The sequence below is a fragment of the Pelophylax lessonae genome (genome assembly GCF_965119305.1).
Source record: "Pelophylax lessonae genome assembly, chromosome: 12".
In the NCBI taxonomy this organism is placed as follows: Eukaryota; Metazoa; Chordata; class Amphibia; order Anura; family Ranidae; genus Pelophylax; species Pelophylax lessonae.
In genome coordinates this window covers 221,756,108-221,828,196 of record NC_138779.1, presented here as the reverse complement: position 1 = coordinate 221,828,196, position 72,089 = coordinate 221,756,108, and the positions used below count along the sequence as shown (strand labels likewise).

General features: G+C 45.0%; 1 protein-coding gene across 1 annotated transcript; it reads left to right on the top strand.

Moving 5' to 3' along the window:
- Positions 1-39,994: 39,994 nt before the first annotated feature.
- On the top strand, positions 39,995-67,909 carry DNAJC16 (DnaJ heat shock protein family (Hsp40) member C16). The gene is made up of 15 exons (XM_082274561.1): positions 39,995-40,095; positions 45,994-46,183; positions 47,189-47,255; positions 48,961-49,294; positions 50,574-50,758; positions 50,844-50,948; positions 52,496-52,654; positions 55,277-55,407; positions 57,414-57,594; positions 57,694-57,876; positions 58,361-58,437; positions 60,139-60,219; positions 61,911-62,009; positions 64,302-64,469; positions 67,091-67,909. The coding sequence occupies exons 2-15, from the start codon at positions 46,017-46,019 to the stop codon at positions 67,482-67,484; spliced, it is 2,331 nt and encodes a 776-aa protein (XP_082130687.1). The 5' UTR covers positions 39,995-40,095; positions 45,994-46,016; the 3' UTR covers positions 67,485-67,909.
- Positions 67,910-72,089: the final 4,180 nt, after the last annotated feature.

The window sequence follows — 72,089 nt, the reverse complement described above, 5'->3', positions numbered from 1 at the left end:
TTTCAGACAAGCTGAGCTGCACCTGAGCACCATGAGCAGACCCTATCAACAGATCCTGCTCCCTGGTAGGCAGAGATCACTATAAATTTACCTGGTAAGCAGAAAGTTCCAAAAACGATACTCTCTTCTGGCACATATAGGTGTGCGCACAGGGTGTGCCAGGTGTGCCTGGGCACACCCTAATTCACCCTGTCCTGTGCAGTTTCCCCCTGCTGCTTGGCTGCAGAGGAAGGGATCGGGGAATCTCTGTCCTCAGTCCCTTTTCTCTGTCTCAAAAGTGAGACCTCAAGGGTCAGTTTAGACCCCTGATATTTCACCAAAGCCCCCCAAAAGGGCTCCTAAACAAAATTGTAAAGTAATAAAAATTATTGTAAAAAAAAAAAGAAAAAAATGGTAAAGTAATACTAAAAAAAATAATAATAATAATAATAAAAATAAACTACTGATATTGGTAGAAGTAGTTTATTTTTATAATAGATTATATAGTTTATATTTATTTTTATAATTTTATTCATTCATATTGTTTTTATTATTATTATTTTTTTTTTTTTTATCTTTCCCCTTCTATCGTCCTCTGCCCTACTGACATTGTCCACTGCTCTACTGACACTATATATATATATATATATATATATATATATATATATATATATTTATATATATATATAAATATATATATATATACATATATACAAACATATAGATATATAAATATATGACTATATATATATATATATATATATATATGTTCGAGCTTTGGGGTGCACACCATAATGCAATAGGCTTGACACACCTATGCTGGCACCTACCTAGGAGGTTGCTACTAATGATCAACCGATAACGGTTTTTCGTTACCGATAACGATACCGATATGTTGGCCAATGCATAGCGGTATCGGCTGATATTTGCCGATATTTTCATACAAAAAAAAAAATTATTTTTTTATTTGACAGGTACTGTTGTGGAGGGATCTGGGGGTGTAAAAGACCCCAAATCTCTCCCTCTGCACTTAAAAGCATTCAAAACGCCAAGTTCGGCTGTTTTGAATGTTGTAATTTTTTTTAATCTGGCGCCAGACAGTACTCATGAGTGACATCACTTCCGGGTTTTTACATGGAGACCCGATCAGAGCCGAATGCGGCGTTGATTGGGTCTTCGGCGGCCGTGCAGACTGGTTGCCTGGGTCTCCCAGTGGGACAGGAGACCTGGGCGAGCCGCGGAAGTCGGCGGGAGGGGGTCGTCCCCTTCGGCTCCTTGTAATGACAGCGGAGCGGCTTCTCAGCTGCATTAGTTGTCATTACAAGACAGCCGACCGTCGACTATGGACGCCGGTACCGGGGTGATGCCTCTAGCTGCAGCCATCACTCCGGTACAACACTTTCCCTAAATATAGGCAATATCGGTAACCTCAGGGGCCGATTCCGATATATATCGGGGAAAGTGCATATCGGCCCCGATATATCGGCTTTGCCGATAATCGGTTGATCCCTACTCTCTTAGGAGGTTGCTACGTATTGATGAGCTGTGCAGTTTTTCAAAAATACCAAACTCTGCTGACTACCAGCTCAGCACCATATAATGTCTGCTATGGGGCTCCTGTGCTCCATACAACCCGTCAGTGCAGCCTCTCCTCCAGCACAACGTCAGAGTGGGGTAAAAAAATCTTAGGTTGTCTATATTTCTGACCAAAATGAAAAAACACGAGTTCGCTTTTTGAAGATAAGAGAAATGTGTCCTCCGCAGGACCCCAGCAGTTCTATGCTGTATAGAAGAAACACCAAGCCACATGTTTCATTGCCACCCAGGAGCCTTTGTCATAAATAACACCCATTTACGGCGCGGTCCCTCAGGTGCAGTTGACCGGTTGCTCAGTGCTATAGGCAGAGGCCAGATGATGGAACGGCAGCATCTCATGTGGGTTTTGTTAAAGGTGTGAAATCAGGATGTTGGACGGCATCATCTTTCATGATCATTAGAGCCTTGTCTCTGCAGCGACGCCTGAATGAGGCTTCACAAACGCAAAACTGAAGTCAGAAAAGCCGGAGGAAGGTGGATCCGAGGCGGTGTGTCCGATACTGGAGCAAATAAAGAGGACCTGCTCATGTCACCACCATCATGCAGTGCTGTAGTTTGGCCTAGGCCAACAAGACCCAGGCCTAGGGCAGCACTTTGCAGGGGGGCAGCAAAAAGTCCCCCCCCCTCCACCTGAGAATGTTTTTGGCCAGTGGTTGCTAGAGCTGCCTCTCGCAACCCCCTCCTCTCTTTCTCACCCCCCTCTTCCCTCTCTCTCTTATCCCCCCTCTCTCTCTTCCACCCCCCTTCTCTCTCTCTCACCCCCCCTTCTCTCTCTCTCTCTCATCCCCCGTCCCTCTCTCCCATCCCCCCTCTCTCTCTCGCTCTCATCCCCCCTCTCTCTCTCTCTCTCACCCCCCTCTCTCTCTCTCTCTCTCTCTCTCTCTCATCCCCCCTCTCTCTCACCCCCCCCTCTCTCTCTCTCTCATCCCCCCCTCTCTCTCTCTCACACCCCCCTCCCTCATCCACCCCCCTCTCTCTCCCACCCCCCCTCTCGTGAGATCTCAGGGGTTCATGCTGGGACTTGTAGTCCTTAAATTTTGGAGGGAGTCACATGCGTTAAAAAGGAAGAAGTGGGGCAAATTTACATAGGAGGGGGGCGTCCAATTTTAGTCTTGCCTAGGGCAGCACAAAACCAAAATACACCACTGCCATCATGTCACATTCTACTGTTCTAGTGCAAGGTATAAGCTGTAACTTCCTATAAAGTGTTAGCTGGAGCTCGGCTTCAATTTGTTGGTTAAATCTGGAGATTGTGTGGGGAGAAAATGGCCAAACAAAAACTATAAATATAATGGCACCTTCCCCTAAAAGGTAATGGGTCCAGATATGGGAAACGGGAACTGGACATAAAGGAGAGGGAAACCAGCATATCTGGGAGATGGAGATTTAAGTGTGCCTGTCAAACAACTTAAATTGTATAAAGAGTCGTTTTATAAGAAAAATATCAAAAATGTATTAAATATGTATCAAAGGAATCATATCATATTTATATTACAAACATATAGATTGTCACAAAGGTCATTGCAGTACAGTAGTCCCAAAAGGGCAATACATAAATGAGTCTGTTGCTGGATCAACGCGTTTCTCTGAAGATGCTTCATCAGGGTCCAACAAGTTTTAATTCACAAATGAGTTATAAAATGATATCAAATCTAAAGATAGACAATATATCAGTTAGAAACATGATAAAGAAGTTGATATATATTTTAGAAATTATTTATTATTATTAAATTATTATTATTATCACTATTTTCTAAAATATATACATATAAATATGATATCATTCCTTTGATACATATTTAATACATTTTTTGATATTTTTTTATAAAACGACTCTTTATACAATTTAAGTTGTTTGACAGGCACACTTAAATCCCCATCTCCCAGATATGCTGGTTTCCCTCTCCTTCATGTCCAGTTTCCTTTTCCCACATTTGCCTGGCATATCTGGACCCATTGCTCCTACCTTGTTGGTTAAATCTATCTAAAGTTATCCAAAGTTAGTGTATTTAAATATGCTAGTCCATCTAACACTAACTTCTCCCCGGAGTGACAGTGCTGCTGCACAAGAGTGACTCCATTGCCCTTCCATCCAGAGTGGAGATTCCATAAGACAGGAAGTGTGTTACTGCAGGATCGCAAATAAAGGAAAAAAAGCCTCAAAGTAGAAAACAAATGGATCCACCACATCTAAGGATTGGTACGTATGTATGGTCAGTTTTACTGTCTGTTCCCACCCTAGGGAGTGTCATGAGGAAGAGGTTACCCCATTATATATAGAGGGAAATTTACTAAAACTAGAATGTGCAAAATCTGGCACAGCTCTGCATAGTAACCAATCAGCTTCCAGGTTTTATAGCCAAAGCCTAATTGAATAAGCTGAAGTTAGAAGCTGATTGGCTACCATCCACAGCTGCATCGGATTCTGTGCTACAGTTTTAGTAAATCTGCCCCATAGTGTCTACTTAAATTAAAGTGTGTCAGTCAGACCTAGGAGAAATAGTTTTGGAGACTATGTAGACCTGCAAAGGATAAGATACTTGCCCCTCTGGGGTACACTTTGGAACCACTGAAAGGGGCTTTATTGGATTAGACACCTTTTGGAAGTAATGGAGATGGAAAGACTGAACTGTTTTCTCTGGGTTCCACCAGTACTGGCCAGAACAGGGAGAGTTGATTATAGACTGTGTTAATATGCTAATTTACCTTGGTTCAAGTTAAGCCTCTAAAAAAGCTCTTTATGTAGACATTTGCTAATTCAAAGAAATCCTACAGTGTGTATTGAACAAGCCTATGCTCCGGAAAAATTTGGGAACCAAAGATGGTGGAGTTCCTCCATAAGGAAGGGGTAAGTATCCTTTCTCAATCCTGTGCAGATGGTTGCTGGGAGGAGCCCTTGGTGAAGTTGCTCCATAATGAAGGGATGGGAGCCCTATCTATGTCTCATGCAGGTGATTGCTAGCAGATGCCCTTGGGAACCCAAGATAGTGGAGTTCCTCCATAACGAAGGGATGGGAACCCTATCTCAATTCTGTGCAGATGGTTGCTGGGAGATACCATGGGGAACTCAAGATAGTGGAGTCCTCCATAATGAAGGGATGGGAATCCTATCTCAGTTCTGTGCAGATGGTTGCTGGGTGATACCATGGGGAACTCAAGATAGTGGAGTCCTCCATAATTAAGGAATGGGTATCCTATCTTAATCTTGTGCAGAGAGTTACTGAGAGGAGCCCTTGGGAACCTAATATGGTGAAGGTCCTCCACAATGAAGGAATGTGTACGCTATCGCAATCCTGTACAGATGGTTGCTGGGAGGAGCCCCTGGGAACTTAGGATAGTGGAGTTGCTTCATAATGGTGGGAATTCTATCTCAATCCTGTGCAGACGGGGTTGCTGGGAGGGGCTCTTGGGAACCTATGATGGTGGAGTTCCTCCATAATAAAGAGTGGGAACCCTATCTCAATCCTATGCGGATGGTTGCAGGGAGGAGCTCTTGAGAATCTAAGATGGTGGAGTTCCTCCATAAAGAAGAGATGGGTACCCTATCTCAGTCCTGTGCAGACGGTTGCTGGGGAGGAGCCCTTAGGATCATAAGATGGTGGAGTTGCTCCATAATGAAGGGATGGGAACCCTATCTCAATCCTGTGCAGATGTTTACTGGGGGATGCCCTTGGGAACCTAAGATGGTGGTGTTCCTCTATAATGAAGGGATGGGAACCCTATCTCAATCCTGTGCAGATGGTTTCTGGGAGGAGCCCTTGGGAATCTAAGATGATGGAGTTCCTCCATAATAAAGGGATGGGTACCCCATCTCAATCCTGTGCAGATGGTTGCTGGGAGGAGCCCTAGGGAATCTAAGATAATGGAGTTGCTCCATAATGAAGAGATGGGAACCCTATCTCAATCTTGTGTAGACAGTTGCTGGAGGAGCCCTTGGAAACCTAAGATGGTGAAGGGATGAGAACCCTATCTCAGTCCTCTGCAGATAGTTGCTGGGAGATGCCCTTGGAACCCTAAGATGTTGTAGTTCCTCCACAGTGAAGGGATTGGAACCATATCTCAATCTAGTGCAGATAGTTAATGGGAGATACCCTTGGGAACTGTCACCTGGTTGGTGAGCCTGACGTGCCGAGGAAGGCCTTTTGTACAGCTCTGGCTCGAGGGCCACTGATGGTGAGACAGTAGCCGATGGAGCACGGCGGGGTAAGAGCGCCTATGATTAGTCCAGTGGTCTGTACAGGTAGTAGTCGGGAAGGAAGCCAGGAGTAGTTGACAGCAGACAGATGTACTAGCAGGATAACTGGAAGCACGCAGACTGGCTTGGCTGATGACAGACTGTGGATGCACAGCAGGAAGCAGGTGCCTGAAGATTCTGAGCTGGACTGAAGGAGCTTAAGCAAACTGGAAGTGCTGGAAGCAGAGTCAGGCGAGCCTGGTCGGTAACAGACGGACAGATCAGGCATATACGGCAGACAGCAATGTAGTCAAGTCACAGGCAGAGTCAGCAACGGATGCAAGATTTAACAGGAGCAGCAGGCAGAGACACAATCTGAGTTGAAGCCAGGGGTCAGGACAAGTAGCAGTCAGGAATGGTTGGGAGCCAGCCGGGTCAATTGGATTGGAGGTCAAACACAGGAATAAGGAACACAGGAACAAACACAGAACGCTGTAGACCAAACAGCAATTATCCAGTGCTGAAGCTCCGTTTTAAATAGGCTGTTTGGCGCCAGCCTTGGTGACAGGTGTGCATGTTTGCCTACATCTGTTTGGCCCATTTTTGGCTAGCGCATGCACATACGTGAGCGCCTGGAAACAGCATCTGTACTATGGCCAAGCCTCACCTGACAGGAACCTAAGATGGTGGAGTTGCTCCAGAATGAAGGGATAGGAACCCTATCTCATTCCTGAGCAGGAGGTTGCTGGGAGGAGCCCTTAGGAATCTAAGATGGTGGAGTTCCTCCATAATGAAGGGATTGGGAATCCTATCTCAGTCCTGTGCAGAAGGTTGCTGGGAGGAGCCCTTGGGAACCTTTGATGTTGTAGTTCTTCCATAGTGAAGGGATGGGTACACTATCACAATCTTGTGCAGAAGGTTCCTGGGGAGAACCTAAGATAGTAGAGTTGCTCCATGGTGAAGGAATGGGAACCTTATCTCAATCCTGTGCAGATGGTTGCCGGAGAGAAGCCCTTGGGGAACCTAAGATGGTGGAGTTGCTCCATAATGAAGGGATAGGAACCCTATCTCATTCCTGAGCAGGAGGTTGCTGGGAGGAGCCCTTAGGAATCTAAGATGGTGGAGTTCCTCCATAATGAAGGGATGGGAATCCTATCTCAGTCCTGTGCAGAAGGTTGCTGGGAGGAGTCCTTGGGAACCTACGATGTTGTAGTTCTTCCATAGTGAAGGGATGGGTACACTATCACAATCTTGTGCAGAAGGTTCCTGGGGAGAACCTAAGATAGTAGGGTTGCTCCATGGTGAAGGGATGGGAACCCTATCTCAATCCTGTGCAATCCTGTGCAGACGGTTGCCGGGGAGAAGCCCTTGGGAACCTAAGATGGTGGAGTTGCTCCACAATGAATCCATGGGAACCCTATCTCAATCATGTGCAGATGGTTGCCGGGGAGAAGCCCTTGGGGAACCTAAGATGGTGGAGTTGCTCTATAATGAATGCATGGGAACCCCATCTCAATCCTGTGCAGACGGTTGCTGGGGAGAACCTAGGATGGTAGAGTTCCTCCATAATGAAGGGATGAGTACCCTATCTCAATCAATGTGCCGATATGTGCTGGGAGGAGCCCTTGGCCAGCTTGGCAGGAGCTGGCAGCCAATTGAGGTCACTTACAAGCTGAAATATATAAAATTTTTGTTTTTGGGTTAAGCCTTAAACTTACTTACACTTAATTTTATTACACCTAAATTTTATCATGTCATTGTTTTGGTTTTGTAAGTCAAACCAAGAACAGGCGCATTGGGGACATTGTGATGGATTAAGTGTACATGGTAACGGAGCAAAATGGAACCCGATCAGGCTGATAAACCCGATCCGATGCCAATTCCCAGTTATGTCCTAAAAATTAAAAACCATGATACAATTGTTGCCTAAAAATTGCATAAACAAGTTTACTTGAAAAACCGGCTAGGAAGAACGCTCGGCCATGTTGGACTTGCAGAAAAAACTAGAGCAGGTCTGCTGCACCCAGTTAAGACCGGCTGAAATTGAAAGATTGTGATTGTATTTTTGGCTTTAAAATGACCACAAGGGATCCTCTGGGTCGCTTAGAAGTTTAATTAGCATGCTGCCCGTGAAACAGACCGCCGTTGTTCTCCAGCGGGCAGGGAGCTTGAGTGGCAGCAAGCTGAACACGTGAAGCCCGAGGACCCTCATAGACGTCTCCGAACAAGGAGGACGAAATTGAATTCCTGACAATGAAGAGCTCCCTTTCCAACCGCCCCTTCCAGCCATGAACGCACGCCGCGCGTTTCCAGGCCTGTTAATTGCACTGTGTGTAAAACATAAAGAGGGGGTGTCAATTGTCCTGCTTTTTATTTTTAATCTGTCTTGTTAAATTCGCCGAGTCTGCTTATTAAATATTTAGACATAAAAGGAGCAGGAGGAAAACAAGCCGCTCCACGCGGGCTAATTACAAAGCAATAAAAGCCGAACCCGAGATTGTCCTGCCCGCGGAATTTATTTTCTTCATCATCCGACGTTTTCCTAAACAGTTTGCTGCAATTTAGAATGTTGTTCCGGGACTTGAAGATCTCATTTGCATGACGAGTTTTGTTGTAATTGTGGAACAACATAGACATGGTGGATTAGTATGTCTGCTCTAATGCCACATGGGTGCATAGGAGCCATTATAAGGGGTCTTCGCTTCACACTGGAAAGATGGCCGTACTCTAAGCAGACATTGGAATGAACATCATTCATAGGAAAATTCTTTCTGATTTCCAGGAGAAGATGAATGTCTTTCAAAAATCTTGGTTGAATTTCGAATTTCGGCATTCCTTTCCCTCCTACATCTAAAAATCATCATTTTTTGCCAGAACCCCCAAACATTATACATATATATATATATATATATATATATATATATATATATATATATATATATATATATATATATATACAGTGCCTTGCGAAAGTATTCGGCCCCCTTGAACTTTGCGACCTTTTGCCACATTTCAGGCTTCAAACATAAAGATAGAAAACTGTAATTTTTTGTGAAGAATCAACAACAAGTGGGACACAATCATGAAGTGGAACGAAATTTATTGGATATTTCAAACTTTGTTAACAAATAAAAAACTGAAAAATTGCAAAATTATTCAGCCCCTTTACTTTCAGTGCAGCAAACTCTCTCCAGAAGTTCAGTGAGGATCTCTGAATGATCCAATGTTGACCTAAATGACTAATGATGATAAATAGAATCCACCTGTGTGTAATCAAGTCTCCGTATAAATGCACCTGCACTGTGATAGTCTCAGAGGTCCGTTTAAAGCGCAGAGAGCATCATGAAGAACAAGGAACACACCAGGCAGGTCCGAGATACTGTTGTGGAGAAGTTTAAAGCCGGATTTGGATACAAAAAGATTTCCCAAGCTTTAAACATCCCAAGGAGCACTGTGCAAGTGATAATATTGAAATGGAAGGAGTATCAGACCACTGCAAATCTACGAAGACCTGGCCGTCCCTCTAAACTTTCAGCTCATACAAGGAGAAGACTGATCAGAGATGCAGCCAAGAGGCCCATGATCACTCTGGATGAACTGCAGAGATCTACAGCTGAGGTGGGAGACTCTGTCCATAGGACAACAATCAGTCATATACTGCACAAATCTGGCCTTTATGGAAGAGTGGCAAGAAGAAAGCCATTTCTTAAAGATATCCATAAAAAGTGTCATTTAAAGTTTGCCACAAGCCACCTGGGAGACACCAAACATGTGGAAGAAGGTGCTCTGGTCAGATGAAACCAAAATCAAATTTTTTGGCAACAATGCAAAACGTTATGTTTGGCGTAAAAGCAACACAGCTCATCACCCTGAACACACCATCCCCACTGTCATACATGGTGGTGGCAGCATCATGGTTTGGGCCTGCTTTTCTTCAGCAGGGACAGGGAAGATGGTTAAAATTGATGGGAAGATGGATGGAGCCAAATACAGGACCATTCTGGAAGAAAACCTGATGGAGTCTGCAAAAGGCCTGAGACTGGGGCAGAGATTTGTCTTCCAACAAGACAATGATCCAAAACATAAAGCAAAATCTACAATGGAATGGTTCACAAATAAACATATCCAGGTGTTAGAATGGCCAAGTCAAAGTCCAGACCTGAATCCAATCGAGAATCTGTGGAAAGAACTGAAAACTGCTGTTCACAAACGCTCTCCATCCAACCTCACTGAGCTCGAGCTGTTTTGCAAGGAGGAATGGGCAAAAATTTCAGTCTCTCGATGTGCAAAACTGATAGAGACCTTCCCCAAAGCGACTTACAGCTGTAATCGCAGCAAAAGGTGGCGCTACAAAGTATTAACTTAAGGGGGCTGAATAATTTTGCACGCCCAATTTTTCAGTTTTTTATTTCTTAAAAATGTTTGAAATATCCAATAAATTTTATTCCACTTCATGATTGTGTCCAACTTGTTGTTGATTCTTCACAAAAAATTACAGTTTTATATCTTTATGCTTGAAGCCTGAAATGTGGCAAAAAGTTCAAGGGGGCTGAATACTTCGCAAGGCACTGTATATATTATATATATAGTTTTATATAGATATATATATTAGGGATCAACCGATATGCACTTTCCCCGATATATCGGAATCGGCCCCTGAGGTGACCGATATTGCCGATATTTCAGGAAAGTGCTGTACCGGAGTGATGGCTGCAGCTAGAGGCGTCACCCCGGTACCGGCGTCCATAGCCGATGGTCGGCTGTCTTGTAATGACAACCGATGCAGCTGAGAAGCCACTCGGCTGTTATTACAAGGAGTGGGAGGCTAGTGGGAGCCTATTAGAGCCTCTGGCTTAAAAAAAAAAAAAAAAAAACCTTTTATTGGAATCCATGCATCCAGCGCCCTGCATGTAGATTAGGAGGCCGGACACATAGATAAGGGGGCGGCGCCCCTTCGCACCTAATGGACGGGCCGCCACTGATGACAGGTCCTCTTTTGTGCGTGTGTGCAGGGCAGCGGGGGATACGGCAATTTTTTTAAATATGTTTTATTATAATTTTTTTTTTTTATTTGATTGCCATCAGAGGGGGTAAATGAACCCCCATGTGATGTGCCTTGGGGAGGTGACAGGTACTCTTTATGGAGACATTAGGGGGTCTAATAGAACCCGATGTCTCCCCTGCCCTTCACATCATCTAATTGGCTCGGGACAAGGTTTCTAGAGCCCAGGGCAAATATGCAAAATTGCGGGGAAAATAAGTATTTGATCCCCTGCATATTCTGTAAGTTTACCCCCTGACAAAGAAATGAAGGATCTATCATTTTTATCATAGGTATGTAACGGAACCGCGACCCCACAATGTGCCGTTAGAATACCCCTTCCTTCAGTCTTTAGCTGCGCAGCTGATAGATAATTATGAAACCACTCCCATTGGACCCACTCAGCACAGAGGAACAAACAATGATTTCTTCAGAATAATAAAAGGTAGAAATCTGCAACAAAGATTGTTACAATCCTGCAATGTACAGAGATCACCCAGAGGGGAAGGATTGTTTCTCAACAAAAGTAGTTACACTGTAAAGATACATTATTATTTATATGTTACTCATTCCATATCGTTTCATTAATATCTCCCGACCACTGGGTGGGGTGATTGCTGACACTGGTTTGTCCCTGCCTGTCCGTTACATCTTTCATCCCTTGTGGGTTTTATGATCTTACCGTCTCGATTCCGGACCATGGAGACGTGCCGCAACACTTCTATGCTTTACACAACTGCTGTATTCATCTATGTGAGTCAATGCACTGTGGCCATTGGTCTACGGCTATTGCTATCTATTATATATTTATATTGGGCCTATATTATTATTGTTGTTTTTTTTGTCCATTTAGGTATATTCCACCTCATATCCCCTGAAGAAGACTGCGCACAGTCGAAACACGTTGGAAAAACTTGGTGGTTATCTATTTAATTGATTATACATAGTGTATGGAATTTTTACTCCTTGTGGGAGACAAAGTTATGATACTGAATTACTAGACTTTATCTATTGATCAGAAGATTTTATGTATAGATCAGAAGATTTTATGTATAGATCAGAAGGTTTTATGTATTGATCAGAAGGTTTTATGTATTGATCAGAAGGTTTTATGTATTGATCAGAAGATTTTATGTACTGATCAGAAGATTTTATGTATAGTTCAGAAGATTTTATGTATTGATCAGAAGATTTTCTGCATAGATCAGAAGATTTTATGTATTGATCAGAAGATTTTCTGCATAGATCAGAAGATTTTATGTATTGATCAGAAGATTTTATGCATAGATCAGAAGGTTTTATGTATTGATCAGACGGTTTTATGTATTGATCAGAAGATTGTATGTATTGATCAGAAGGTTTTATGTATTGATCAGAAGATTTTATGTATAGATCAGAAGGTTTTATGTATTGATCAGAAGATTTTATGCATAGATCAGAAGGTTTTATGTATTGATCAGAAGGTTTTATGTATAGATCAGAAGATTTTATGTATAGTTCAGAAGATTTTATGTATAGATCAGAAAAATTTAGGTATAGATCAGAAGATTTTATGTATTGATCAGAAGATGTTATGCATAGATCAGAAGGTTTTATGTATTGATCAGAAGATTTTGTGTATACATTAGAAGATTTTATGTATTGATCAGAAGACTTTATGTATATATCAGAATATTTTATGTATTGATCAGAAGATTTTATGTATTGATCAGAAGATTGTATGTGTTGATCAGAAGGTTTTATGTATAGATCAGAAGGTTTTATGTATTGATCAGAAGATTTTATGCATAGATCAGAAGGTTTTATGTATTGATCAGAAGATTTTATGTATAGATCAAAAGGTTTTATGTATTGATCAGAAGATTTTATGTACTGATCAGAAGATTTTATGTATAGTTCAGAAGATTTTATGTATAGATCAGAAAAATTTAGGTATAGATCAGAAGATTTTATGTATTGATCAGAAGATTTTATGCATAGATCAGAAGGTTTTATGTATTGATCAGAAGATTTTGTGTATACATCAGAAGATTTTATGTATTGATCAGAAGACTTTATGTATATATCAGAATATTTTATGTATTGATCAGAAGATTTTATGTATTGATCAGAAGATTTTATGTATAGATCAGAAGATTTTGTGTAAAGATCAGAATATTTTATGTATTGATCAGAAGATTTTATGCATAGATCAGAAGGTTTTATGTATTGATCAGAAGATTTTATGTATAGATCAGAAGGTTTTATGTATTGATCAGAAGATTTTATGTACTGATCAGAAGATTTTATGTATAGTTCAGAAGATTTTATGTATAGATCAGAAGATTTTATGTATAGTTCAGAAGATTTTATGTATAGATCAGAAAAATTTAGGTATAGATCAGAAGATTTTATGAATTGATCAGAAGATTTTATGCATAGATCAGAAGGTTTTATGTATTGATCAGAAGATTTTGTGTATACATCAGAAGATTTTATGTATTGATCAGAAGACTTTATGTATTGATCAGAAGGTTTTATGTATAGATCAGAAGATTTTGTGTATAGATCAGAAGATTTTATGTATTGATCAGAAGATTTTATGTATAGATCAGAAGATTTTGTGTAAAGATCAGAATATTTTATGTATTGATCAGAAGATTTTATGTATAGTTCAGAAGATTTTATGTATTGATCAGTAGATTTTGTGTATAGTTCAGAATGTTTTATTTATTGATCAGAAGATTTTATGTACTGATCAGAAGATTTTATGTATAGTTCATAAGATTTTATGTATAGATCAGAAGATTTTATATATAGATCAGAAAAATTTAGGTATAGATCAGAAGATTTTATGTATAGATCAGAAGGTTTTATGTATCGATCAGAGGATTTTATGTATAATTCAGAAGATTTTATGTATTGATCAGAAGATTTTATGCATTGATCAGAAGATTTTGTGTATAGATCAGAAGGATTTATGTATTGATCAGAATATTTTATGTATAGATCAGAAGGTTTTATGTATTGATCAGAAGATTTTATGTACTGATCAGAGGATTTTACGAATCTGCAACAAAGTTTGTTACAATCCCTGCAATGTACAGAGATCACCCAGAAGGGAAGTTTTATGTATTGATCAGAAGATTTAATGAACTGATCAGAAAATTTTATGTATTGATCAGAAGATTTTATACATAGTTCATAAGATTTTATGTATAGATCAGAAGATTTTATATATAGATCAGAAAAATTAAGGTATAGATCAGAAGATTTTATGTATTGATCAGAGGATTTTATGTATAATTCGGAAGATTTTATGTATTGATCAGAAGATTTTATGTATTGATCAGAAGATTTTGTGTATAGTTCAGAAGGTTTTATGTATTGATCAGAATATTTTATGTATAGTTCAGAAGGTTTTATGTATTTATCAGAAGGTTGTATGTATAGATCAGAAGGTTGTATGTATTGATCAGAAGGTTTTATGTATTGATCAGAGGATTTTATCAATCTGCAACAAAGCTTGTTACAATCCCTGCAATGTACAGAGATCACCCAGAAGGGAATGTTTTTTTCTCAACAAAAGTGGAGTTATGCTTTAAGGTAGATTGCAGTTGCTTGGGGGGGAAGACTCTTTTGGTTTTCCTGGACTGGTAGTCGCCTCTTTCAAGTCAAATGGTAGACACGACGCCCGGCCTTCAGAGGTGGAATAAACAGTTCCGTGCAAGAGTCGAATAAAATTTCCTTCTTTCGTCTAAATAGTAGAAGTGTGAAAATTGCGTTCCAGCGGCAGATGATTAATCGATTCTTCTCACTTCAATGTTTACCAGCATCCTTGTCAGCCAAACATATATTAATGTTCCTTTATTGGGTTTCTTTACTTGGAGATAAATACTTAGAGCCTAGGCTAGGCAACCTTCCTACTTTATATGACATTTTAGCGTCGTAGCCTTTTGAAATGAATTTTCCGCGCTTCGTTACCGAAAACGAGAGATTTCCGTTGAACAGAGCATCTTTATTCTCCTCGCTTTGGGCATCGCAGGTTCCCCTCCAATATTAATGTCTCTTTTGACTTGGCACACTCTGAACTTCCTTCCAGGGGCTGTAAGGGCAATAAATCTCCCCCCGGGGGGCATTGGGGACAGTGGGCCTAGCCCTGTATTGGGAAATCCTGTCCATGTGACTCGAGCCGCTGGGCACTCCATAAAAAACTCCTAATTGTGCTGACCTAGTCACAGTTTAATTTGTGAAATGTACGAGACACATGATGGAAACATGTCAGAACGCGGCATCAAAGCCCCCCGGCTGAAAGGGCCCTCTGTCCGCTCGGAGTTTGTGGTGTGTAGCGTTAAATTAGGTTTTTCAGGCCAAAGGAATGAACGTGCTTAAAGGGAACAAGACAAACAAGAAGAGCGGGTGCGTCTGCTGATTAGCATGGTACAGTATGAACTCAGTACTTGCGGATGTTATATAAGGGGGCCCATTTATCAGTCGCTTTACAACCAGGGGCCACAAACCAAACACAGACCGATAACAAACTGTTAATGCGTCATTGTTCTGCGGGGGGAACCAAAATCATTTTGGCAATGAAGTCAAACATTGATCCATAGTCCGACCATCACAGCAGTGTAGAGCCTAGAAGGTCATGGTGGACACCAAGTAGGAGGGACCCCAGGGACCTTGTTTTGTCTAAGAAATGTCAGGATTTTTTTTCTGGAGCTTTCCCATCTCAGAAAAGTTGTTTTCTGTGAATCGCATTCTATCTAATGTATAGATCAGTGGTCTCCAAGCTGCGGCCCGGGGGCCGGATGTGGCCCTTTGCTTGCCTTTATCCGGCCCTTGGGGCACTATTCCTCTTAGTCCCCTTTCAGACGAAGTAGATCCACCTATTTAGCGTGGGATCTCTCAGTTGAACCCCGCTGAGCAGGCAAATGACAGGTTCATCATGACACAGCCTGGTCTCCTCTATGGGGGTGGTCGGATGAAAACAGACTGCATGTCCATTTACAGCTGATTGTCATCTGGTCCGGACCACCGGACTGATGGCGACTGTATTGCCATACGTTTGTTTTTAGTGGATTTTATCAGTTTGGATGTCAGCAGACATATGTACAGGCTTGGAAAGATCAGTTTGTAAGTGGATAGAAAATTGGCTAAAAGATAGAATTCAGAGAGTAGTGGTTAATGATTCTTACTCTGAATGGTGTAAGGTTATCAGTGGTGTACCCCAAGGTTCAGTGTTGGGACCCTTACTTTTTAATATCTTTATAAATGATATAGGGTCTGGGATTAAAAGTACAATTTCAGTCTTTGCAGATGACACCAAGTCATGACACTGACACCAATGATGGGGCACTATTCCTCCCACTGACACCAATAATGAGGCACTATTCCTCCCACTGATACCAATGATGAGGCACTATTCCTCCCACTGACACCAATGATGGAGCACTATTCCTCCCACTGACACCAATGATGGGGCACTATTCCTCCCACTGACACAAATGAGGGGCACTATTTCCCCCATTGACACCAACAATGGGGCACTATTCCTCCCACTGATACTAATGATGGGGCACAATTTCTACCACTGACACCAATGATGGGGTACTATTCCTCCCACTGACACCAATGATGGGGCACTATTCCTTCCACTGACACCAATGATGGAGCACTATTCCTCCCACTGATACCAATGATGGGGCACTATTCCTCCCACTGACACCAAGGATGAGGTACTATTTCTCCCACTGAAACCAATGATGGGGCACTATTTCTCCCACTGACACCAAGGATGAGGTACTATTTCTCCGACTGACACCAATGATGGGACACTATTCCTCCCACTGACACCAATGATGGGACACTATTCCCCCCACTGACACCAATGATGGGACACTATTCCTCTCACTGACACCAATGATGGGGCACTATTCCTCCCACTGACAGCAATGATGGGACACTATTCCTTCCACTGACACCAATGATGGGGCACTATTCCTCCCACTGACACCAATGATGGGGCACTATTCCCCCCACTGACAACAATGATGGAGCAATATTCCTCCCACTGACACCAATGATGAGGCACTATTCCTCCCACTGACACCAATGATGGAGCACTATTCCTCCCACTGACACCAATGATGGAGCACTATTCCTCCCACTGACACCAATGATGGGGCACTATTCCTCCCACTGACACAAATGAGGGGCACTATTTCCCCCATTGACACCAACAATGGGGCACTATTCCTCCCACTGATACCAATGATGGGGCACAATTTCTACCACTGACACCAATGATGGGGTACTATTCCTCCCACTGACACCAATGATGGGGCACTATTCCTTCCACTGACACCAATGATGGAGCACTATTCCTCCCACTGATACCAATGATGGGGCACTATTCCTCCCACTGACACCAAGGATGAGGTACTATTTCTCCCACTGAAACCAATGATGGGGCACTATTTCTCCCACTGACACCAAGGATGAGGTACTATTTCTCCCACTGACACCAATGATGGGACACTATTCCTCCCACTGACATCAATGATGGGACACTATTCCTCCCACTGACACCAATGATGGGACACTAATCCTCCCACTGACACCAATGATAGGGCACTATTCCTCCCACTGACACCAATGATGGGACACTATTCCTCTCACTGACACCAATGATGGGGCACTATTCCTCCCACTGACACCAATGATGGGACACTATTCCTCCCACTGACACCAATGATGGGACACTATTCCTCTCACTGACACCAATGATGGGGCACTATTCCTCCCACTGACAGCAATGATGGGACACTATTACTTCCACTGACACCAATGATGGGGCACTATTCCTCCCACTGACACCAATGATGGGAGTCTATTCCTCCCACTGACACCAATGATGGGGCACTATTCCTCCCACTGACACCAATGATGGGAGTCTATTCCTCCCAATGACACCAATGATGGGGCACTAATGCTCCCACTGACAATTAATACTCTCTCCTATTGCCTCCTAGGAGTGGTAACATGTTTCGAAGGGAATCCTTTCATTGAGCCTTTGATGTAGAAATGTCCAGGGTTGTAAATTCATGGCCGTGCTGATCCAAGTACTGGCCTGCCCTCGCTTATAACTGCCCCCTGTACACTTCAGCTTTGGCTCCCGGAGAAGGTTTGACACGGATTCTGTATGTTCTTGCGTGCTGTACGACCCCCCCCCCCCCCCCCCATGTGCATGAGCCCTAAGGATCCCTCCCGCAATCCACCTGCCAATACACTGTGCAATATTTGAGTTGCAATAACTTTTTAGAACCGTTCATTTAAAGTGTTCTGTAAAATTTTGCTTTCTTTGTCTTCAGTGAATGTGATTTTCTGTAGCAGTCGAGCGAGGATGACGAGTCGCTCCACCTCCCATGGTCATCACCACGACTAGGCTGCTGTGAAAACTGGCATTGAGGAAGGGGGGGGGGGGGGGGGGACATGACAGATTTTCAGCATGAGGGATAACAAGTGATAAATTTGTTGAATGTGAAATTTAATGCCAATATCTGTCCGGAGAAAGGTTGTGTAAAGCCATTGGAGATGCTTTATTACCATCCCAACATGCGGGAAAACTTATTATCCACTTAGAGGAAAGATGGGAGATTGTGCCGGAGGAAGGATTGTTTCCGATTTTCATTTAGGAAAATACAGATTTGCTTTGAGTGCAAAATCCATGCAAGTCAGAAGCAGCTCATTTGCTGAGATGACCTCAGGTGTCAGCCAATGGTTGCTGATTCGGTGGAAATTCGGCCCTCCTGGCACCACCCAGCTTAACTACTTTACCACCGGAGGATTTTGCTGTCTTACGTCTGGGCCACTTTTTGCGGTTCGGCACTGTGCAACTTTAACTGACAATTGCGTGGTCATGCAACGCCGTACCCAAACGAAATTTACGTCCTTTTTTTCCCACAGACAGAGCTTTCTTTTGGTGGTATTTGATCACCTGTGCGATTTTTACTTTTTAAACAAAAAAAGAGCGACAATTTTGAAAAAATAACAATATTTTTCACATTTTTTATATGAAATTCCCCCCCAAAAAAATGTAAAAATCAAATTTTTTTATCATTTTTGGCCAATTTGTTTTCTGCTACATATTTTTGGTAAAAAAAATCACAATAAGTGTATTTTGATTGGTTTGCGCAAACGTTATTGCGTTTACTAACTAAGGGAAAGATTTCTGTCATTTTTGGTGTTTTTTTTTTAACGAGTAATGGCGGCGATCTGCGATTTATTTTGTGGGACTGCGACATTGCGGCGGACAGATCGGACCCTTGACTGACATTTTTTACACTTTTGGGGGTACCAGTGACATTTCTACAGTAATCACTGCTATACATATGCACTGTTACTGTAAAAATGACACTGGCAGGGAAGGGGTTAATTTTTATTGGAGAGGGAGGGGTTAATGGATGCCTGGTGCTTACTGACGTGTGTGGGGGGGAGGTGACTGAGTGACACAGGGACAGATCGCAGGTTCAGCTATGCTGAACCCTGCAATCTGACCCTGCCTGTCACTTAGGAGATCCGCCCGCTTTGTTTATACAAGCGGGCGGATCTCCTCACTCGATTCCCCGAAGATCGGGGAAAAGCGGCGGTGATCACCGCCGCTCCTCCCCTGGCCCGACTCCCGCTGTGACTGAAAACAGCGGGAGCGAGCCTCCGGCGGTGCGCGCGCGCCGCCCACAAGGGGAGGAGTCCAGCGACGTAGGTCTACGTCGCTGGACGATGACGAGCCACATTGCCGCAGTAGCAGCAATGTGAGCAGACGTAAAGTGGTTAACAAAAGTCAATCAAAATATTGACTGAGCATGGAGGAAAATGATTGGCCAAACAGTGACCGTGTTCTTCTGATGCAGTCACTGTTTGGGTATTCAGACAGTCGCCAGTGTTGGGTCAGTCTAAATACAACACCAATGAAGAATGGAGCATGGATGGTGACATCTAACTGTTCACAGCTAGGCAAAGCTGGGAACCAATCATTGCTATCACAGATATAATATGTAGCCAGGTAGACGGGCAATTTCAGAAGGGGGTCCGCAATGAAAGCCCCCCTCACAGGGGCGTAACTACAGGGGTTGCAGGGGTTGCAATTGCAACCGGGCCCCATGCTCAAGGGGGCCTGTGCAGATCCCCTGTACATTTGGATAGGAGGGGTGGTGGGGGCAGCATGTAGAGAAATCACTGTCCTCCTTTTTCTTCCTGTAGCTGCAGGAGGAAAATGGAGGAGATTGGTTTCTCTGTATGCTGCTCCCACCACCCCTCCTATCCAGTTCCCCAGGATCAGTGGGAAGATCCCCAGGCTTGAAGGGAAGGGCCCCGGGCCAGGGGTCTGGGGGGGCCCTTCATGGTTTCTTGCACCAGGGCCCTGAAGGTTCTAGTTACGCCTCTGCCCCCCCCATATTCCTTGTAAAGAGACCCTGTCATCGACTTAAACAAATACAGATAAAAGCACACAAAAATCAAGTATTTTAAAGACTTTCTTGCAGCGTTGTTCCTTTCCATAAATTATTCTGAATTATTTGTTTTGCCTTTATACTTTCTGAATAATTTACCCAGGAAGAGTCAACTTCATGGCTCAGCTCCCTCAATCCTTGAGTCATAATCTTCTTCCGGGAGTGTCTGACTACCTTCTGTGCTGGTCCAGTTCTTCTGCTTCTCCCCTCACCTCCCTAGTTCAGAGTCCACAGTCCAAGATTTATAGTTCCTAGTTTAAAGTCCCTAATTCAAGGTCCCTCATCCACAGTCCATCATTCATAGTCCATAAATCGTAGTCCATAGTCCACAGTCCATAATTCATATTCCGTAGTCCATAGTCTGTAAATCTTAGTCCATAATTTATCCTTTTTACTTTAAAGTCCCTAATCCATGATCCCTAGTCTGCAGTCCATCATTCATAGTTCATAGTCTCCTTAAAAAAGGAGGTGGGGGGACCCCAGAACCAAAATCCATAAACAAGAAAGGGGAGGCAGGGTGGGAAATTTTCCCCAACGCAGCTTCCTTCCTACTGAAGACCTCCTAAGACCCCTGGCTTGACTACTCCTTGTATCTCAACCCGTTCCTGGCCTAGACACTAATCAAGTAAGAACCACATCAAAAACAAGAAAGCCTCCTTAAAAATGGAGGTGGGGGGGACCCCAGAACCAAATTCCATAAACAAGAACGGGGAGGGAGGGTGGGGAATTTTCCCTAACGCAGCTTCCTTCCTACTGAAGACCCCCTAAGACCCCTGGCTTGACTACTCCTTGTAGCTCCACCCGTTCCTGTCCTAGACACTAATCAAGTAAGCTTCACCACTTAAATTTCCTATCAGACTGGGATGAAACCCCTCCTTGACCAAAACCCCTTTCATGCCGGCCCTCCATCCATGTCTTTTATCTCCTTTACTCCGGGCCTCCCATTACTCATAGTTTCTAGTCCATTGTTAGTGGTCTTTAGGTCATAGTCCATAGTCCATAATCCATAGTACCTAGTCCATAGTCCCTAGTCTCCAGTCCATAGTCCACAGTCCTTAGTTCATAGTCCATCACAGGAGCAAGCAGAAGAAGGTAACTATGTTCCTTCATACAACCATGGAGAACGAAAGTAGTCACCCTCTCACAGGAAGTCAGATTACGGCAAGAGGAGGCTGAGTGTCACAACCCACCTGGGGTCTTGCAGTGGAGAGGGAACCCAGTTGCAGTGGAACAGCACTCCCTTACAATCACGACCCCCAGGAGTCCCTGGAAGTGGGAACAGGGCCCCGTAGGGTCTGTGGTGGCACGGAGGCCTTTAATGAAGAGGAGGAAGTAAAGTTGACAACTCTGGAGTCAGGTCTGGAAGACAATCAAGGAGTATCAACCTGAGGAAGAAAGGAGGAAGAAAGGATCAGGAACCAGGAACACAGGCAAAGCAACAACAGACACACAGGAGCAAGGAAAATAACCAAACACTGACTGGAAGGTGTGCTTCGTTTATATAGGGAGCCAGGATCACATGACCCGCCACCTCCCACCAGTAGGTGGGGCCGTCAGGAGCTATAAAGGGAAATCAGAGACCCAGCGCCATCTTGATTTGCTTCATAGAACCTTACCAGATCTTCAACTCTCCTCTCTCCCTCTGTGTAAGACACTGGAACCGCATGGCGGCCGCCATCTTGCCACGACAGTGTTCCCGCTGCGGTCCTCAGAGGTGAGGGGAGGAGAAGGAACCACCACAGATCCGGAGGAGGTGTCTCTGAGGAAGGCAAGCACCGAGACTCTGTTGCGAGAATGCCGCAGGCGCCCAGACGCAGGTGAGTACGCGGCAGTGCAATAAAAGGGACTTTTGGAGTTAGGAATGCAGACTTGAACTTTAAACTGGATGGAATACATTTTATAGCTGCAGATGGTGACAACCTCGTGTTACATATTCAGCGTAGGTGTCCAGATCTGATTTTATAACAGTCGAACAACCCTCCTATGAAACCCGCAGGTTACATATCCTCTCACATGATGTCTTCTAGTGCCTTCCATGAAGAACATCGACCCGTTTTCCGAGCAAGCCGATGGCGGGGGTCCAGCGCTCGTACGGTCAGGTGAACAGGCGGGCTCTGTGAGTCAGGAACTCCGTGTCATTATCGTCAGCGCTGTTTGTTTCAGCTCATCAAATGTTTGCTGAATCGCATCTTTATCTTTGCAAACCGATGATTAAATCGCCCTTTCATCTCCGACACAGAGGGGCTTTGAGGCTTCGGCCGCTCAAGGCATCCTGCGTGTCATCAATTCTGTAAGCCATATTTCCTTCATAAACTTCCCATTCATACGGCAGGAGCAGGCAAGAAAAAGGCCGTTTTGTGGGTAAGTATTTATTTGCCTTGCCTGACTCTGTGCTGTCACCATGAGACAAACGTCCCTTATTACCGTCCCTTCAAAGATGTCCATGATGGAATATTATGTACCTTAAATGGTCTCCATATCTCCTTAGATAATATAGAAGGTCTTATATACTGTATGTATATGGGGCCCATTCATCGGACTGCTTGATCTGTAAAGATTTCCAACCTCTGGTCTGATTTATGGAGAATAGAGAGGTTTTTGGACATTATTTTCATATTTTCCTTTTGTAAATAAAAAAATGTTATTCCCTTGGAGTTCATAGTTCTCCATCAAGCCACCCCAAGACTGCAATTTGTGTTTTGAGGATATTTAAAGGGTTAGCTCACCTGTACATAAAAATATAAAGGTGAACCAACACCAAACACCCTCCCCACAATCAAAACCCTGGCCCCCGGTCCCCACTGTACCTCCCTATGATGTTGCTAAGCAGGGTTGCTGTAAGTATGTAAGAAACCACGGGGTCCCATACAGACAACCTGACACAGGCCCCATACAGACAACCTGACATGGGGTCCCATACAGACAACCCTAACACGGGCCCTATAGAGACAACCTGACACAGGTCCCCATACAGACAACCTGACATGGGGCCCCACACAGACACCCTAACACAGGCTCCATACAGACAACCTGACACATGGCTCTATACAGACAACCTGACATGGGGCCCCATACAGACAACCTGACACATGGCTCTATACAGACAACCTGACATGGGGCCCCATACAGACAACCTGACACAGGCCCCATACAGACAACCTGTCATGGGGCCCCATAAAGACAACCCTAACACGGGGCCCTATAGAGACAACCTGACATGGGTCCCTATACAGACAACCTGACATGGAGCCCCATACAACTACCCTAACACAGTGCTCCATACAGACAACCTGATATGGGGCCCCATACAGACAACCATAACACGGGTCCCCATACAGACAACCTGACATGGGGCCCCATACAGCCAATGCTTCATTTATAAATGAACACAGTGAGTAATCGGTATTGATCACTCATTGTGTTCATTCAGGAAAGGAAGGGGCTGGTAAATATGACGTACTGGACCTTTCCCTCACTCTTAATATTGAAGGATCACATTGTGTGCTTGCAGCTGCTGGTGGGAAGAAGAGGAAGGAAGCCAACAGCACTACAGGGGAAAGAGGGCATACAAGGGAGCCTGGGCAGCAGGGGAAAACGTATGGTGCACAGGGAGGGCGATCGGTGTGGCTGGGGGGATCCTTTCTATGGCTCTCTGCAGCAGCTGAAAGCCAACAGGACAGAGAGGAGAAGAAGCCAGCTTTCAGTTGCTGCAGAGAGAGCAATGCAGGAGATTGGTCCCAGTAATTGCCCCCCCCCCCCCGCTGCACTATATAGAAATAAACACTCTTAGTACACAAGGATGTATATAGAATTAAACATTCTTAGTACACAGGGATGTATATAGAATTAAACACTCTTAGTACACAGGAATATATATGAAACTGAATACTCTTAGTACGCAGGGATGTATATAGAATTGAATACTTTTAGTACACATGGATGTATATAAAATTGAATACTTTTAGTACACAGGGATGTATATAGAATTAAACACTCTTAGTACACATGGATATATATGGAACTAAATACTCTTAGTACACAGGGATGTACAGTATATAGAAATAAAAACTCATAGTACACAGGGATGTATATAGAATTCAACATTCTTAGTACACAGGGATGTATATAGAATTAAACACTCTTAGTACACAGGGATATACAGTATATGAAACTGAATACTCTTAGTACAAAGGGATGTATATATAAATAAACACTCATAGTACACAGGGATGTATATAGAATTAAACATTCTTAGTACACATGGATGTATATGGAACTGAATACTCTTAGTACACAGGGATGTATATAGAATTGAACACTCTTAGTACACAGGGATGTATATAGAATTGAACACTCATAGTACACAGGTATGTATATAGAATTGAATACTTTTAGTACACATGGATGTATATAGAATTGAACACTCTTAGTAAACAGGGATGTATATAGAATTGAACACTCTTAGTACACGGGGATGTACTGTATATAGAACTGAATATTCTTAGTACACAGGGATGTATATAGAACTGGACACTCTTAGTGCACAGAGATGTATATATAATTAAACATTCTTAGTACACAGGGATGTATATAGAATTGAACACTCTTAGTACACAGGGATGTATATAGAATTAAACACTCTTGGTACACAGGGATATCTGTGAAACTGAATACTCTTAGTACACAGGGATGTATATAGAAATAAACACTCATAGTACACAGAGATGTATAAAGAATTGAACACTCTTAGTACACAGGGATGTATATAGAAGTGAACACTCTTAGTACATGGGGATGTATATAGAATTGAATACTCTTGGTATACAGGGATGTATATGGAACTGAATACTCTTAGTACACAGGGATGTATAAAGACTTAAACACTCTTAGAACGCAGGCATGTATATAGAAATGAACACTCTTAGTACACAGGGATGTATATAGAAGTGAACACTCTTAGTACACAGGGAAGTATATAGAACTGAATACTCTTAGTACACAGGGATGTATATAGAACTGAATACTCTTAGTACACAGGGATGTATATAGAATTGAATATGTTTAGTACACAGGGATGTATATAGAAGTGAACACCCTTAGTACACAGGGATATATATAGAATTGAATACTTTTAGTACACATGGATGTATATAAAATTGAATACTTTTAGTACACAGGGATGTATATGGAATTAAACACTCTTAGTACACAGGGATTTATATAGAACGGAACACTCTTAGTACACAGGGATGTATATAGGTCTGAATACTCTTAGTACACAGGGATGCACAAAGCGGCCTCAATCCTCTTCTTCCCGGGTCCCCTGCTGGCGCTCCTAGCTCCTCCCCCTTGACCAGTGCCCCCAATAGCATGTCACTTGCTATGGGGGTATTGGTGCATGCTCGCTCTCGAACCCCGCTCTATGCCTCGATAAGACGCAGGTCTATGACTTGGCCCTGCCCGCCACTCTCTCCTCATTTGCTCACTGGCTGTGATTGACAGTAGTGGGAGCCAATAAGAAGAGAGCGACCAGGGAAAGCTGAGGCTCTCGTGAACATCACTGGATCAGGAGGGGGCTCAAGTGAGTATTAGGGGGGCTGTGGGGGGAACAACACACAGAAGGTTTTTTACCTTATGCATGGAATGCAAGAAAGTAAAAAAAATCTTCAGCCTTTACAACCACTTTAATCCCTTCCCACCCACCCCAGTGTCCATTTAACTGGGCTATTACACCTGGGAGACTGGAAGGTCTTCCAGATCATGTGACTACTGTGATTAGCTGTCGCAGTGGTCTCATGACCAGGAGCTGTATTTGACAGCTTGGTCTCTGTGCCAGGAGTAAACCTTGGCCACCCATGGTTTTTGGGCCCATCCTCTTTGCTGCCAAATGTATTATGTGGGCAGCAAGAGGGTAAAAGAGAAAGTATAAAAAAAAAAAAAAATCTAGCAAACAAATGGCTATAACTAGACAGTAAATGATTAAACATTTTTTTGGTTGGTTGTTTTTAATTAAAACATGACATTTTCTCTTAATCTTTTGATTTCAAATTTTAAAAAGAAGAAGACAGGAATGTGCAAAATGAAGGCACTGTGCGTTCTGATAAAACCCATAACAATGCCGTGCCACAAAAAGCCACTAGATGGCACTTTGTTACCATTTCTCACCAAACCTCTTCCCGGAGTCATTCCATTCGCAGTCAGAAAAGCGGATTTATTATCATTTATTTATTCAGCTTGATAGTTTTCTTGTTCAGTTGTGTTTCTTGACAATTTCTCTATACAAAGACAATGGGGGTAACCTTACAGTGTACAAGTAAGAACTAAAAAATGTACAAAGGAAAGATGGAGTGAGAAGGGAAATTTGGATTTCAGGTACGATTGATTTTAAATGTAATTTTGGCATTGTTAGCTCATAACTTGGTATGGTTTGGGTTATAAAGGAAAAGGGGGGTAAGTCAGATTGAAAGAAAAAGAGAAAGAAAATAGGGGGCAAAGAGACAGAAAAGATTTAGAGGGGGTAGGTGTGTCCAACCAGGGTTCCACGTACGGCTAGGGTTCCTCCAGAGGTTGCTAGGGGTTCCCTGAGCCATGGCTAGTTGACCTTCCATCTAATGGTGCCTTCATATTTCCAAGCTCATTGCCACTTGGCAGAGCCAGTAGCACAACACAGAAAATGGTTTCTAGCTAGGGGTTCCCTGATGTGTGGTTTGTTGACCTTCTATCTGATGGTGCCTTCATATTTCCAGGTCCATTGCCACTAGGAAGAGCCAGTAGCATGACACCAATCATCTTTCCAGCTAGGGGTTTCTTGATCTGGGGCTAGTTGACCTTCCATCTAATGGTGCCTTTATATTTACAAGATCATTGCCAATTGGCAGAGCCAGTAGCACAACACAAATAATCTTTCTAGCTAGGGGTTCCTTGATCTGGGGCTAGTTGACCTTCTGTCTGATGGTGCTTTTATATTTCCAAGTCCATTGCCACTTGGCAGAGCCAGTAGCATGATACCAATGATCTTTCCAGCCAGGGGTTCCTTGATCTGTGGTTTGTTGACCTTCTATCTGATGGTGCCTTCATAGTTCCAGGTCCATTGCCACAAGGAAGAGCAAGTAGCATAACACCAATCATCTTTCCAGCTAGGGGTTTCTTGATCTGGGGCTAGTTGACCTTCCATCCGATGGTGCCTGCATAGTTTCAGGTCTATTGCCATGTGGTAGAGCCAGTAGCATGATACCTATGATCTTTCCAGCTAGGGGTTCCTTGATCTGTGGCTAGTTGACCTTCCATCTGATGGTGCCCTTATAGTTCCATATCCATTGCCATTTGGCAGAGCCAGCAGCGTGACACCAATGATCTTTCCAGCTAGGAGTTCCTTGATTTGTGGGTAGCTGACCTTCCATCTGATGGTGCTTTCATAATTCCAGGACCATTACCACTTGGCAGAGCCAGTAGCATGACACCAATAATCTTTCCAGCTGAGGTTCCTTGACCTGCTGCTAGTTGACCTTTCATCTGATGGTGCCTTCATAGTTCCCTGGCTATTGCTACATAGTACAGCCAGTAGCATGACACCAATGATATTTCCAGCTAGGGGTTCCTTGATCTGTGGGTAGCTGACCTTCCATCTGATGGGGCTTTCATAGTTTCAGGTATATTGCCACATGGTAGAGCCCGGGCCGTAGAGCCCAATCCTTCCAGCTAGAGGTCCCTTGAACTGTTGCTATTTGATCCTATATCTGATGGTGCCTTCATAATTTCAGGTCCATTGCCACTTGGCAGAGCCAGTAGCATGACACCAATGATCTTTCCAGATAGGGGTTCCTTGATCTGTGGCTAGTTGACCTTCCATCTGATGGTGCTTACATAGTTCCAGGTTTATTGCCATATGGTAGAGCCGTAGCATGACAACAATGATCTTTCCAGTTGGGGATTCCTTGATCTGTGGCAAGTTGATTTTCCATTTGATGTTGCCTTCATAGTTCCAGGATCATTGCCTCTTGGCATAGCCAGTAGCATGACAGTAACTGTCCTTTTCGCTAAGTGTAAGGGTGGCATTCTAACCAGTACTGAAAGGGACCATTTTTTTCCCTTGTCTACAATGTAAGTAGCATTTTTCCTATGACCCCTGCTGCACTAACCTTAACAGGGGTTCAAAGACACCCTTTAAACTATTTCAAAGGTTCCTCTGGGGTAAAAAGTTTTAAGGCTGCTCTAGTAGGTTGCTTTATTGGGTTCTTTATTGAGATATCAGGGGTCTTCTAGACCCGTGATTTCTCACCTGTCTTCCATTGAAGCTAATGGAGCACAGATCACACTTCTTTACCTTCTTCCTTGCGAGGGCCAAGTAAAGTGTCACCAGAAAGAGAAAGTGACATTTTACATGTCGTTAAAGGGTCCTTCCACCCAATACAGATATTTTGTTTATGGAGAGATGATGGTGGGATCAATTACTCGTGTTCTTCTGAAGTCTTATGGAACATTGAGATTGCATTTCCTCCAGGCACTGACTGGAACTTTACCAAAATACAGAAGTTAATATGAACATGAAGGGCTGTAAATAAAAAAAAGTTTCAAGTCTCTAGTCGTGTTAAGTGTCGGGCCTGTCTTCTATGGTGAGTAATAACTACCAGTAAAAGGGAGAATGTGATTGATATCGGGGGCCATGGGGAGAGAGCGTACATATGGGGCTATAGGTAGCGCTGCCTATAAATCAGTATGTTCTGACCTTGCTTGCACTCTACAATATGCATGGATAAAAGCCTTCAATAAACTGATAAACATTTGTTTCCAGCAGAATTCTCAGTGACAGACAGATGCTGTTTTACGGGCCGTACAAATCTGTGAAATAGATGGATGTCAGCAGGCAATTACGGCTCCCTTGTGTGGTCATTTCCAAACCCTTTTAGTTTCTGTGTTCTTCTTCAGCCGCAATATTTCACATTTTACGAAGCCTTTCCATCACTATGCGGAGTCCGCTTCACACCAACAGCAGCGGTTTCCAGCTTTTATCTGTTCTGATAGGAGGAGTGGAGGTAAAAAACACAATCTGTGATAATAAGGTTAATGATACAAATTATTTTTTTGAATAGAGAAAACAAAAGTGAAAAAAGACTTACATCTGGTTAGGTTGCGATAACCCAGGTGGGTGGAACCACACAACCTTCCATGAGACGCAGGTAGAGAAAAGAGCTCTGTCTCCATGTGAGGTGAAGAAATTTGCTCTCAATTCCATGGGGGTACTCAGGTAGATATTAATTTGGTAAGGTGTAAGGAGCAAAAAACTCATGAGTGACACAAATAGCAGCGGTGCTTTCCAGATAGGGGTTCCTTGAGCTGTGGATAGTTGCTCTTCTAACTGATGGTGCCTTCATAGTTTTAAGTCTATTGCCACTTGGCAAAGCCAGTAGCATGACACCAATGATCTCTCCTGCTAATGGTTCCTTCAGCTGTGGCTGGTTGACCTTCCATCTGATTGTACCTTCATAGTTCCAGGTCTATTGCCACTTGGCAGAGCCCGTAGCATGTAACTAAAGATCTTTTCAGCTCGGGGGTTCCTTAAATTGTGGCTGGTTGACCTTCCATCCAATGGTGTCTTCATGGTTTAAGGTCCATTGCCACTTCACAAAGCCAGTAGCTTGACACCATTGACCTGTCCAGCTAGGGGTTCCTCAATGTATGGCAAGCTGACCTTCCATCTGATGGTGCCTTCAAAATTTCAGATCCATTGCAACTTGGCAGAGCCAGTAGCATGACACCAATGATCTTTCCAGCTAGGGGTTCCTTTAGCTGTGGCTAGTTGGCCTTCCATCTGATGGTGCCTTCATAGTCCCAGGTTTATTATCACTTGGTTATCCCAGTAGCATGACACCAATGATCTTTCCAGCTAGGGGTTCCTTGAACTGTGGCTAGTTGACCTTCCATCTGATGGTGCCTTCTAGTTCCAGGTCCATTGCCACTTGGCAGGGCCAGAAGTATGACCCCAATGATCTTTCTAGGTAGGGGTTATTTAAAATATGGCTAGTTGACCTTCCAACTATTGGCGACTTCATAATTCCAGGTCCATTGCCATTTGTTAGTTGGCCTTCCATCTGATGGTGCCTTCATAGTCCCAGGTCCATTATCACGTGGTTATCCCAGTAGCATGACACCAATGATCTTTCCAGCTAGGGGTTCCCTGAACTGGGGTGAGTTGACCTTCCAGCTGATGGTGCCTTCATAGTTCCAGGTCCATTACCACTTGGTTGACCCAGTAGCATGACACCAATGATCTTTCCAGCTAGGGGTTCCTCGATGTATGGCAAGTTGACCATCCATCTGATGGTGCCCTCATAGTTCCCTGTCCATTGCCGCTTGGCAGAGCCAGTAACATGACACCAATGATCTTTCTAGCTAGGGGTTCCTTGATCTGTGGCTAGTTGGCCTTCCATTTGATGGTGCCTTCATAGTCCCAGGTTCATTGCCACTTGGCAGAGCCAGTAGCATAACACCATTGATCTTTCCAGCTAGGGGTTCTTTAAGCTGTGGATTCCATCTGATGGTACCTTCATAATTCCACGTCTATTGCCACTTGGCAGAACCAGTAGCATGACGCCAGTGATTTTTCCAGCTAGGGGTTCCTTGGTGGGTCGAAATCATCAAGTTTGATGAACTTCAGAGAGTTTTATTTCACCAAAAGACGTATTTCATGGCTATAACTCACCACTTCCTCAGTTCAGGATATAACACAAATGTTTGTGGGTACAAATTCCACTGTCGTAACTCCTGTCATATATGTATAACAGTTCAAAATACATATAGTGGATATGAACATCAAAACTTAAAAAGATTAAAAATTAAAAAGAATTAGCGGCGAGTTATAGCCATGAAACGCATCTTGCCAAAAAAAGTTATTTGAAGTTCTTCAAACCTAATGACTCTGACCCATTCTTAGACACCACACTGGTCGCCTCTGCCATTCAGATCATCAGCAGTTTTTTTTACCTCCTCTCATCCTACACTACAATTACCTGACTGGGAGCAAGGATTGGGAACCCCGTAGCATCGAGAGCGACCATTCTACCCTAGCTTTTCTCCACCAGCATTTGATGAAAATTTGCATGGTTCTACCTGCCTGAGTCATCGCAACCTCACCGGATGTAAGTAATTTTTTCTTTTCTCTCTAATCTTGAAAATCCTAGATAATACTACCCTATCAAAGCTCTCCCACCTCTCTTCTCTCTTTTTTTTTTCACAGTGGATACCTCAGGCCTTTCTATGGGTTTTCAATTTGCTTTTTTGGTCTGACCTCTCGGACCTTTGAGTACCACGACCACCTAAATCCCAGACTTTTATCCTTTCTGCTGCCAGGTATTACTCAGAGTAAAGGTAGTTTAACACCCTGCATCCAAGGAGCGCAGCCAGAACTGTTATTCATAGTGACACATTGTTTGCTCATCTTTGTGTATATTAGAGGATAAAAGCTTGTGTCTGATTGGTCACCATTTTCATTTTTTAGTTTTGCATTTTTATTTTTTAATAATCCTGCATTTTGTGAAAGTCCTGTTGTATGGAAATAAAGATGCGCTGGGTGTACTGGGTGTCAAGAAAGCATGGGTGTCAAGAAGACGTGGGTGTCAGAAATGCATGGGTGTCAGAAAGGCGTAGCTGTCAAAAAGGCATGGTTGTCAGGATGATATAGGTGTGAGGAAGCCATGGATGTCAGTAAAGTATGGTTGTCAGGAAGGTATGGGTGTGAAGAAGCAATGGGTATCAGGAAGGCATGGGTATCAGGAAGGCATGGGTGTCAGGAAGGCATTGGTATCAGGAAGGCATGGGTATCAGGACGGCATGGGTATCAGGAAGGTGTGGGTGTCAGGAAGGCATGGGTGTCAGGAAGGCGTAGGTGTTAGGAAGGCATGGGTATCAGGAAGGCGTGGGTGTTAGGAAGGCATGGGTATCAGAAAGGCGTGGGTGTCAGGAAGGCATGGGTATCAGGAAGGCATGGGTATCAGGAAGGCATGGGTGTCAGGAAGGCATGGGTGTCAGGAAGGCATGGGTGTCAGGAAGGCATGGGTATCAGGAAGGCGTGGGTGTTAGGAAGGCATGGGTATCAGGAAGGTATGGGTGTTAGGAAGGCTGCAGAGTAAGCTAATGCAGCCGAAGGGATGTCTCTTTGCTGGATTGGGCTGTCACTTTGCTGGATTCTTTGCTGGATTGGGATATCTCTTTTCTGGATTAGACCGTCTCTTTGCTGAAGATATGGGGATGTCTTTTTGCTGGATTGGATTCATTTTCATATATTAAGTTGTAAAAGTGTTAAAATAAAAGCGGGTACACTCAAGGACTCGGTAGGATGGTCAGTGGGCGGATTCGGTGGGACGGCTAGAGGGTCGGCCCTGGGGAATGTTGGTTGTCAGGCCCGGAGGGGCCCAAGCCTAAAGCTGTGTAAAATTTCTGAAGGCTGTCCTGAGGGTTGCTGTATGTACTGTTCAAAGGATATGGGATTGCAAAGTGTAATTTGTGGAAAATCTTACACTGTAAACAATGTAATGGAGTGCTCTGTGGACTCCCGGGTGGACAGATCTGTAGCAATGATTAACCAGGAGAACCATCAGCAGATAAATGTGCCAGTGTCAGCAGTGAAAACTCAACAGATCGGTAGGGTTTGGCCGTGTCAGTGAAGTCAGGACTTCCCATGTTGATGAGAGATGACTCTCCACTCATTTGACCAAATGCTGAAGATCTAAACTTCACACGGGGGAACAAAAATAAAGAAAATATGTTTGGTTGGCACCTTTGCCTTGCTCAGGGCCCTAGATTTGAATCCCACCAGGTACACCATCTGTATGTATTTTTTGGGTTTTCCTTGTGTGGGTTTTCTCCCAAAAACATACTAGTAGATTAATAAGCTCCCTCAGAACTTGGCTCTACGACCATCACACCTATATGAGCTGGTTGGACTTCCCATTCCGGAACTGGAGTTGACCCCTCTCTATATTCTATTCTATCCTCCACTCTTCTGAAAGACTTTCCACAAGATTTTGTCTGTGGGAATGTGTGATCATTTGTGGGGTCAGGTATTGATGTTGAGCGAGAAGACCTGACTCACATGTTGGACCTCCCATTGGGTGCCAAAAAAAGGACCTGGCTTACAATCCGCATTCTAATTCATCCCAGAGGTGTTCAGTAGGGATGAGGACTTTGGTGTGGATAAACTTGAGTGTCCAGCACAAACTGGTCACACCATGTCTTTATGGAGCAGGCATTGTACGGGGGGGGGGGCACAGTCATGATGGAACAGAAAAGGGTCTTCACCAAACTGTTACCACAAGTTTGGAAGAGTACAATTGTCTACAATGTCTTTGTATGATGGAGTATTAGCAGTACTCTTCACTGGAGACAACTAAACTCCATCATTGGGAGGGGGGTCTACCTATACCATATAGCAAGGTGTGAAGATCAGTTGTCCGCAATTTTGGTCATGGTGGAACTGAAAAGGGTCTTCACCAAGCTGTTACCACAAGTTTGGAAGAGAACAATTGTCTACAATGTCTTTGTATGATGGAGTATTGACAGTACTCTTCACTGGAGACAACTGAACTCCATCATTGGGAGGGGGGTCTACCTATATCATATAGCAAGGTGTGAAGATCAGTTGTCCACAATTTCGGTCATGGTGGAACAGAAAATGGTCTTCACCAAACTGTTACCACAAGTTTGGAAGAGTACAATAGTCTACAATGTCTTTGTATGATGGAGAATTAGCAATACTCTTCAGTGGAGACAACTGAACTCCATCATTGGGAGGGGGGTCTTCCTATACCATATAGCAAAGTGTGAAGATCAGTTGTCCTCAATTTCGGTCATGATGGAACAGAAAAGGGTCTTCACCAAGCTGTTACCACAAGTTTGGAAGAGTACAATTGTCTACAATGTCTTTGTATGATGGAGTATTGACAGTACTCTTCAGTGGAGACAACTGAACTCCATCATTGGGAGGGGGGTCTTCCTATACCATATAGCAAAGTGTGAAGATCAGTTGTCCTCAATTTCGGTCATGATGGAACAGAAAAGGGTCTTCACCAAGCTGTTACCACAAGTTTGGAAGAGAACAATTGTCTACAATGTCTTTGTATGATGGAGTATTGACAGTACTCTTCACTGGAGACAACTGAACTCCATCATTGGGAGGGGGGTCTACCTATATCATATAGCAAGGTGTGAAGATCAGTTGTCCACAATTTCGGTCATGGTGGAACAGAAAATGGTCTTCACCAAACTGTTACCACAAGTTTGGAAGAGTACAATAGTCTACAATGTCTTTGTATGATGGAGAATTAGCAATACTCTTCAGTGGAGACAACTGAACTCCATCATTGGGAGGGGGGTCTTCCTATACCATATAGCAAAGTGTGAAGATCAGTTGTCCTCAATTTCGGTCATGATGGAACAGAAAAGGGTCTTCACCAAGCTGTTACCACAAGTTTGGAAGAGTACAATTGTCTACAATGTCTTTGTATGATGGAGTATTGACAGTACTCTTCAGTGGAGACAACTGAACTCCATCATTGGGAGGGGGGTCTTCCTATACCATATAGCAAAGTGTGAAGATCAGTTGTCCTCAATTTCGGTCATGATGGAACAGAAAAGGGTCTTCACCAAGCTGTTACCACAAGTTTGGAAGAGTACAATTGTCTACAATATCTTTGTATGATGGAGAATTAGCAATACTCTTCAGTGGAGACACCTGAACTCCATCATTGGGAGGGGGTCTACCTATACCATATAGCAAGGTGTGAAGATCAGTTGTCCACAATTTCGGTAAATGCCTCCATTTCTAGCGCGGTTAACTGTCATGCAGGAGAACCAGCACTTGACCCGGGAATGGTGAATACATTTGGATGGTAAGAGGCCTTTCCCGGGGCTCGGCTCCATCGCACATCTGTACAGGACAAGGATCACAGGTGCAACCAGCCAGCCAGAGACACCTGCCGCCGCCATATGTGCATCCCCCATATCCCTGCATCTCGTCCAGATCCCAGCTGTGCCAAGACCATCCATTATTCCCCTCGTCCCTTCCCGACATCGGCTGCCGTCCTCCAGTATTTATGTGTTCAGCTTATTCTTTGTGCTTTACTGGCAGCCGCTTCAAAGCCTTCAAAGTGCTGAGTAATAGACGGAGGAATTCTTCTTCTCAGCAAAACAACATTCTGTGGCTAAAATAGCTCCAAAGCTTTCCCAAATGTCCCATAGTGGTCGCATTGTTTTCCCTCCATAAATAACATTGGTGGCTTGTGAAATGGCCGGCCGAGGAGAGGAGCGCGCTACCGACTGTCACCGACAACTAACCGGAACCCTGGAACCCCATTCCATGCATTAGAACTCTTCTCTATCCCTTATCTGTATAAGGCTGCGTTCACACCTGAGCGTCGCATTTTTTCGAATGTTTGAATGCGCAATTCTGAGCGTTTGTGTACAGCGTTTTTTTTTGGCGTTTTTCATTAGTTAGCCAATAGAGAAAATTATCATTTCATTATTTCAACTGCTTTTATTTATTATTTATTTATAACTTTTTTTGTAAGGGGTTATGGGTTAGGGTTTAAAGGTTAAGGTTAGGGGTTCATTGATTTATTTATAATTTTACCTATTATCTTTTTCTTTCTTTCTTTAGGTTAGAGGTTAGGGTTAAGGTTAGAATTTAGGAGCAGGGTTAGGGTTTAGGATTAGGGTTAGGGGTTAATATTAGGGTTAAGGGTTGTGGTTAGTTTTTTTGTTTATTATTTATTTATTTAATTGATTTTTATTATTATTATTTATTTATTTACTCTTTCTTTCTTTCGTTAGGTTAAGGTTAGGGTTAAAATTAAGGTTAGGGTTAAAATTAAGGTTAGGGTTTAGGATTAGGGTTAGGGGTTAATATTAGGGATAAGGGTTTGGTGTTAGGTTTTTTGTTTATTTTTTTATTTATTATTTATTTCTTTATTTATTTTATTAATTTATTGTTGTTATTTATATATTTACTTTTTTTCTTTATTTATTTATTTATTTTCTAGGTTACGGTTAAGGTTAATGTATTAATTAATGTATTATTATAATTTATTTATTTACTTTTTTCTTTATTTATTTGGTTAGGTTATGGTAAGGTTAGGGGTTAATATTAGGGTTAGGGTTTAGGAGTAGGGTTAGGGGTTAATATTAGGGATAAGGGTTGGGGTTAGGTTTTTGGTTTATTTTTCTTATTTTTTAATTTATTATTTATTTATTTATTTTATTAATTTATTGTTGTTATTTATAAATTTCCTTTTTTTATTTATTTATTTATTTATTTTGCTAGGTTAGGGTTAAGGTTAGAGGTTAATATCAGGGTTAGGGTTTAAGAGTAAGGTTGGGGTTAATATTAGGGTTAAGGGCTGTGGTTCATTTTTTTGTTTATTTATTATTTATTTATTTTAGTTTTTATTATTATTTATTTACGCTTTCTTTCGTTAGGTTAAGGTTAGGGGTTACTTTTAGCGTTAGGGTTTTTTTAAAATAATGTATTATTATTATTTATTTGCTTTTTTTCTTTATTTATTTTGTTAAGTTATGGTAAGGTTAGGGGTTAATATTTGGGTTAGGGTTGTGGTTAGTTTTTTTATTTTTATTTATTATTTATTTATTAAATAGATTTGTTATTATTATTATTTATTTATTTACTCTTTCTTTCTTTCGTTAGGATAAGGTAAGGGGTTATTATTAGGGTTAGGGTTTTTTTAAATTAATGTATGATTTATTTATATTTTTAGTTTTTTCTTTATTTATTTTGTTAGGTTATGGTAAGATTAGGGGTTAATATTAGGGTTAGGGTTTAGGAGTAGGGTTAGTGGTTATTAATAGAGATAAGAGTTGGGGTTTGTTTTTTTTTATTTATTTTTCTTATTTTTTTATTTATTATCTATTTATTTATTTATTTATTTATTTATTTTATTAATTTATTGTTATTATTTATGTATTTACTTTTTTTCTTTCTTTATTTTGTTAGGTTAGAGTTAAGGTTAGAGGTTAATATTAGGGTTTAAGAGTAGGGTTAGGGGTTAATATTAGGGTTAAGGGTTGTGTTAGTTTTTTTGTTTATTTATTATTTATTTATTTAATTGATTTTTTATTATTATTTATTTATTTACTCTTTCTTTCCTTCACTAGGTTAAGGTTAGTTGTTAATATTAGAGTTAGGTTTTTTTAATGAATGTATTATTATTATTATTATTTATTTACTTTTTTCTTTTTTTATTTTGTTAGGTTCTGGTAAGTTAAGGGGTTAATATTAGGGTTAGGTTTTAGGATTAGGGTTAGGGGTTATTATTGAAGGCAAGGGTTGGGGCTAGGTTTTTTGTTTATTTTTCTTACTTTTTTAATTTAGTATTTATTTATTTTATTAATTTATTGTTATTATTTGTGTATTTACTTTTTTTTCTTTCTGTCTTTATTTTGTTAGCTTAGGGTAAAGGTTAGAGGTTAATATTAGGGTTTAAGAGTAGAGTTAGGGGTCAAAATTAGGGTTAAGGGTTGTGGTTAGTTTTTATGTTTTTTCATTATTTACTTATTTAATAATTTTTTTAAAAAATTATTATTATTTATTTATTTACTCTTTCTTTCTTTCGTTAGGTTAGGGTTAGGGTTTTTTTAATTAATGTATTATTATGATTTATATATTTACTTTTTTTCTTTATTTATTTGGTTAGGTTATGGTAAGGTTAGGGGTTATTATTAGGGTTAGGGTTAGGGGTTATTAATAGAGATAAGGGTTAGGGTTAGGGGTTATTAATAGAGATAAGGGTTGGGGTTAGGTTTTTTGTTTATTTTTCTTATTTTTTAATTTAATATTTATTTATTTTATTAATTTATTGTTAATATTTATGTATTTACTTTTTTCTTTCTCTCTTTCTTTATTTTTTTAGGTTAGGGTTAAGGTTAGAGGTTAATGTTAGTGTTAAGGGTTGTGGTTAGTTTTTTGTTTATTATTTATTTATTTCATTGATTTTCTATTATTATTATTATTTATTTATTTACTCTTTCTTTCTTTCGTTAGGTTAAGGTTAGGGGTTACTTTTAGGGTTAGGGTTTTTTTTTTTTAAATGTATTATTATTTATTTACTTTTTTCTTTATTTATTTTGTTAGGTTATGGTAAGGTTAGGGGTTAATATTAGGGCTAGGGTTTAGGAGTAGGGTTAGGGGTTAATATTAGGGTTAGGGTTGTGATTAGTTTTTTTTGTTTATTTATTATTTATTTAATTTATTTTTTTAAATTATTATTATTTATTTATTTACTCTTTCTTTCTTTTGTTAGGTTAAGGTTAGGGGTTAATATTAGGGTTAGGGTTTAGGATTAGGGGTTATTAGGGTTTGAAGTTAATATTAGGGTTTAGGGATAGGGGTTAATATTAAGGTTAGTGTTTAGGATTAGGGGTTAATATTACGGTTAGGGGTTAATATTACAGTTAGGGTTTAGGATTAGGGGTTAATATTAGAGTTTAGGGTTAAGGGTAAATATTAGGGTTAGGGGTTAATATTAGGGTTTAGTATTAGGGGTTAATATTCGGGTTAGGGGTTAATATTACAGTTAGGGTTCAGGATTAGGGGTTAATATTAGAGTTTAGGGAGACTGATGTGATTGTGGGGGAGGGGACATTAGAGTGTAAGCTCCTCTGGTGCAGAGACTGATGTGACTGTGGGGGAGGGGACATTAGAGTGTAAGCTCCTCTGGTACAGAGACTGATGTGACTGTGGGGGAGGGGACATTAGAGTGTAAGCTCCTCTGGTACAGAGACTGATGTGACTGTGGGGAAGGGGACATTAGAGTGTAAGCTCCTCTGGTACAGAGACTGATGTGACTGTGGGGGAGGGGACATTAGAGTGTAAGCTCCTCTGGTACAGAGACTGATGTGACTGTGGGGGGAGGGGACATTAGAGTGTAAGCTCCTCTGTACAGAGACTGATGTGACTGTGGGGGAGGGGACATTAGAGTGTAAGCTCCTCTGGTACAGAGACTGATGTGACTGTGGGGGAGGGGACATTAGAGTGTAAGCTCCTCTGGTACAGAGACTGATGTGACTGTGGGGGAGGGGACATTAGAGTGTAAGCTCCTCTGGTACAGAGACTGATGTGACTGTGGGGGAGGGGACATTAGAGTGTAAGCTCCTCTGGTACAGAGACTGATGTGACTGTGGGGGGAGGGGACATTAGAGTGTAAGCTCCTCTGTACAGAGACTGATGTGACTGTGGGGGAGGGGACATTAGAGTGTAAGCTCCTCTGGTACAGAGACTGATGTGACTGTGGGGGAGGGGACATTAGAGTGTAAGCTCCTATTTCTAAGATCCTAATCTTTATTCATCAATAACATAAAAATATAATAAATAAATAATAACACGGTGGATCGCTCCGGTAAACTTTATTAATGTATTAATTATAAATTTCTTATTATTATTTATTACTTTAATAATTGTTGTGAGGTGAAGTGGGCGTGGCCTGTCAGTCGAGGATGCCAAGGAGTTAATCTGGGAAGATGGCGGACGCTTGCAGCTCGGTCTCCATGGTAACCAGAGGGCGCAGGGTAGCATGTCACGTGGGTAAGGGAGGCGGGACCTCGTCGGTCTCCATGGCGATGCTTACAGGGAACTCAGGCTGTCCGTCACGGATGGGCGCCGCTGATTGGTGGAGGCGGCTGTCAGTGAGCGGAAGTTGTGGGCGGGGTCAGGGGGTCCATCTTCCGGTTCCGTGTGTGTGAGGAGAGCTTGCAGGCCGGAGATGGGGCGGTGAGAGGAGCGGAGCCAGGAGGACACCGAGAGCCGAACCGGAGAGGTGAGGAGGGGGAGGGGAACCACACACTGAATGTCACCCGGATTACATCATTTCCGGTCATGTCACCCGAGGAGCCGCCTCTCCCCTCCCCCCCCGGGGCTGCACACCGAGTCCTGTCCCCGGATTACACCCCCATCATCTGTCACCTCTATCATCTGTCACCTCTGTCCTATCACCTGTCACCTTTGTACTGTCACCTCTATCATCTGTCACCTCTGTCCTTCTATCATCTGTCACCTCTGTCCTTCTATCATCTGTCACCTCTGTCCTTCTATCATCTGTCACCTCTGTCCTTCTATCATCTGTCACCTCTGTCCTTCTATCATCTGTATTCTCTGTCACCCCCATACTATCATCTGTCACCCCCATACTATCATCTGTCACCTCTGTCCCTCTATCATCTGTCACCTCTGTCCCTCTATCCCCTGTCACCTCTGTCCCTCTATCATCTGTCACCTCTGTCCCTCCATCATCTGTCACCTCTGTCCCTCCATCATCTGTCACCTCTGTCCCTCCATCATCTGTCACCTCTGTCCCTCTATCATCTGTCACCTCTGTCCCTCTATCATCTGTCACCTCTGTCCTTCTATCATCTGTCACCTCTGTCCTTCTATCATCTGTCACCTCTGTCCTTCTATCATCTGTATTCTCTGTCACCCCCATACTATCATCTGTCACCCCCATACTATCATCTGTCACCTCTGTCCCTCTATCATCTGTCACCTCTGTCCCTCTATCATCTGTCACCTCTGTCCCTCTATCATCTGTCACCTCTGTCCCTCTATCATCTGTCACCTCTGTCCCTCTATCATCTGTCACCTCTGTCCCTCTATCATCTGTCACCTCTGTCCCTCCATCATCTGTCACCTCTGTCCCTCCATCATCTGTCACCTCTGTCCCTCCATCATCTGTCACCTCTGTCCCTCTATCATCTGTCACCTCTGTCCCTCTATCATCTGTCACCTCTGTCCCTCTATCATCTGTCACCTCTGTCCCTCTATCATCTGTCACCTCTGTCCCTCTATCATCTGTCACCTCTGTCCCTCTATCATCTGTCACCTCTGTCCCTCTATCATCTGTCACCTCTGTCCCTCTATCATCTGTCACCTCTGTCCCTCTATCATCTGTCACCTCTGTCCCTCTATCATCTGTCACCTCTGTCCCTCTATCATCTGTCACCTCTGTCCCTCTATCATCTGTCACCTCTGTCCCTCTATCATCTGTCACCTCTGTCCCTCTATCATCTGTCACCTCTGTCCCTCTATCATCTGTCACCTCTGTCCCTCTATCCCCTGTCACCTCTGTCCCTCTATCCCCTGTCACCTCTGTCCTTCCATCACCTGTCACCTCTGTCCCTCTATCACCTGTCACCTCTGTCCCTCTATCACCTGTCACCTCTGTCCCTCTATCATCTGTCACCTCTGTCCTTCTATCATCTGTCACCTCTGTCCTTCTATCATCTGTCACCTCTGTCCTATCATCTGTATTCTCTGTCACCCCCATACTATCATCTGTCACCTCTGTCCTATCATCTGTCACCTGTCACCACATACTATCATCTGTCCCTCTATCCCCTGTCACCGCTGTACTATCATCTGTCACCTCTGTCCCTCCACCACCTGTCACCTCTTTCACCCGTCTCCCACATACTATCATCTGTCACCTCTGTCCTTCTATCATCTGTCACCTCTGTCCTTCTATCATCTGTCACCTCTGTCCTTCTATCATCTGTCACCTCTGTCCTTCTATCATCTGTCACCTCTGTCCTTCTATCATCTGTATTCTCTGTCACCCCCCATACTATCATCTGTCACCTCTGTCCCTCTATCACCTGTCACCTCTGTCCCTCTATCACCTGTCACCTCTGTCCCTCTATCATCTGTCACCTCTGTCCCTCTATCATCTGTCACCTCTGTCCCTCTATCATCTGTCACCTCTGGCCCTCTATCATCTGTCACCTCTGGCCCTCTATCCCCTGTCACCTCTGTCCCTCTATCACCTGTCACCTCCTCCCTCTGTCACCTCTGTCCTTTCCCAGGGCCGGGCTGTCATCTGTCCCTGGATTGTCCCCATCATCTGTTACTGCTGTCCTTCCATCACCCTTCACCTCTGCTCCTTCTATCCCTCCATCATCTGTCACCTCTGTCATCTATCCTGTCACCCCACCCCTCCTTCCCCGCCCCCCTCCTCTCTGCACTGTCTCTTATATTATGAGTTGGACTTTCTGGATTGCATTTCCCTTCCCCCCATTGAGCTCATTTGAATATTCCTTCATTTTCTCCGGTGATCCTTCCAGTGACACTTCCTGTCCTCCGGTGACTCCGCCCCCCTCCCCCCCCCCGCTCCGTATCCTCCCCCTCCCCCCCCCCCCTCTATAACAGAAATCACACAGCGCATCCGGGAATATTCACAGAGCTTCACTTCTTCCACATTTTATGTTACAGCCGCATTCCAACATGGATTCCATTCATTATTTTCCTCCAAATTCTACAAACCCCTCCCCCATAATGACAACGTGAGAGAAGATTGTATGAAATCTTTGTAGATTTATTAAAAATAAAAAAAACTCCCATGTACATAAGTATTCACACCCTTTGCCATGTACATAAGTATTCACACCCTTTGCCGTGTACATAAGTATTCACACCCTTTGCCGTGTACATAAGTATTCACACCCTTTGCCGTGTACATAAGTATTCACACCCTTTGCCGTGTACATAAGTATTCACACCCTTTGCCATGTACATAAGTATTCACACCCTTTGCCGTGTACATAAGTATTCACACCCTTTGCCCAATACTTTGGTGAAGCTCCTTTGGCACCAATTCCAGCCTCCAGTATTTCTGAGTATGATGCTACAAGCTTGGCACTCCTATTTTTGGGCAGTTTCTCCCATTCTTCTTTGCAGGACCTCTCAAGCTCCATCAGGTTGGATGGGGGAGGGTCGGTGCTCAGCCATTTTCAGATCTCTCCAGAGATGTTCAATCGGGTTCAAATCTGGGCTCTGGCTGGGCCACTCAAGGACATTCACAGAGTTGTCCCTTAGCCACTCCTTTGTTACCTTGGCTGTGTGCTTAGGGTCGTTGTCCTGTTGGAAGATGAACCTTCGCCCCAGTCTGAGAGCGCTCTGGAGAAGGTTTTCATCAAGGATGTCTCTGTACATTGCTGCATTCATCTTTCCCTCCATCCTGACTAGTCTCCCAGTTCCTGCCGCTGAAAAACATCCCCACACCATGAAGCTGCCACCACCATGCTTCACAGTAGGGATGGTATTGGCCAGGTGATGGGCGGTGCCTGGTTTCCTCCAGACATGACGCTTGCCATTCAGGCCAAAGAGTTCAATCTTTGTTTCATCAGAGCAGAGAATTTTGTTTCTCATGGTCTGAGAGCCCTTCAGGTGCCTTTTGGTAAACTCCAGGCGGGGGTCATGTGCCTTTTACTGAGGAGTGGCTTCCATCTGACCACTCCCATACAGGCCTGATTGGTGGAGTGCTGCAGAGATGGTTGTTCTTCTGGAAGGTTCTCCTCTCTCCACAGAGAAATGCTGGAGCTCTGTCAGAGTGACCATCGGGTTCTTGGTCACCTCCCTGACTAAGGCCCTTCTCCCTCCATCGCTCAGTTTGGCCGGGCGGCACACTCTAGGAAGAGTCCTGGGGGTTCCAAACTTCTTCCATTTACAGATGATGGAGGCCACTGTGCTCATTGGGACCTTCAATGCTGCAGAAATGTTTCAGTACCCTTCCCCCGATCTGTGCCTCCATCCAATCCTGTCTCCGAGGTCTACAGACAATTCCTTGGACTTCATGGCTTGGTTTGTGCTCTGACATGCACTGTTACCTGTGGGACCTTCTATAGACAGGGGTGTGCCTTTCCAAATCATGTCCAATCAACTGAATTTACCACAGGTGCACTCCAATCAAGTTGTAGAAACATCTCAAGGATGATCAATGGAAACAGGAGGCACCTGAGCTCAATTCTGAGTGTCATGGCAAAGGGTGTGAATACTTATGTACATGGGAAAGGGTATGAATACTTATGTACATGGGATTAGTTTTCGACAATCCTAGTAGGATGTGATTGGACAGCCAGACTTGTCTGTATAATGGACCATTTCAATGTATTATTTAATATTAGAGCAAAGCTGTGCTTGGCCCATGAGGTGTAAAAGGAAAGGTTCACTTTAAATCTGACCCCTATGGAGGGGGAACCAGGGAAGGAGAAATGTACTCCGGTTAGAGTTCAGCTTTATTGGTGACCCCACCAGAAGTGAATGAGAATTTCCCCTATGATTTATTTACCCACCAGGAGCGTAAAAACACCCGCTAATTCTGAGAATGGGGGAGCATGCGACTCCCTCCCCTTCCTGACATGTGACTGCTCTGGCTCTTGGTGATTGGCTACTCAGGTACCCAGAGCTGTCACATGGGGGCAGGGGGAGTCCTCAGGTACCCAGAGAGGTCACATGGGGGCAGGAGGAGTCCTCAGAGAGGTCACATGGGGGCAGGAGGAGTCCTCAGAGATGTCACATGGGGGCAGGAGGAGTCCTCAGGTACCCAGAGAGGTCACATGGGGGCAGGAGGAGTCCTCAGAGAGGTCACATGGGGGCAGGAAGAGTCCTCAGGTACCCAGAGCTGTCACATGGGGGCAGGAGGAGTCCTCAGAGAGGTCACATGGGGGCAGGGGGAGTCCTCAGGTACCCAGAGATGTCACATGGGGGCAGGGGGAGTCCTCAGGTACCCAGAGATGTCACATGGTTGCAGGGGGAGTCCTCAGAGAGGTCACATGGGGGCAGGAGGAGTCCTCAGGTACCCAGAGAGGTCACATGGGGGCAGGAGGAGTCCTCAGAGAGGTCACATGGGGGCAGGGGGGAGTCCTCAGGTACCCAGAGCTGTCACATGGGGGCAGGAGGAGTCCTCAGAGCTGTCACATGGGGGCAGGAGGAGTCCTCAGAGCTGTCACATGGGGGCAGGAGGAGTCCTCAGAGCTGTCACATGGGGGCAGGAGGAGTCCTCAGAGCTGTCACATGGGGGCAGAAGGAGTCCTCAGAGCTGTCACATGGGGGCAGGAGGAGTCCTCAGAGCTGTCACATGGGGGCAGGAGGAGTCCTCAGAGCTGTCACATGGGGGCAGAAGGAGTCCTCAGAGCTGTCACATGGGGGCAGAAGGAGTCCTCAGAGCTGTCACATGGGGGCAGGAAGAGTCCTCAGGTACCCAGAGATGTCACATGGGGGCAGGAGGAGTCCTCAGGTACCCAGAGAGGTCACATGGGGGCAGGAGGAGTCCTCAGAGCTGTCACATGGGGGCAGGAGGAGTCCTCAGGTACCCAGAGATGTCACATGGGGGCAGGAGGAGTCCTCAGGTACCCAGAGATGTCACATGGGGCAAGAGGAGTCCTCAGGTACACAGAGATGTCACATGGGGGCAGGAGGAGTCCTCAGGTACACAGAGATGTCACATGGGGGCAGGAGGAGTCCTCAGAGAGGTCACATGGGGGCAGGAGGAGTCCTCAGGTACACAGAGATGTCACATGGGGGCAGGAGGAGTCCTCAGGTACCCAGAGATGTCACATGGGGGCAGGAGGAGTCCTCAGGTACCCAGAGATGTCACATGGGGGCAAGAGGAGTCCTCAGGTACACAGAGCTATCACATGGAGGCAGGAGGGGTCCTCAGATACCCAGAGATGTCACATGGAGGCAGGAGGGGTCCTCAGATACCCAGAGATGTCACATGGGGGCAGGAGGAGTCCTCAGATACCCAGAGCTGTCTGCTTACACAGAGGTAACTCCCCCTCCTGGTCACTGAACATAGCGGCGGGGTGCTATAGGAAGGAGATGTGAGGCCGGTGGCTCCCCTTGCTGTTTATAACAGAAATCTAATTTTGTATTTTCCTCTTTCCAGGTATTATTGAGACGTTGTGAGAAATGGGCCACAGAAACCTGCGCCTTCTCCTGCGGCTCCTGGTGTTCTTCATCCTCGCCCTCAACGTCCTGTCCGCCGCTGATTTTGATCCGTACCGCGTCCTGGGAGTGAGCCGGACCGCCAGCCAAGCCGATATTAAAAAGGCGTACAAGAAGTTGGCCCGGGAATGGTGAGCGAGCGTTCAGACTACATACAGCCAGCAGTGGGGGGCGCCCCATCCCCAGAATCCTCCCCCATTCCTAATTCTATCATTTATACTGCGGTGTCCCCGTCCCCAGAATCCTCCCCCATTCCTAATTCTATCATTTATACTGCGGTGTCCCCGTCCCCAGAATCCTCCCCCATTCCTAATTCTATCATTTATACTGCTGTGTCCCCGTCCCCAGACTCCTCCCCCTTTCCTATTTCTATCATTTATACTGCTGTGTCCCCGTCCCCAGACTCCTCCCCCATTCCTATTTCTATCATTTATACCGCTGTGTCCCTGTCCCCAGACTCCTCCCCCATTCCTATTTCTATCATTTATACCGCTGTGTCCCCGTCCCCAGACTCCTCCCCCTTTCCTATTTCTATCATTTATACTGCTGTGTCCCCGTCCCCAGACTCCTCCCCCATTCATATTTCTATCATTTATACTGCTGTGTCCCCTTCCCCAGACTCCTCCCCCCCCCATTCCTATTTCTATCATTTATACCGCTGTGTCCCCGTCCCCGGACTCCTCCCCCATTCCTATTTCTATCATTTATACCGCTGTGTCCCCGTCCCCAGAATTCTCCGCCATTCCTATCATTCATACTGCTGTGTCCCCGTCCCCAGACTCCTCCCCCATTTCTATCATTTATACCGCTGTAGCCCGTCCCCAGAATCCTCCCCATTCCTATTTCTATCATTTATACCGCTGTGTCCCCGTCCCCAGACTCCTCCCCCATTCCTATCATTTATACTGCTGTGGTCCTGTCCCCAGTCTCCTCCCCCATTCCTATCATTTATACTGCTGTGTCCCCGTCCCCAGACTCCTCCCCCATTCCTATCATGTATACTGCTGTGTCAGTGCCGTGTGTCAGGGCATCTCTGGGTTTGATTCACCATCCACACCACAGCAGAGGGCAGCATGGATTGGATTGGATGGTTTGTGTTGTTTATCATTTTCATAAAAATGTTCCATTTGTTTCAGGCATCCGGATAAAAACAAGAACCCGGGAGCAGAAGACAAATTTATCCAAGTCAGCAAAGCTTATGAGGTATCCAGAGAGACGTCGTTTTCTTTCAATGTTCATTATTGTGATATCTTTTTTATTTTTTTAAGAACCGGTGTAGAGGAGAAGATCCCCGCAAACCGCTGTCCTAATGGGGGATGGTGGGGGGTGCAGAGGCTGCTGCAACACTAACATGTTACACCTTGAATACAGATTTATCGTAAATTAAAGAGAACTGTGACACGTCTATAAAAGAAACAATCGGACTGTACAGGTCAAACAAAGGAAATCCATAATTAGATAAAATGCATATTTTTATTGTATCAAAGAATTGTAAAAACGATACACAGTGACAAAAGTGCTCTCACTTTTGTAGCCAGTGGTTTAGACATTAATGGCTGTGTGTTGTTATTTTGAGGGGACAGCAAATTTACACTGTTAGGGCTCTTTCACACGGGCGGTCCGATCAGATCCGCCTGTCAGTTTTTTAGGCGGATCTGATCGGATCCTCCATGCAGCTCTATGGGGCAGCGGGTGTCAGCGGAGACACCTCCGCTGCCATCCGCATCCGATCCTGTCCCTGAAATCTGGACGGATGGACACCCTATTTTTCCATCCGTTCAGTAATCGGATCGGATCGGGTGAGAGCGGACAGGCGGTCCGCTCTCATCCGATCCCCCATAGAGGGCAGCGGGGGCTGAGACACCTCCCTCTCCGCTCTGCAAGCGGAGACGGAGCTGTCATCCGCCGGCTCAGCGGGGATCGCGGATCGATCCCCGCTGAGCAACACGGATCCGCCTACGGAGGCGGACCGTGTGAAAGAGGCCTTAGGGTCCTTTCACACGGGCGCTCCGTATGCCTGTATTTCATCCCATTTTTTTTTTGCGGATGAAAAACGGACACAATGCATGTCAATGGGATTGCGGATGACCATCCGCTGACATCTGATTTGTGTCCTTTCCAATCAGTTCAGTTTTTTTTGAACGGAAGAGAACCCTATTTTTCTTCCGTTTAAAAGAACGGACACAAAAACGGATGTCAGCGGTGTCATCCGCTGACATCCGCAATCCTATTTGACATACATTATCTCTGTTTATCGTCCGCAAACGGATGGGATGATTAATGGACATACGGATCAGATGACACTTGTGTAAAAAAAAAAAAAAAAAAGTGCCGGAGCGGATCAAAAAGCGGTCCACTCCGTGTGAAAGGACCCTTATACAAGCTGTACACTCACTACTTTACATTGTAGCAAAGTCTCATTTCTTCAGTGTTGTCACATGAAAAGATAGAATAAAATAGTTACAGAAATGTGAGGGGTGTACTTACTTTTGTGAGATATTGTGTATGTATACATACAGATATAACATGTTACAAAAGGTGAAATAATCCTTTAAAATGTCATTATCATGTTGATGAGGGGGGAAAGAAACCAAGGAAGGAAAAGTACGAGCAGAGTCTCCATTCACACTGGTATGACTTGGTCAGCCTGACAAGTCGCGCACTGCCACGTCCCATAGTGTAGTATAGGAGTGACACAAAAAGGGTCCTGTACTACTTTGGGGCGACCTGGAGGTGACTTGCATAGACATTAATTTTATGAAGTCCGTGCAAGTTGCACCGAAGTCGCGCTGCACCTGACTTCACAGGTCGCCCCGAAGTCGGATCCGACCTAGTGTGAACGGAGACTAAACTTCATTGGGCGCTCTCAGTATTTCTCATACGTGATTGTATGAAATATCCTTTTTAGATTTTGTCCAACGAGGAGAAGAGGACCAACTACGACCGGTATGGAGACTTGGGAGAAAATCAGGGCTACAGCCAGCAGCAGCACCACCACCATTTCCGACACTTCCATGACAGCTTCTACTTTGACGAGTCTTTCTTCCATTTCCCCTTCAACTCGGAACGCCGTGACTCCACCGATGAGAAGTATCTCCTCCAGTTCTCCCATTACATCAACGAGGTGGTCCCAGACAGCTTCCGCAAACCCTACCTCATCAAGATCACCTCGGATTGGTGCTTCAGCTGCATCCACATCGAGCCTGTATGGAAGGAGGTGGTGCAGGAGCTGGAGGGACTGGGTATGTGTGCTCCCTGCAGGTCCTGATTAATCAGATCGGGTTTTATTCAGTATTAAACACATAAAGACAAGCGACATGCTCGTACGCCGCTGGACTTTAAGTAGTTGTACCGCGATGATCTGCAGCTGCAGGCATCATCCCAGTATCATTTTTCTTTTTTATAGAGCTGTCAGTTGGCTTTCTTGTAATAGCAATCGAAGCGGCTAACTAGCTGCTTGATTACTATTTACTACATGTGTCCCACTCCTCACACCGCCTTCTGCAGCTTGCTCGATGCCCTCCCATCCCATCCGAAGACCCAAGCGACCAGGCTACACATCTGCTGGCCGGACAGCCGAATAAAGCCGGGATCGGCTTTGAATGACTGTTTGTTCTAGTAACCTGGAAGTGATGACCTGACATGACATTGCCATTTGTAAAAAAATCGAGAATGTTCAAAATCATTGATCCTGGTGTTTCGAATGCTTTTAAGGCCAGAGGAGAGATTTGGGGTCCCATAGACCCCAGATCTCTCTATAGTAAGAGTACCTGTCCCATGCCTATTGTCCCCACCTACTTCCTTTTTTATTTTTTAGTTTACAAACTTTTTATTTGGGATAAAATGGTGGTACAAAAGAACATTGTATATCAACAAGCATGGTATTACAAATAGATGATTATCAGGACTCCTTCCTTGTATTGATCCAGCGCCATGCCTGTCTGGAGCAGCTCTCAGTTCTCTTACTGGCTCAGAATGTCAATCAAATAATGTGAGGAGTTTCTATTTTTGTGAGGTCTTTTTTGACCCCCAGACCTCACATTAAAGAGGACCTGTCCTGCTTATTCCTATTACAAGGGATGTTTACATTCCTTGTAAGAGCCCATTCACATTAGCGCGACTTGTTAGACGACTTGTCAGCGGTATGTCACGGTCCATTGATTAGCACAGGACCCGTTCTAATAGGAGGGACACAAGTCGCTCCGACTTAGAAAAATGGTCCTGTACTACTTCGGGGCGACCTGGAGGCGACTTGCATAGACTTCCATTATGTGAAGTCTCTGCAAGTCGCGCCGAGGTCGCGGTGCACACGACTTCACAGGTCGCCCCCCAAAGTCGTGTCGCACTAGTCTGAATGGTTAAAATGTCGTTAGCATGTCAGTCACTGCAGGCGGTAAGTTTAGTTATATTGTATTTCTGAAGTTTGGAAGTTTTCTCTCATTCCGTATGATTGATCGATATCTGGTTTTTAAATCTCATTGGACTTAATAAATAATAATAAGTAAATGATCTGTTTTGCAGGTGTAGGAATAGGAGTGGTGCATGCTGGGTACGAGAGGCGGCTCGCCCATCACCTCGGTGCACACAGCACCCCGTCCATCCTGGGCGTCATTAACGGGAAGATCTCCTTCTTCCACAATGCGGTGTTGAGGGAAAACCTGCGACACTTTGTGGAAAGTCTCCTCCCCGGGAATCTGGTGGACAAGGTGAGGGCAGATTTTAACCCCCTTTTTTATATCCTGGGACCGACCTCTTCTTATGTTTTATTAAATCTCCTGTCTCTGCTTCCAGATAACGGATAAGAACTACGTCCGCTTCCTCTCCAATTGGAAACAAGAGAATAAACCGCATGTGCTGCTGTTTGATCAGATGCCCCCGGTGCCCCTTATCTACAAGGTAATTGGAGGCCGTGCCCGCTGGATGGGACGGCATTGTGAAACTGTTAGAACCCTAGGTGTGCCTCAGATCTTTTTAGTGCTAAGTGGCAGAACTTGAGGGATCACATGTTCCATTACAAGAGGTCATGTGACCCGGTACAAGTAGCTGTTCATTCTATTCTAGTCTACGTTTCTCTGTTACACAATGATTACAGGTTGGCAGCTGATGGTTCCATGGCATTGGCGACATGTTCATAAAGGGCCACTATAGGGAATAATATTGCAATCTGGTAACAGTATGGGGTTAAAGCAGAGTTCCAGCTGGGGGAACAAATACTGCAGCTGCTGACTTTTAATATATAGACACTTATCTGTCCAGGGAGCCCGCCGTGCCGGCACCCCAGCCAATTTTCCGATCGGCTGACAGGTGCTGCCGCCACTGCCATTCATTGTAAGAGAAACCAGCAGTGAAGCCTTTTCGCAGTTCCTTACTGCGCATGTGTGAAGCAAGCTGTGCTTTCTAATTGGCCTGGGGAAGGAGGAAGGGCCAGACTTCCGAGGGAAGGCGCCGCTGTCTCCCGGAAGTGGGAAAGGAGGAGGGGGGGGCTGAACTTCCAAGGGACAGCGCTGCAGTCTTCCAGAAGTGGGGAAGGAGGAGGGGGGCCAAACTTCCGAGGGACGGTGCTGCTGTTTTCCGGAAGTGGGAAAGGAGGGGGGCCGAACTTCTGAGGGACGGCGCTGCTGTCTCCCGGAAGCGGGAAAGGAGGAGGAGGGTCAAACTTCTGAGGGACGGCGCCGCTGTCTCCCAGAAGTGGGGGAGGAGGAGGGGGGCTGAACTTCTGAGGGACGGCGCCGCTGTCTTCCAGAAGTGGGGAAGGAGGAGGGGGGCTGAACTTCTGAGGGATGGCGCCGCTGTCTTCTGGAAGTGGGGAAGGAGGAGGGGCCGAACTTCTAAGGGACAGCACCGCTGTCTCCCAGAAGTGGGGAAGGAGGAGGGGGGGGCGAAGTTCAGTGGGACGGCACCACTGTCTCCTGGAAGTGGGGGAGGAGGGGGAGCCGAACTTCCGAGGGAGAAGAGTGGAATTTCCCCTTTTAGGTGAAGTTACACTTTTTAATCCTGGAATTGAGGGGGGGGGAGGGGTTCATTGGCCTTTTGATCCATGTAATTGGCTGCGCCAGTGATCGACAAAAGTTTTCCAGCATGTCCATTTGACAGAAGTTGTTCTAACAATCTCTTTTCTCAACAGAGAAGGCCAGCCTGTATGTGGCCAGCTTAAGAATACCCTGTGCAGGGTGACAACTCTGCTGTGTGTTCATTGCAGAACTTGCAGACTTGTCACCCTGTTATAAGTAATAGATAAATATCAGATCTGGTATTGAGATGAAAGGTAATAAAACGGTTATGGGAAAATACTCAGTGCTGTGGTATTGCTACTAACAGACTGCATCGTGGATCATTTTTTTCCCTGATAATTCCTCTTTAAATATGACTCCATTTAATAATTTCTCCCATGATCCTTTAGTGTGCTGGGAATGTGTATTCACGGTTTTGTGTTTTTCTGTCAGCTCACGGCGTTTGCCTATAAAGATTACCTGTCATTTGGCTATGTGGACCTCGGCCAAAGAGAGACGGAACAGATGAGCAGCCAATATAATATCAACATGTACGCCCCGACCATGCTGGTCTTCAAAGAGCACATTCACAAGCCGGCGGATGTGGTGCAGGTAAGTTATGGGTCATTTGCATGGAGGGATTTTTACCATCGGGGCCTCTGCACACAGAGATGGGCTCACATCACAACTATTTTTGTAAATGTGGATGCAAAAGTCGCTCAGGAGAACAGAAACATCTCCAACTGGTCTTAAAGTGTTACTAAACCCAGGACTCTGCAGTCACTATATCTGATCTCCCCAGGACTCTGCATTCACTATATCTGATCCCCCCAGGACTCTGCATTCACTATATCTGATCTCCCCAGGACTCTGCATTCACTATATCTGATCTCCCCAGGACTCTGCATTCATTATATCTGATCTCCCCAGGACTCTGCATTCACTATATCTGATCTCCCCAGGACTCTGCATTCACTATATCTGATCTCCCCAGGACTCTGCATTCACTATATCTGATCTCCCCAGGACTCTGCATTCACTATATCTGGTCCCCCCAGAACTCTGCATTCACTATATCTGATCCCCCCCAGGAGCCTGCATTCACTATATCTGATCTCCCCAGGACTCTGCATTCACTATATCTGATCTCCCCAGGACTCTGCAGTCACTATATCTGATCTCCCCATGAGCCTGCATTCACTATATCTGATCTCCCCAGGACTCTGCATTCACTATATCTGGTCCCCCCAGGACTCTGCATTCACTATATCTGATCTCCCCAGGACTCTGCATTCACTATATCTGATCTCCCCTGTACTCTGCATTTACTATATCTGATCTTCCCAGGACTCTGCATTCACTATATCTGATCTCCCCCAGGACTCTGCATTCACTATATCTGATCTCCCCAGGACTCTGCATTCACTATATCTGATCTCCCCAGGACTCTGCATTCACTATATCCGATCTCCCCTGTACTCTGCATTTACTATATCTGATCCCCCCAGGACTCTGCATTCACTATATCTGATCTCCCCAGGACTCTGCATTTACTATATCTGATCCCCCCAGGACTCTGCATTCACTATATCTGATCTCCCCAGGACTCTGCATTCATTATATCTGATCTCCCCAGGACTCTGCATTCACTATATCTGATCTCCCCAGGACTCTGCAGTCACTATATCTGATCTCCCCAGGACTCTGCATTCACTATATCTGGTCTTCCACAGTACACAGAACATGCAAATGCAATTATTTTAGTAAATATAAACTGCTAAATACCGTTTCTCTTCAGCAGTATATAGCAGTCTTGTAACTTGTATCAGTTCCAGGTAAAGCTTGTAGGAGGAGTTTTCATTTTCCCCCTGATCCTCTGTCTGGACAGTGCTGATTGGTCCTGAGCTTATCACATGCCCCCTCCCAAGGAAAAAAATAAAAAAGCTCTTTAGCACTACACACCAAACGGAGCATGTGCAGCCCGTCCCTTGGCTCTGTAAATATCAGGTTATTTTTTGGAGACAGTGAAAGAAGGGGAGGATCAGAGATTACAGGATCAAACAGCCTTTATACACTGCAAAGGATTAACCCCCTTAGGTTCCACCATGAGTATAACAAGAATGCTTTACTGCACACGCACACTGATTTTATCGTTGTGGGTTTAGTAACACTTTAAATGCAATGGAGCAGAGAAGTGAAGGAAAGGCGAGTGTATGCATGGGGCTGTGGATGAGGGGGTGGAAGGCAGTACTCCTGTACTGTGACCTATAGGGTCAGTAGGGGGTCCTGGCTGTCATGTAAGCTGTAAGGGGCCCCTTGATTCTAATGGTGGCCCTGCATAGCTATACTAAAAAAAGAACTGAGCTTATATAAGCAGAATCTGTCATTACTGAGTATGGCCAGCAGAGGGAGCAGGAAGAGAAGCAGAAAGTTGAAATGCCCCTATTGGCCATAATGGAAACAACAGCAAAGGAATAGGACAGCAAAGAGGATAAAAGGGGAAGACTGGGATCCAACAAGAGGGGCCAGTAAGACAGTGCCTTTATGGCGCAATAAATAAAAATCACACAGGTGAACAAAAACCACCAAAAGAAATCTCTATTTGTGGAAATAAAGGACTTCGACCGCGCAATTGTCAGTTAAAGTAACGCAGTGCTGAATTGCTAAAAATGGTCTGGTGATAAAGCGGAGTTCCACCCTAATTTTAACTTTATTTATTCCAGCAGTGATAGGTATGTTAAAAAAGAATTGGGCTATAAGAATTCATTTTTTTTTTTTTTTTGGTCCCTTGCCTTATTTTTGTGGATAGTTGGTTATACTTCCTCCTTCTGCGGCCGCGGATGTCACTTCCGGCTTTGCATTGCATCCTGGGAGATGTTTGTCATCAATCCCAGGAGGCAATGGGCATCGCCGGCCGCTCCTCTCATGCACTGGAATCAGGAAGAAGGACACAGCGGCTTCCGATTCCCACAATGGAGATGGCCGCACTCTGCAAGCGTTTTTAAAAGTATGAATTTCTATACCATCAAATACTGCGCTAGTTAGAAATCTGAGAATAGGGGTAATGTACATCGCTATATATTAGTATTAAAGGGGTATTTTTATTTTAAAAAAAGTATTTTAGGCCGGAACTCCGCTTTAAGGGGGGAAATCCTTCCAGTCCAGAAATGTTTAAGGCTGTCAGATGGCTGTTGATGATTTATGATGAGACGATGCGGCTCTGTTCTCTTCCAGGCACGAGGAATGAAGAAACAGGTCATTGATGACTTCATCTCTACAAACAAGTTCCTTCTGGCGGCTCGGCTGACCAATCAGAAGCTGTTCCAGGAGCTGTGTCCTGTGCGGAAGTCTCACCGGCAGCGCAAGTGAGTGGCACCACATAGGGATAGCTACAGCCGGTGATCATTCAGCTTTGATTAGTTAATCGCTCCACCACCATAAACTTCCCAGTAAGCGTTCCTAACTGAATGCTGAAATATTTAGCTGCCTGTTTAGATTCCAGAATGTTTCTGTTCTCTGGCATCCTTCACCTGCATTGGTCACCAAGTATTTCAGTGATTATCTATAGCCCTGATGCACAACCCGCGGCCCTCAGACCCCAGTAGTCAGCAGTAGTGGAAACACTGAATTATAAAGGGAACTGTGATTGTGGTAACCTTCAGTAGTCCCTTGTAACACGTTTCCAGATCTTGTCCCACAGGATGTCTCCAGTCATACATGTAGGATATACACAGTCTGCAGTCATACATGTAGGATATGCACAGTCTCCAGTCTTACATGTAGGATATCTGCAGTCTCCAGTCATACATGTAGGATATCCGCAGTCTCCAGTCATACATGTAGGATATCCGCAGTCTCCAGTCATACATGTAGGATATCCGCAGTCTCCAGTCATACATGTAGGATATCCGCAGTCTCCAGTCATACATGTAGGATATCCGCAGTCTCCAGTCATACATGTAGGATATCCGCAGTCTCCAGTCATACATGTAGGATATCCGCAGTCTCCAGTCATACATGTAGGATATCCGCAGTCTCCAGTCATACATGTAGGATATCCGCAGTCTCCAGTCATACATGTAGGATATCCGCAGTCTCTCACCATTTCCTGTAGAGTGACCACAAACAGACTTCTGTAGCATTACATATGCTGAGCATTAACCACTTCAGGAGCAACCTGTCTGTAATGTACTGAGGGTGGATGGTCCGCTCATTCAGGCACAGCATCATACCTGTACGTTGCTGGCCTCTTCTGGGTACAGGGCACGCACCAAATCACGTTGTGATTGTACACTGTGTGATTTTTGGATAAAATTGAGCCTTGAATAGGGATCCCAAATGATTCTTCTCCACCTGCGTTAGTACTGCCGCCTCCTCCCGCACCTCCACAGACGCTAATTCACCTTGAAGGTACGGGAGAAGGCAGCGGCGGCAGCAATGCTTACGCAATTATTATTCTGTTTTTTATTTTTATATAATAATATAAAAAAAAAACTCCAGTGGCGATCAAATGCCACCAATTTGTGTGAAAAAAATTATATAATTTTAATTTGCGTACAACGTTGCATGACCGCACAATTACCAGTTAAAGGAGTTGTAAAGGCAGCAGGTGCATTCTATCCATTAGGATAAAAGGCCTTCTGTGTGCAGCAGCCGTCCCAGCACCCCCTAATACTTACCTGTGCCCTCATCTCTATCCAGCTATGCTGACGAGTGCCTTGGCCGTCCATGACTCTCCATCCTGATTGGCTGAGACATAGCAGCGGCACCATTGGCTCCTGCTGCTGTCAATCAGGAGAGAGAGGGGGCGGGGCTGAATGGACACACGGAGCTGCAGCTCAGCTCGGGTGCCCCCATAGCAAGCTGCTTGCTGTGGGGGGCAATCAATGGGAGGGAGGAGCCAGGAGCGCACAAGAGGGATTCGGGAAGAGGAGGATGGGGGCTGCTCTGTGCAAAACCATTACAGGGCAGGTAAGTGTAATATGTCTGTTATTTTTATAGAAAAAAAAAAACAAGACTTTTCAATTACTTTGAAATAGCGCAGTGCTGAATAGCAAGAAAATGTCCTGGTCATCCAGAGCTAAAGTGGTTAAGTGTGGCCCTTTGGTGATGCCAAGAACTGCATTTGAGGATCCCCTATAACAGTGATGGCGAGCCTTGGCACCCCAGATGTTTTGGAACTACATTTCCCATGATGCAGTGTAGTTGAGCATCATGGGAAATGTAGTTTCCAAAACATCTGGGGTGCCAAGGTTCGCCATCACTGCCCTATACTTACTATAGATCAGGGGTTGCCAACCTATTGACACGTAGTTTGGGGATAGCGTGTGGTCTTAACTTATCTTGGTGTCTTTTTTGCAAAATTTTGAAGGTTCTGCGTTGTTCTGTTAACTGGAGAGGGTGAGCCGTTCCGGAAAACCTACGAGTCCTTCCTGGCCTTTGCTTCCGCCAACACCAAAGACACGGTCAGATTCGTCCATGTCTACAAAGACCGCCAGGGGGAGCTCGCCAGCGCACTTCTGGGTGAGGACGTTCACTCTGCGCACTCATCGGTATGTAGACCAAAAAAGACTCAAACCAGGATTCTTCCCTCCACATGAGGTCTGTTTCATTTCTATAATCTGTGATTGAACCGTCTTCTCTCCCGGCAGGTTTCCATTCTGGAGCGGAGGAATTCAGCTGGTAGAATAGTCTATAAGACTCTGGCTCACATCTGGAGCGGCAGCGAGGACAACAAATTCTCTCTCCTCGACTTCCTGGACCGACTAAGGAAAGACCCGAGTGTCCTATCCTCGGAAACCAACTTGTCTGATCTGAATGATGAGCTGGCCCCGGTGGGTACCCCAGGGGGTATGAGAGGGATGGGGAGAAGAGGGGGGATGTACATGAGATAGGCAGGAAGAAGAGTACGTAGGACATGTGATTGGGCAGGAAGGGGTAGGGGAATATCAGAGAGGGGGTATACAAGATTTGGTGGCTTCAGTGTATTGAGTAATTGATTTTGGACAAGGGTAGAGATCAGGAATTCTGGCATTTTAGTGACTTTTATTTGCTGGCTGCTTGTTCAATGTGTGAAGTCAGAAAAGGTTCCCCTTTAACAACTTACCTACCGCACTTTTACTGCGGTAGGTCAGCTCTATTGCGCGAAGCGACATACCTGTACGTCATTTCGTGCAATAGACACTGGGGGTGCCCTGGGTGGGAAGGGGGTGGAAGTGGTTAAATTGTGCAGCAGATCTTTGGTAGTCCATTATTCATTTTAATAATTTATGAATTTAGTCAGCAATATTTTAAAGGATCTCCTCTTTTTGTCTGCAGATGTTTTTCTTGCGCTGGATCTACACCGCGGTTGACTATTGGTCAGATGCGTGGGAGAGCGTTCTCCACAATAATTGGTAAGTTTTCCTTTGTTTTTCCAAATCCTCTTTCAGCACATGATAGGCTCTTCCTATAACAGGAAACAGATTACCAAAAAACTCTCCAAAGGGAAATATTTCTGCGATTTGGTCAGTTTGGGTTCTCTCCAGTCAGAGGAGATGCATGGATTGGACCTTGTTGGTGGGAGGCTCAGAGGATTCTTATCTGTAGTTCTCCAGCCACCCCCTCCTCTTTTCCTCACCTTCTTTGATGGGGGGGGTCTCATGTCCATTCTTGCCCTTAGTCCCCTCCACTTTAAAGTGATTGTAAAGTCTCTTTTTTATATATATATATATATATATATATATATTTATTCATTCATTCATTTTTTTTTTTTTTAAACAAACATGTTATATTTACCTCCTCTGTGCAGTTGGTTTTACACAGGACAGCCTGGATCCTCGTCTTCTTGGGTCATTCCTTCCTGCTCCTGGCCCCTCCCTCCTATCGAGTGCCCCCATAGTAAGCAGCTGACTATGGGGGCACCTGAGCCAAGCTGCAGCTCCGTGTGTCCATTCAGACGCGGAGCCTCAGTTCGGCCTCGCCCCCCCCCCACTCTCCTGATTGGCTCACTGACTTTGACAGCCATGGGAGCCAATGGCGGCGCAGCTGTATCTCAGCCAATCAGGAGGGAGAGTCCCAGGACGGCCGTGGGACTCGTGGACATCGCTGGACAGAGAGGGGGCACAGGTTAGTATTAGGGCTGCTGCTACACACAGAAGGCTTTTTATCTTAATGCATAGAATGCACCTACTGAGTTTACAACCCTGGACCAGGTCTGGGCCCACTTCCTTCGCAGGAAGGACTGGCGAGTTACTTACCCCTTTAGTGAACTGGCCTGGACTGAGGTAGTCCTTTTTGGTGACAGTAGGGGAATGTCCTGCTGGGGATGCATAGCCTGAGTCTAAGTTAATTACTGGGTGGGATTTTATAGCTGCCTAGGTCCTATGGCTTCTGGTTCTAGAGCTGCGAAGGGGAAAGTGGGCGGAGTCTACCAGTGAGTGTTCCTTCATTTCAAATGGCATTTATCCCTTGTTGCAGACTGTCTCTTCAGTCTTAAATTACGGATGTACTTTTTTCTACTTCCCTAGTCTCCAGTCACTCAGCCATCACTCTAGAATTCACATACTTCAGCATGGGTTAACAAAGAAACCCAGGGGCATAGCTATGGGGGTTGCAGGGGTTGCAATTGCAACCGGGCCCTATGCTCCAGGGGGCCTATGCAGCTCCCCTGTACACCTGGATAGGAGGGGTGGCGGGGGCAGCATGTAGAGAAATCACTGTCCTCCTACAGGAGGAAAATGGAGGAGATTGGTTCCTCTGTATGTTGCCCCTCCCCCACTCCTCCTATCCAGTTCACTTGTGTTCTGCTGTCTCTGGGCCCCTGTGTGCTCCCCTGAACTGGACAGAATACTCCAGATGTGGTCGGAGCAGAGTTTTAGTCAGTGTGACTTATCAGCTTTTTGCAGTTCCTGTACAGCAAAGTTTAGACTGGGGGAAGGAGAAGCGGCACTAATAGCCAATCAATTTAACAGGGAGCATGCTGATAGTTCTGATGTGAGATTTTAATCTCATTGTACAATTTTACAACTGTTATTCCATTTCCTTGAAATGTCTGACTCTTACAATTTTCTCCCCTCCCCCCCCCCCCCCCCCGGCCTGGCGCTGTCTCTGTACAGGAGGGAGATGATGCCACTTTTGTCGCTGATTTTCTCTGCGCTCTTCATCCTGTTCGGTACGGTCATCGTTCAGGCGTTCAGGTATGTACTATACATTATTTTCCTTCTAACTGGAAGTTATCTGAAGGGGGCGTCCTAAAGCCAAAATATTGGTGCACTCACTTGGATTGGTCTATATTGTCAGGAGGGTTAAAATGTATCCTACAGAATAATAGAAAGCTTTCCTATTAACATTAACCACTTCAGCTCCAGAAGGTTTTACCTCCCTTAAAGCGGCGTTCCGGCTTCAAAATCGATTTTGGGCCATCCGCTTGCTAAGGGGAACCTGAAAAAGAAATGGATAATGGAGATTTTTTTTTGGTCACTTACCTTATTATAGAAGAAAATATACTCACCTTCCTTCCACTTCCTCCCTCTGCGGCCGCGGCCCGCGCCGTCACTTCCGGTTTGCGATGATTCCTGGGAGCTGAACTTCATCGTTCCCAGGAATCAATGCGCCTGCAGCGGCCCCGCTCGTCACTTCCGGTGCAGGCGCGGTATTCACTTCTAAACAGCTTCTGGGCATGCCCAGAAGCTGTGCAGGGATGTCGCGCTGCACTGGAAGTGACGAGCGGGGCCGGTGCAGTGCATTGTGGGACTCGACGCCACGAAGAGGGACGCTGTGGCTTCAGCTGCCCACACCTGAGATGGCAGCGCTGGAGAAGACATTTTCAAGGTAAGTATTTCTTCTTACAGGTAAGTGCGACCCAGGACAGATCAGAGGCTATCCATTGTGGAACTCCGCTTTAATGACAAGGCCATTTTTTTGCAGTTCGGCACTGCGTTAATTTAACAATTGCGCGGTCGTGCGACGCTGTACCCAAATATAATTGATGTCTTTTTTTTCCCCACAAATAGAGATTTCTTTTGGTGGTATTTGATCACCTCTGCGGCTTTTAGATTTTGCGTCCCTGCACACATCTGCCTGCTCAGCGCGAATCGATCCCCCGCTGAGCAGAACGGACTCTGTCGGGCGGTGCGCCCATGTGAAAGGGGCCTTACTGGCATTTTTGACACTTTTTGGGGACCAGTGACATTAATACAGTGATCAGTGCTAAATAACATGCACAGTTACTGTATAGATGACACTGACAGGGAAGGGGTTAATTGCTGGGGGTGATCAAAGGGTTAAATGTATGCCCAAAGTGCTTGCTAACTGTGGTGGTGGGGGGGCTCTGTGACAGGCACACGGAGATCAATGTTTCAACTTAGCTGAGACACACGATTTCACTGTGCCTGTCTGACAGGAGAGCCGCCTGCTTTGTTTACATAGGCAGGCAGCTCCCCTGTCAGATTCCCCAAAGAATGCGGGGGAGGCCGGCGATCGAGTCCGCTCCTCCCGCAGTCTGGCTGCCGCTATGTCTAATCACAACGGGAGCGCGGCTCCAGCAGCGCACACATAATCACGTAGATCTACGTAAATATGAGCAGCCGAGCCGCCCTGCTGCAATAAATCGTTGGCGAGTGGTTAATGAAGTAAATATCACAGATTTTTGTTGCATTTGAGCTAGGCTTTCCAGGGCTTTCTGGTACCCATTGTATTGTTTGGATTGTACCCATCACACACTCACCTGGCAGATAATATTTGGGCATTTTTGCACTCTATTTCTTCTCTTTGTGCTACAACACCACTTAGCTGATTGTCATTAGTCTGGCTGTTTAAAGTTGAACTCAGTGCTTCCTTTATTTGTTCTCTATGGGAAGAATCCTTATATTTTCTATTTCTTATGTAGTGACTCCAGTGATGAGCGAGATTCCGTCCCTTCAGACAAAGAAGAGCCGGGTGACAAGGAGAAAAGCTCAGAGGCCAATTACAGCAAAGAGAGCACCAGGTAATGACGTCTCTTACCTGCAGAGGGGGCTCATAGCTGCAGCAGGAAGAGCACCAGGAAATGCCACCTCTCACCTGTAGAGGGGGCTCCTAACTACAGCAAAGAGGGCACCAGGTAATGACGTCTCTCACCTGTAGAGGGGCTCCTAACTACAAGGAGAGCACCAGGTAATGACGTCTCTCACCTGTAGAGGGGCTCCTAACTACAAGGAGAGCACCAGGTAATGACACCTCACCTGTAGAGGGGCTCATAACTACAGCTAAGAGAGCACCAGGTAATGCCACCTCTAACCTGCAGAGGGGGCTCATAACTACAAGGAGAGCACCAGGTAATGCCACCTCTCACCTGCAGAGGGGGCTCATAACTACAGCTAAGAGAGCACCAGGTAATGCCACCTCTCACCTGCAGAGGGGGCTCATAACTACAAGGAGAGCACCAGGTAATGATGCCTCACCTGCAGAGGGGGCTCATAACTACAAGGAGAGCACCAGGTAATGCCACCTCTCACCTGCAGAGGGGGCTCATAACTACAGCTAAGAGAGCACCAGGTAATGACGTCTCTCACCTGTAGAGGGGGCTCATAACTACAAGGAGAGCACCAGGTAATGACGTCTCTCACCTGTAGAGGGGGCTCATAACTACAAGGAGAGCACCAGGTAATGCCACCTCTCACCTGTAGAGGGGCTCATAACTACAGCAAAGAGAGCACCAGGTAATGATGCCTCACCTGCAGAGGGGGCACAAAACTACAAGGAGAGCACCAGGTAATGACACCTCTCACCTGCAGAGGGGGCTCATAACTGCAAGGAGAGCACCAGGTAATGATGCCTCACCTGCAGAGGGGGCTCATACCTACAAGAAGAGCACCAGGTAATGATGCCTCACCTGCAGAGGGGGCTCATACCTACAAGAAGACCACCAGGTAATGATGCCTCACCTTCAGAGGGGGCTCATACCTACAAGAAGAGCACCAGGTAATGACGCTTCTCATCTGCAGAGGGGGCACAAAACTACAAGGAGAGCAGCAGGTAATGACACCTCTCACCCGCAGAGGGGGCTCATAAGTGCAGCAGGAAGAGCACCAGGAAATGCCACCTCTCACCTGCAGAGGGGGCTGATAACTACAGCAAAGAGGGCACCAGGTAATGATGCCTCTCACCTGCAGATGGGGCTCTCTATCATTTGTTTGTACTTTCGGTGCAGCATTTACCCACTTGACCTCCGAAAAGATTTTAGGGCATTGTTTGCTATATTCGTCTGCGAACTATGGAAAATTAATAAATCCTGATGTACTGATGGCCAAACTCATTTCTTGAGGCCCGAAAACTCCAGAACAGCACAAATACCCCCCAAATTACCCATTTTTGCAAAGTAGACAGTCAGAGGTATTTAGTAAGGGGCATGGCGAGTTTTTTTTGAAGTTGCAATTTTATGTCACAATTTTTGGAAATATTAAGACTTTATTTTTTTTATAGCTGCAAAGGGTGGAGCCAACTCAATATTGAATCCTACGGACTAAGACTGGGATGCCATTAAAGTTCGTGTGTGTGTATGTGTATAATATATATAGCAGGCGTCCCAATACTTTTGACAATATAGTGTATCACATGATACAGGGTGCTGTGATTGGCCCAGGTACCATGTGATAGCTATGAGCCAATCACAGCCTCACAATAGCAAGCAAGCTTTCATGATTGAAAGCCATTCATGACAGTTTTACACATGTTATTATGTGATCGCTATAAATGGCGTGTCCACTGGACACGCCAGTGCGCACGAGCAATGTGACGTATGGGTGTGTCGCTGTGCCTGGGGAAGCCGCTTGCCAGCAGTAAGTTTATTGTTGGTGAGCGGCAAGTGAAATTGCTATTAAGTGAGTTGTTTCCTGTGACCCCCCCCCCCCCCTGCATTTTCATGTACACTCTATAAATGTAAAACTGATTTTATTTTGGTTTTCTGCATGTAATAGCCGCATTCAGCAAAGCCACATTCATTATTATTATTATTATTATTATTATTATACAGGATTTATATAGCGCCAACAGTTTGCGCATCGCTTTACAATTTGAGGGAAGACAATACAGTTACAATACAATTCAAAACTAGAGGGCCCTGCTCGTTAGAGCTTACAATCTAGAAGGGAGGGTAAAGTGGAACAAAAGGCAATAACCGTGGGGGATGGAAAGCAAACGTGCCCCCCCTGCACATTCATGCAGGAAAGGCGTGAAAGGTAATTGTATGAGTAAGATTCAGCGAACGCCTTAAAACCCAGATTTCCTTTTTCCTCTCCAGGGTTCCCAGGAAGGGTTTCGTGGAGGTGACGGAGTTGACGGATGTGAATTATATGAGTAACCTCGTCAAGCTGCGTCCGGGTCACATGAACGTCGTCCTCATCCTCTCCAACTCCACCAAGGCCAGCCTGCTGCAGAGGTTCGCCCAGGAAGTCTACATGTTTACAGGGTGAGTGCAGGAGACGCCAGAATACACAGCGGAGCTTTAAAAGTTAAAGTAACCCAACGCAAAACAGTTGTGCAGAGGAGAGGGCATATACAAAATAAACCGAACAAATCGGTCAGGTAAGCAGAGGTGCGGGACCCCTTGGTCCACAGAGTTCCCACCTCCACCCCCTAGTCTCTCAACACGGCCAGGGGAAAGGAGGGGCGGAGCAGCGGCAGCCAGAGGGGGTCGCCGCTCCAATAATGATGCATATGTTCTACGTTCTTTTGTTTGTATCTTGAAAAACACTAATAAAAATGTATTGAAATTAAAAGTTAAAAAGGTAATTTCACCTTTATTATGAAAAATGAAAAGGTGAACTTACTCCAAACATCCTGGCCACACCCCCGGACCCCGCTGCACTTAGCGGCCATCTTGCTCCATGTTACCAATGTGGACTGTACACTGCAATACAAAGTCCTGGAGTTAGTGGCCATTATAACGCTCACAGTGGCAAGTGCTTATTGGTCAGTGCGACCACATGACCTTGTTAACTAATGAGAAGCACTTGTTTTTTTCTGGGACACCTTACTGGAGGAAGAAACCTCAGATGCGTTTCTCATTGGTCAGCCCTGTCACATGATTGCATTGGCCAATGAGTATTTGCTATTGCAAGCTTTATTAGTGATACTCACACCAAGATTTTGTGCTTTGGTATTTTAAGCCTTCGCTAAACTAGGGATTATCTTAAAGTCCAATTATTATTATTTTTTTTTTTTTATGTCTGGGATTCTTTCTCTTTACTGAATGTCCCAGAGACACAACAGGAAGTAACTCTCACCAAAGTGAAAGGAAATCCCTTCTTATACAGTTGTCACCAGAACTTGTGTCCCCATTGGAAGATTTCCTTCTATTCCTGTTCTGCTGACAAATCTCATATTTTGGATTTCCAATTGCTGGAAACGAACACGAGCACGAACAGAAAAAAAAAAACTTGTCAGGTGATCTTAGCCCTTCACCATTCTGTCTGAAACTTAAAAAAAAAAGTTTCCCCTATACTATAAAACAGCATTTTTACATGGGGAGGGGGAGAGCAGGTCTGCGTGTCACATACAGAGGTCTGTGTTCACTGAGAGGAGGATAGCTTGGTGATTGCAAGTGCAGCGATACAGAGAAACTGCATGGAGGTGTGATAGAGATGCACTAGGAGACTCTAGATGACTGGGATGCACTGGAGTCACAGGGCGCATGGGGGTTACAAGATGACACTGGAGTGCACAGGAGGTCACACAGGGTCAAAAAAAATGACACCAGTGCACTAGATGAAATTGGGGTGCACAGGAGTTTACTTGGTGTCACTAGATGATTCTGGGATGCACAGAAGATCTATTGGAGTCTTTAGATAACACTGGAATGCAGAGGGGGTCACTTGGAGTCACTAGATGATGCTGGGATGAAAAGGAGGTCACTTAAAGCAACTAGCTTACACTGAGGTGCAAAGGGGGTTACTTGGAGTCACTAGATGACACTGGGGTGCAAAGGGGGTTACTTGGAGTCACTAGATGACACTGGGGTGCAAAGGGGGTTACTTGGAGTCACTAGATGATGCTGGGGTGCAAAGGGGGTTACTTGGAGTCACTAGATGATGCTGGGGTGCACAGGGGGTTACTTGAAGTCACTAGATGACACTGGGGTGAAAAGGGGGTTGCTTGGAGTCACTAGATGATGCTGGGGTGGAAAGGGGGTCACTTGAAGCCACTAGCTGACACTGGGGAGCAAAGGGGGTTCCTCGGAGACAGTAGATACCACGTGGGGTGCAAAGGGGGTTCCTCTGAGTCACTAGATGACACTAGGGTGCATAGGGGGTCACTTGAAGCCACTAGCAGACACTGGGGTGCAAAGGGGGTTACTTGGAGTCACTAGATGATGCTGGTGTTGAAAGGAGGTCACTTGAAGCTACTAGCTGACACTGGGGTGCAAAGAGGGTTCCTCGGAGTCACTAGATGACACTAGGGTGCAAAGAGGGTTCCTCGGAGTCACTAGATGACACTAGGGTGCAAAGAGGGTTCCTCGGAGTCCCTAGATGACACTAGGGTGCAAAGAGGGTTCCTCGGAGTCACTAGATGACACTGGTGCAAAGGGGGTCACTTGAAGCCACTAGCAGACACTGGGGTGCAAAGGGGGATACTTGGAGTCACTAGATGATGCTGGGGTGGAAAGGAGGTTACTTGAAGCCACTAGCGGACACTGGGGTGCAAAGGGGGTTTCTCGAAAACAGTAGATAACACTGGGGTGCAAAGGGGGTTCCTCAGAGACAGTAGATAACACTGGGGTGCAAAGGGGGTTACTTGGAGTCAATCAATTACACTAGGGTGCAAAGGGGGGCACACGGGCTCACAGGATGACACAGCTGCACTAGATGAAATTGGGGTGCAAAGGAGGTCATCTGGAGTCACTGGTTTAGGTAAGTACAGTAAAAGGGGCACAGGAAAGCATACACTGAACCATGTGATGATATCTGTCTCCTGATCAGGAGAGTTCCCCTCTGATCCCTATGAACAGATTAGTCCCATATATTTGAGCAGACATGAGAGCGGCTGCAGTTATCTCAGCCAGTCTAACGACTCCGTCTTCTCCCGTTCCAGGAGCAGCTCCCTCCACTTCTCCTTCCTGAACTTGGAAAAGCACCGGGAATGGCTGGAATACCTCCTGGAGTTCGCCCAGGACGCGGCCCCCATCGCCTACCAGTACGACGAGCATTTCCTGGAGCGGGATTACACCGGCTATGTGCTGGCCCTGAACGGTCACAAGAAATACTTCTGCCTCTTCAAGGCGCAGTCCACGCTGGAGGACGAGAAGCTGCTGGACGAGGCCGAGCACTGCCCACCAGGGGGCGGCGACACGCTCCGCAAGATCTCGCTGGGCTCCGGCTCCGGCCACATCAAAAAGAAATTAAATAAGCTGTCTTTATGGATGGAGCGGCTGTTAGAGGGCTCTTTGCAAAGGTTTTATATCCCCTCTTGGCCCATGCTTGACTGACAAACACCGCAGGGGGGGACCTCCAGTCCCCCTTTTTTATTTTTAAACTGTGAACAGAAGACATTTATCCTGCCAGGGAGATCTACGCGCTTTTAATGGCGTCCCCCCCAAATCTTTGCCAGGAGCAAAAAAACTGACCCAAGGGGCGCTCGCTTTGTTGCGTTTAAAGGGGGTCGCTCTAAACTGACGCCATCGACTTTGCCACTCACTGCCTGCTTGTGTCTTAAGTTCTGTTCAGCTACATCAATCAAAAAGGAAAAAGCTTTAAGCTGCCTCAAGAGTCCACCTACTGGAAGATCTGAGTACTGCATCTATGTGCTGCTGCCTCAAGAGCCCGCCTGCTGGAGGATTTGGGTACTGCATCTATGGTGCAGCTGCCTCAAGAGCCCGCCTGCTGGAGGATTTGAGTACTGCATCTATGTGCTGCTGCCTCAAGAGCCCGCCTGCTGGAGGATTTGAGTACTGCATCTATGGTGCAGCTGCCTCAAGAGCCCGCCTGCTGGAGGATTTGAGTACTGCATCTATGGTGCAGCGGCCTCAAGAGCCCGCCTGCTGGAAGAGCCACCCTGAGTACTGCATCTTTGTGCAGCTCCCAAAATTCTAACCCTATTTCCTCTGTTCTATGCTATAACATTCACTGTAGAGGTCAGTCTTGCCTCCGTAAGACCTTATAGAAAAAGGGGGGAGGGGGAAGAAATGCGGGTTCCTAGTGAATATCTGCCATTATCAATGCAAAGCGAAGTCCTACTGTGCTATATAACACATCTTTTTAGCCTTTTATCTTGCAGCTATTTTGAGTTCACTCTGTGGACGAGCAATAAAGCTACGCAGGAACTTTTTTTTTTCCCTTCAGATCACCCAAGTCAGTGAAAAAGACGACACTTTATAGAAATTTTAAACTATTTTGCTCCAGAGTTTATGGATTAGGATATTCTGTACAGTCTTTAAGCCATTTGATAACAGCTAGCAACTACCGTGTCCAATGTAGCGTTTGAGTAGAACCTCGTAGATGGGAAGTAGTTGGGGGTATACCTGTGTGGCGCCACCTGCTGGCTGAATATTGCAGGACCGCCAAGCTGCAAGATGAACTTTTTATTTTAAAAGAAACGGTCTTGTGTGTTTATTTGTACCCTGTTTTCTGCCTTTTTTCCTCCACGCACATTAAAAAAAAATGGCGGTGTGGACTGAAGGGAACTCAACAATCAGAGCCGTTAAGGATCATTTCATACACAGACATTGAATGTAGTTTTGTTTTATTTTTTGTGTTTGTCTGTGGATTGGGGGCGGGGTGTGGCAGGAGAAAATGACCGGGGCTGTTTCTTTGATGTCAGTCCATTGGAGGACTGTCCTAGATCACCCTGGGGTTGTTTTTTTACCCCAGTGGGAGAGTTGTATGTTATCCTAATTTATGCCAAAGTTTTTGTCGGTACGATAAGGGCGTCGGGTCTCAGTCCTCGCTTTTCACGCACAGATTATGAACCTCCGTCTGAAGTCTTCGTCTCTTTGTTCTGGGTTCAAAAAAGCCTTTTCCAGCGTTTTATGAAATGCTGATCTACCATTGCATCGTTCCTCCTGCATCGTTCCTCCTGCATCGTTCCTCCTGCATCGTTCCTCCTGCATCGTTCCTCCTGCATCGTTCCTTTTGCATCGTGTTCCTCCTGCATCGTGTTCCTCCTGCATCGTGTTCCTTTTGCATCGTGTTCCTCCTGCATCGTTCCTCCTGCATCGTTCCTCCTGCATCGTGTTCCTCCTGCATCGTGTTCCTCCTGCATCGTGTTCCTCCTGCATCATGTTCCTCCTGCATCGTTCCTTTTGCATCGTGTTCCTCCTGCATCGTTCCTCCTGCATCGTGTTCCTCCTGCATCGTGTTCCTTTTGCATCGTGTTCCTTTTGCATCGTGTTCCTTCACTGCTCTTCCTCATCGTTCTTCCTTCACTGCTCTTAAAACAGTTTATTTTTAGAGATCATAAAGGAAGGAATCTTTGTGAGAAATGCAGATTTTCCTGAACTGTAAAGAGTGTGGCGTTCTATCGATCAATCTCATTCTCTTCTCCTCTTCCCTCGTTCTATCGATTAGATCTCATTCTCTTCTCCTCTTCCCTCGTTCTATCGATAGATCTCACTCTCTTCTCCTCTTCCCTCGTTCTATCGATTAGATCTCATTCTCTTCTCCTCTTCCCTCGTTCTATCGATAGATCTCATTCTCTTCTCCTCTTCCCTCGTTCTATCGATTAGATCTCATTCTCTTCTCCTCTTCCTGCACTCTGGGAAAGATTTTGGAGGGTGACTGTGAGAATTGGTACCCATCTGTGAGGTTGGATGTTGAATGAGAAGACCTGGCTTGCTTGTTGAGCCTCAGGCTGGGCACCCCAAAAAAAAAAAAAACAGTTTTGGGCTTTTTTTTGACAGCTTAAGTCTTGCTGGCCAATCACCTGGCACCTATACAGTTTCATCTGGTGACCTGTGAATTCTGTCCTCCAGCACAGATATAAAGGCTTTGCACACACAAGCATTAATGCGCAGATTTTAGTGGCCGCTCTGTGCCGGGAGTATTCATCCTCCATGTTACTCGGTGTCCTGGTGAAATGAAAGCATTGCTGTAGCATCCTGCTAGGGTGTGGTAGATGTAGAGGCCGCATTCCGGCTGCCAACAAATAAAGTTAAAGCATACAAAAGCTCAACTGTTTATACCTTGAGTGTAGATGGTGGAGACCGGTGCACAGGCTGGGATATCCAATCCCCCATACAATCCATCCTGACTTATGGGGCTTGGGGGGAGCGCTCCAGGCTGTAGGGTGACCTGACCCAGAGTTTGCACTTTGCACTCTCTGGTCATCGGCTGCCAACAAAGTTAAAGCCTACACAAGCTCAGCCACTTTTGAGTGTAGATGGTGGAGACCGGTGCACAGGCTGGGATATCCAATCCCCCATACAATCCATCCATTGTAGAAAAAAAAAACGGCTAGTCGGTGAACTACTCGGTCACTCTTTATTATCTACAAAACGTGAATACAGTATGTGAAACTCTAACGTGTTTCGGCTTTTACAGCCGTCCTGAGGAAGTCTATAATAGCCGAAACACTTTAACATTTCACGTACTGTATTCGCTTTATGTAGCTAATAAAGGGTGACGAGGAGTGGCATTTTTTTTTCTACTATTTAACAAAGTTGGCAAACAGGAAACAAAGTTGACAGAATTTAAAACTTTCCTGGAGTGCAGCCAGCTTTTTTTTTTTTCCCTAGACTCACCTGACTCCTGAGGAAGGCTGTAATAGCCGAAACACTTTAGCATTTCACGTACTGTATTCACATTATGTAGCTAATAAAGAGTGACCGAGTGGACAGCTTTTTTCTGCTATCAACAAATATAGTTGGTGAGCAGGAAACAAACAAAGTTGGCAGCATATGAACTTTCCTGGAGTGCAGCCAGATTTATTTATTTTTTGCTTCCTAGTCTCACTTGATTTTTGGAGCTTGGAGCGATTACTCCAGTCTGAAGTGGGGGAGACCTGACCCCGGGGGTTTGGTAGGTGGGGCGACCTGACCCCGGGGGTTTGGTAGGTGGGGCGACCTGACCCCGGGGGTTTGGTAGGTGGGGCGACCTGACCCCGGGGGTTTGGTAGGTGGGGCGACCTGACCCCGGGGGATTGGTAGGTGGGGCGACCTGACTCCGGGGCGTTTTTGTAGCTTGGGTGACCTGACCCCGGGGGTTTCGTAGGTCGGGCGACCTGACCCAGGGATTTGGGAGCAGCGCACTTTATAGTTTTGTGTCCGGCAATCAGTTTGCATGTGCAAAGCCTTATGGACGAAGCCGCGCGGGGCGGAGCGGCGCAGACTTAAGCTGTCCCTTAACCAGCAATCCAACTTTAACATGAACTTGAAATGTGATAGTCATACTGGGGCCTCCGTTCCTTTAAATCGGTGTCATTGAGTAATGCATACATTTTGATTTGGCTCTCCCTGCATGTTCACCCGTCTCAGGGGGGTCTCCAGTACAGAAAGCGTTCCTACGCCATTTTCTTTCCCTCCCCCCCCCACACACAATGGGCATTGAAATGGTCAAACTTCTCCCGTGCCGAAATGTTCCCCCTTTTAGCAGGTGAAATAAAAACACTAGAAAATCGATGAATATTAAATTATTTCTGGCAAAAGACTTTGCACTTTTTTTTTTTTTAATTTTTAGAAAATAACTTATTTTAGGTTTTTTATATAATTTAACTTATACGGTCATTTGTATATATTTTTTTTTGTTTGTTTAAAGATTATTACTGCATTGAACTCTGAAATAAACTATTTTACCGTGTGACGTATGGTGTGGTGTCATTGGAAACGGGAAGTGGAAATCTCTCAACATTTTAATGCCTTGGAGGCGGCACGGCGTCTGTATCATGTGATCGCTGTGATTGGCTCCCAGAGGGGTCACATGATCGGGAGGCGGTCCTGCTTGCTCCCAATCAGAAGTCATGACCGTGCTCCCAGCCTACAACCTTCCTCTGTGGACGATGTGGCAGTAAAGCCAATAGAGCCTCCATGATTGGAAGAACATGAAAGGGGTGGGGCCAGGGAAAGTCAAGCTGGGGAGGGAAGTGCTCGATCAGGGGTATG

Bases quoted from the DNA above. Each gene is read 5' to 3' on its own strand.
- DNAJC16 (XM_082274561.1), top strand. From the start codon at position 46,017: ATGGGCCACAGAAACCTGCGCCTTCTCCTGCGGCTCCTGGTGTTCTTC. The intron at 49,295-50,573 runs GTATGTGTGCTC...TCTGTTTTGCAG, and splicing joins GCAGGAGCTGGAGGGACTGG to GTGTAGGAATAGGAGTGGTG. The intron at 62,010-64,301 runs GTAATGACGTCT...TTTCCTCTCCAG, and splicing joins TACAGCAAAGAGAGCACCAG to GGTTCCCAGGAAGGGTTTCG.